The sequence below is a fragment of the Dipodomys spectabilis genome, unplaced genomic scaffold (assembly GCF_019054845.1).
Source record: "Dipodomys spectabilis isolate Male_0828 unplaced genomic scaffold, ASM1905484v1 ptg000165l, whole genome shotgun sequence".
Classification (NCBI taxonomy): domain Eukaryota; kingdom Metazoa; phylum Chordata; class Mammalia; order Rodentia; family Heteromyidae; genus Dipodomys; species Dipodomys spectabilis.
Window position 1 is genome coordinate 4,178,670 of NW_024870842.1, and position 61,331 is coordinate 4,240,000.

At 41.3% G+C, this 61,331-nt stretch overlaps 1 non-coding gene across 1 annotated transcript; it reads left to right on the forward strand.

The window, feature by feature from the left end:
• Positions 1-44,519: 44,519 nt before the first annotated feature.
• On the forward strand, positions 44,520-44,642 carry LOC122119394. Its single transcript, XR_006149555.1, has one exon. It is a non-coding gene; the product is annotated as a U6atac minor spliceosomal RNA (small nuclear RNA).
• The last annotated feature ends 16,689 nt before the right edge of the window (positions 44,643-61,331 follow it).

The window sequence follows — 61,331 nt, forward strand, 5'->3', positions numbered from 1 at the left end:
ATGGGGCATAGCTCAGTGGTTGAGTAGCAGCCTAACAAGCACAAGGACGTGAGTCCAAACCCCAGTAACCGCACAAAGGAAAATACAGGGCTCCTCTATTTGAGTTCTGTATGAACAATTTGCATTGACCAAGAATAATAAAATACCTGTTTATCCTATGTAAATCGGTGGTTCTTTACCATTGAATTATGGGATATAAATGATACAGGGACCCTGATCAGTGATCACACTGAATTTTGTCCATTATGACGTTATCTCTCCTGTAGAGGAAAGCTGAGATTACATAGTTGCAGCAGGATCTGTCTGATGCACAGATCAGTTGAGCAGACAGAAGACACAGGATGGTCCAATTTGCAATAAATAGAAGAGTGTGTGAGATCAAGCAGGCAAGCAAGAGCTCAGGCTTGTGAGTCCATGAGATCACCCAGACCAGGCTGTCTACCAGTCTACACGAACAATACAACAGTGGTGACCACAAACTGCTGGAGAAACATGAGGAGATATTGTTACTCAGTGGGAATAATTGCATTGTAATTATTCCCAATTTGTTTAAATGTTGTTTTTAGTCTCCTAATCACTCCAAGAGGGCTGCCAGAATTTCTAATATTTGAAAGTGTGGCATAAATCCATAAGATCTGGGAGCAGCTGATTTTAGCCTTTTCTTTGCCTACAGTTTGTTTTGTATGATAGTTTCTTTAGCCCTCAGGAAACAACCTTTTGATATTAAAAGGCACTTAAAAGTGATGGAGTTTTGTAATTACCTAGAATTATTTAAATTGAAAAGGTGCTTTTTTTTTTTTTTTTTTGTCAGTCGTGGGGCCTGAACTCTTAGCCTGGGTTACTGTCCCTCAGTTCTTCAGCTCAAGGCTAGCGCTCTACCACCACAGCACCATTTCCAGCTTTGTCTGCTTATGTGGTGCTGAGGAATCGAACCCAGGGCCTCATGCATGCAAGGCAAGCGCTCTACCACTGAGCCGCCTTCCCAGCCCTCTTTTCAAAGAGCCCAGCATTGACCATGTTACCCAGGCTAGCACAAACTCCTTATATCTATCCAGCAGTTCTCTCCTGCCTCAGCCTGAGATGCTGCAATTACAAGTGTACTTCCAGACCTGTCTAAGAGGCTTTTCAAAAAATAAGATTTCAGTTGGGTACACATGACTCCCATCTGTAATCTCAGCTACTCAGGAGGCTAAGAGCTGAGGATCATGGTTCGAAGCCAGCCCAGGCAGGAAAGTCTGTGAGACTCTTATCTTCAATTAACTATCAAAAAGCCAGAAGTCAAGTTGTGGCTCAAGCAGTAGAGTGCCAGCCTTTAGAAAAAAAAAAAAGAAAGAAAAAAAAAACCTTAGGGACAGTACCCAGGCCCTGAGTTCAAGCCCCAGGACTAGCAAAACTAAAATAAAATAAAACAATAACAATAAAGAGGCATGTCTTTATTGTTATTGTTTTAAATATACCACGTGATTTTATTTATTGTTGTTGTTTCCTTTGTATGTTCTTTCCCCTATGGCATATCCCCTGTTGTCACTGTACTTGATTTTGATACCCTGCATCTTGTATATACATATGTCTAATCTGGGGAGGGGGAAGAGGAATAAAAAACCACTGAAACAAAGACACAAGATGACCCATTGCAACAAAGATACCCACAGGACAATATATTGAAAGCGAACTTTACAACTTCATGTGGTGGGGGGAGGGGGGTAAGAGGGGATAGGAAGGTGGGAGGTGGGGGAGGGAAGGGGACAGTGGGACAACAACAAGGAAGGGAAGGGGTAACAACGATCGACAAGTAATGTGCTCATTGCCTTACTCATGTAACTGTAACCCCTCCATGCAACACCTTAACAGTAAATAATGTGCTCATTGCCTTACTCATGTAACTGTAACCCCTCCATGCAACACCTTAACAGTAAATAATGTGCTCATTGCCTTACTCATGTAACTGTAACCCCTCCATGCAACACCTTAACAGTAAATAATGTGCTCATTGCCTTACTCATGTAACTGTAACCCCTCCGTGCAACACCTTAACAATAATGTACTCATTGCCTTACTCATGTAACTGTAACCCCTCCGTGCAACACCTTAACAATAATGTACTCATTGCCTTACTCATGTAACTGTAACCCCTCCATGCAACACCTTAACAGTAAATAATGTGCCTCATTGCCTTACTCATGTAACTGTAACCCCTCCGTGCAACACCTTAACAATAAATAATGTACTCATTGCCTTACTCATGTAACTGTAACCCCTCCATGCAACACCTTAACAGTAAATAATGTGCTCATTGCCTTACTCATGTAACTGTAACCCCTCCATACAACACCTTAACAATAAATTTTTTTTAAAAATTGTAAAAAAAGAAAATAAATTTATTCTGAAATAGTTTAAAAACTTTACAAGAACCTGCAAAGTATGTCATTTTCTCATGTACCCAGCTTCCCCCTATAATAATATTTTATATCACTATAGTAAATGTTCAAAACCAGAAAACTGACATTAGTATAATTCTTTTGACTCAAGCTACAGTATTTATTTTTTAAATAAAATTCTCCATAAATATAGGTGTTAAGACTTATTCAATTACTTTGGAAAGTAGTATGGAGGTTCCTCAAAAGACTCCACACATATACTAGTTATTGCAAATAAGGGAAACCATGAGACCTATGTTTCTTTGGGCCTAGTATATGGTCTAAGTCAAGCAGAAAAGGTCAGTTAAGTTGATGTTAGGGAAATGAACCCTAAGATATGTATTCAAATGTTTTTTTTTTCTTTCATGTTATTGTTTCTAACACATTTATAAGATTATTTCTTTGTTGCTTTGTATGTCCCTCCCCCCACAGTATAACCCCCTGCTTTCACTGTATTTGAGGTTGTTATAATTTGTGGAGGAGAAGGAAAAAAACAAAAATCGTTTAAATAGGGATACAGGTGGACCCATTGCAACAATTAGACATACAAGTCGTTATGTTGAAAACGAACTTTACAATTGGTGCGGGGTGGGGGGGGGGGAAGGATTGGGGTGAGGGGGCAGGAGAGGATGGGGAAGGGATGGGAAGGGGAAACAAAGGAGGAGGCTATAATGCTTGATAAGAAATGTACTCATTATCTTGCCCATGTAATTGTAACCCTTCGTACAGTATTTTCACAATAAAAAAAAAAAAAAAACGACTCCACACAGAACTCCCCTATGACCCAGCAATCACATTTTTGGGCATTTACCCAAATATTCACAAACAAGATCATACTAAAGCTACCAGCACAACTATGTTTATTGCAGCATTATTTACCATAGCTAAGATCTGGAACCAACCCAGATGCCCCTCAGTAGATGAATGGATCAAGAAAATGTGATACACCCACACACACACACACACACACAATGGAATTCTATGCCTCATCAGAAAGAATGACATTGCCCCATTTATTAGCGAATGGAAAGACTTGGAAAAAAATTATATTAAGTGAAGTAAGCCAGGCCCAAATAAACATAGGTCCCATAGTTTCTCTTATTTGCAATAACTAGTGTATGTCTGGGACAAGCAGAAAAGCTCAGATAAACTGATGTTAAGAGAAAATGAACCCCAAGATAGGGATACAAGTGGTTTTTTCTTCCTTGCTATTGTTTCTAACGTATTTATAAGGCACCATGTAATTTTTGTTGCTTTGTATGTCCCTCCCCCATGGTATACCCCCTGTTTTCACTGTATTTGATGTTGGTATAATTTGGGGAGGGGATGGGAAAAAAACGAAATGTTTAAATAGGGATACAGATTTGACCCATTGCAACAATGAGATGTACAAGACGCTATGTTGAGGTGGGGGGGTGGGCAGTATAGTTGAGGAGGTGGGAGGGATGGGATGGTAGGGGAAAATCCAAGGAAGAGGAGGCAACAATGCTGGATAAGAAATGTACTCATTACCTTGTTCATATAACTGTAACCCCTCTGTACAGTATTTTCACAATAAAAAAACATTTAAAAAATATAGGTGGGGCTGGGAAGGTGGCTCAGTGGTAGAGCACATGCCTTGCATGCCAGAGGCCCTGGGTTCGATTCCTCAGCACCACATAAGCAAAAAGAAAAAAGCTGGAAGTGCGGCTGTGGCTCAAGTGGTAGAGCACTAGCCTTGAGCTGAAGAGCTGAAGGACAGCGCCCAGGCCCAGAGTTCATGCCCCATGACTGGACCCCAAAAAAAAAAAAAATATATATATATATATATATATAAATATATATGTATATATATATATATATAGGTGTTGGGCTGGGAAGGTGGCTAAGTGGTAGAGCACTTGCCTTGCATGCTCGAGGCCCTGGGTTCGATTCCTCAGGACCACATAAGAAAAAAGCCGGAAGTGGTGCTGTGGTAGAGTGCTAGCCTTGAGCTGAAGAGCTGAGGGAAAGTGCCCAAGCCCAGAGTTCAGGCCCCCACGACCAGACCCAAAAAAAAAAAAAAAAAAAAAAAAAAAATATATATATATATATATATATATATATATTATAGGTGTTAAGGAATATGAATCAATACATTCTATGAAATAAATCAAATTAACTTATGAATTAACTTTGAAGAATTTTACTCATTTGGTAAACATATGGCACCAAATGAATAAAATTCTTCAAAGTTAATTCACGTTTACTCCGTTAGCAAAAATGAATAGAAAAGTTTATTCATGATATCTGAAAATCAGGAAGTCAAACTTTATTGGGCATCTAAGTATTATTACGCATTGAATTAGTAAATCAGACATAGCCCAAGACCTTCATTCAGGTCATAGCTTACCGGCAACTAGGAACAGGCATTGTATTAAACAGCCATTGATATCCCAGCAAGAAACATGTTTATGTTTAAGAAACAAGTGTGAATACACTGGAAAGACACCTACTTTGGGAAAGTGGGAAGTACATGTCTGCATTCCCAGGTTTATGGCAACATCTTCATAGTAGACAAGGTAGAAACAGCCTAAATGTCCACCAATGGATGAATGAATTTTAAAAATGTGGTACATATACACAAGCCGAACATAATTCCATTTTTTGATATTGTTATTGTTGTTGTTTTGCCAGTCCCTGAGCATAAACTGAGGGCCTGGATGCTGTACCTGAGCTTTTGTGCCCAAGGCTAGTGCTCTACCACTTGAGCCACAGCTCCACCTCTGGCTCTTTTGGTGGTAAATTGGCAATAGAATCTCACATATTTTTCCTGCCCAGTCTAGTTTCCAACCACAGTCCTCAGATCTCAGCCTCCTGAGTAGCTAGGACTACAGGCATGAGCCACCAGCATCTAGCTTTTGAAAAAAGGAGATCCTGTCAACTGCACACATGGATGGACCTGAAAGAAATTGTGCTGGGTGAAATAAGAAAATGAATTATAGGTTGTCATCTCACTTACATGGAATTAAAGAGAAAAAGGTCAACTATACAGAGCTAGAGAATAAACATCAGTTATTATGGAGAAGGGAATGAGGAGATGTAGGTCAAAAAGTAGCAGATATGTAGAATGAACAAGTATAGCGGCCTAATGTACAACATAAAGACTACATGAATAAAATTATATTAGGGATTGTTGTTTAATAAGTAGAGTCTAGCTGTTCTTGTCATAAAAAGGAACTATGTGAGATGATAAATATATTAATCTACTTTGCTCTAATAAAGCATTTTCCTATCTATATGTATGTCATAACATGATATTGTAAATCTCAGATGTACATACGATAAAATTGATTTAAAAAGTGAAGTTTGATTAAGGAGTTTTTTCTTCATACCAGGGACAAAGCTCTCTTGTAGGAGATAAGTTAACAGGATGAAAGTTAACAGGGCTTTAAATTGGGTCTTATTGATTTGCCTACATGGTAGTTACTCATTTGCATACATCCTCCTAGAATGTGATCATTTGGGTACGTAGCCAGAAGAGGGTTTGCTGGATCATATGGAAGTTCTGTTTTTAATTTCTGGGGAAACTGTGTTTTTTACATTTTGTCCTATTGTTTAACTGGGTCACATGATTTTTTACTACCAAATTGTAAGAGATTCTTATAAATGTTGGATATGAATTCAGCAAGTATATAATGTGCAACTATTTTTTCGTAGACCATAGGATGCCTTTCTGTCCTGTTGGTCGTTTTTCATTTGTTGTAATCTGATGTATTCTCAGACCTCTATTTGGCCTTCTATAGCCTGAACTTTTGGCATGATACACACACACACACACACACACACACACACATACACACTTATTTGACAAGGCCAATGTCAAGATTTTCTCTCTACATTCTCATCTAGGATTTTTATATGGTTTCAGTATTACATTTAGATCTTTTATCCATTTTCAGTTTACTTTTATGTATGGCATAAGAAAAGAGTCTGACTTCACTCTTTTGCATGAAAATCTAGACTTCTCCACACTATTTTTTGGAAAGATTTTCTCTTATTGTGTTCTTTTGTACCCTTGTCAGAAATTAGTTGATACTGAGATTAGTGATAAATACTTATAATCCCACCACTTAGGAGGTAAAGGCAGAAGGATCTCAAGTTTGAGGCCAACTTGGGTTATATAGCAATACTGTCTTGAATAAGAAAAAAAAAACATTTAAAGCTGGTGATATGTATTTGGATTTATGTCTGGGCTCTCTATTCTGTTCCATTGACCTACATTTCTGTTTTTATTCCAAAACCAAACAAGTTACTATTGCTATATAATGCAATGTAAATCTGGAAGTATGGTGCCCACATATTTGCTTTTCTCAGTATTGCTTTGGCTGTATAAGTTTATTAGGTTTAGATTTTTTTGCAAGGGGGGCAGGGAGTTTTTGTAGCTGTTTTTGCTTCTTTCCCTACTATTTCTGGAAACAATGTCATGACATTTTAGAATGAATTGCATTAAATTTGTATATTGCTTTAGATAATGTGGACACGCTTAACTATTTCATTACAACATGAAATAAGGTATTTTCTAATTTTTTTCAAAAATATAGTAAGAATTCCAAGTACTAGTGCTTCATGCCTGTAATCCTAGGCTAGGTAGATAGAGTCTGTGAGGCTCCATCTCCAGTTAAACAGAAAAAAGCAGGGCTGGAGGCATGGCTCAAGTGGTAGAGCACCAGCCAACTAAGCAAGCCAGTCAAACTCAAGGCTCTGAGTTCTAACCCTGGTTCCAAAAAATTATATGTGCACATATACATATACACATATATACATATATGTCCGCACTCATTCACACACACATATATATTCAGATAGATAGATAGATATAGGACAAAGTAGGAAAGAATCAGTTTACTTCTTACATTGAAGCACTGATCTGTAAGGAAAGAGCTAAAATAAAAATTACCATTTCTGAGTCAGAAAAAAAGCTGTAATTATTTAGCCACACTTTCATTTTTGGCTATGCAGACAAATCAGCTTTCTTCTAAAGTTTTTTCAAAGGATTCCCTTCATGTTAGAAGAAGTTTGGATGAGAAGAATCTGTTAGTCTTCCCATATCAAAGATCCCCTTTTGTGACCACAAATTCACTCACGCATCTGTTGTTTCTTAAATAACTAATTAGCACCACCATAGCAGGCTACTAAAGTTAATTGAAGAGGGGAAAGCCCAGCAAAAATAAAATAAAAGTACTTCATTCCATGTGATTGTTTCTTTGTTATGTAATATTTCGCATGTTTTTATGGGATGCTTTTCTTATAAGAATAATTATAATATCCATTACATATTGGTTGCTTTTATGTGCCAAAAACCTTACTTGGATTATCTACTTCATCTTCCCATCAGCTCCATTAAATAGATAATATCATTTCCCCCGTTTTATATATCAGAAAACTAAGGCTCAAAGGTTAAGTCAATGTCCCAAGGTTAAAAAGGTAAGAAGTAACAGAGTCAAGATCCAAATCCAGATGGATTTTGGACAATCGCTTTATTCTTATCCATCACACCATCCAGACTTGAGGGCAAGTTTTTTGATGACCACAAGCCAATTCTAATCTGCCCCTTCGGTTGATGAAGTGTGTTAGTGATAGTCCAAATCGCCTTTTCAATAAGACTCCAATAGGGTCACAGGAATCAAGCTATCATTCTCAATTCCATTCATTTTCATGTCCTCAGAGTTCTCCATGGTTGCAAAATGCTGCTTGCTTAAGAGGAATGGGAGATGCGTACGTTTTTTAACCCAGTCTCAAACACGATCCACACTTTTAAATGTGGAATTCTTAGAACTATATGTGTAAGTCTTCCCACCAACTCCCCATACATTACCTTATTACTTGGCTGGCTGCAGGGTTCCTTTGATAAACAATGTGTCACTTTCTTAGCTAATAGCTAAATTGGATTGATACTGTATCCAACCAATGCCTTTCCACTGGGGAGAATTTATACTTGAAGACCCATGTATCCCACAGAAGGCTCCACTTGCCCATCAGGATGAATTATAGGGAGGGAAGGGTACAAGGTAGTCCCTTGAGGGTTCACTCACCTTCTTTGATTTGTTGGGCTTTCAATTTTGAAAAGTGTACCTACAAATTAAGTGTGCAACTTATCTTTACAGAATCCTCCTGGTATTGTGCATTTCAAAGTGGAGAAGAATAAGACAATAGAGCATGTGAGGTGGATCCTAAACGTTTAGCAGGAAAACATACTCAGAAGCCAGTCAACTGATTTCAAACAGAAACACTGGCCAGCCATCGCTCTGGGGCCCAGCGGATTTCCACATTCACTGTGTCTACAAAGAGTATTCTTTTGGGCCAGCACAAACTTCCCAAACAGCGATTCTAGCCATCCATGGGAAAGGAGTGAGTGCCCCCTGGCGAGAATGTGGGAATCATTTCCATATGTTATTTTTGGCTGTTAAGAAGGGCAGATGTCTTCTCAATAAAATACTGGATAAGAGGGTACCTCTCCGTGAGAGGAGCTGGCACCATTTGAAGCACTGGATCTCTAGCATGGCAAAGACAACAAAAGAAGGAAGTTAGCCAATGCAGTTACCAAGACACTGTTAAGAAGGTAGGCCATGAAGTTATATAAGCTCAGGACATGGGCAACTGTGGATTTATTTTTCATAGCTATATTGGATGGTCTTTGTCTGTACCTACCAGGCCCACTTTCCACCTGTCTCCTCTGGACTGTGTGTCCTGGGAGGTTGATCCTTAGGGGATGTATTAACACATTCCTTTGCCTTCTGGCTTCTACTTGGAGTTCTCCAAAAGAAGACATCAGCAAATGACCAGAGAGTTGCCGGGGGGGCGGGGGGGGGGGGGGGTGAAACTGAAGCATTTATTCCAGAGGCTCACTCCTTTCTAGTACAGGTTGAAAAGCATTCTGTTCCCCAACCTATGGTCTCAGCTCCACTAGAGAGTTGTCATCTGCCTATAAAGGCATTGTCTCTAGGGTCTGGTGAACTTTCCCTTCCAAAGTTTCTTCAGGTTTAGTGGGGTAATGATTTTCCACTGTTGCTGGTTTGAGGTATTTTACCATCCCTCTTAGATTCCCTTAGTCCCACCCACATCTTTGTAAAAAGTTCATGTAGAAAATACACCCTCTTAGCTTTTGGGGAGGGGTCATCTCTTTTCCCACTTGTCCTCATACTCTTTCTATATTTTTCTGCATACCCCTATATTTCTGCAGTATGCATCCAACCTTGTGCAACTCTAGGAAAGCTACCTCCAATCCCTCCACTTCTGACCACTTGATCTAGGGTTAAGACGGAAGCATCACAGCTGTTGGAGGGTCACGAGGCCATCTTGGCAGCTCAAGCCACTTGGCTTCCTTGTGAACAGGATGAATAGTGTTTACATTCAGCCTTTACCTACCTTACCAGGAGGGGGGAAAAAAGCTGTTCTGTCAGGAATAGTTGAAAAGATTTAACAAATAGCAAAGGAGTTCTGTGGCTCCAGATTTGGCCAAATTGAGCATGCTAACCACATAATCAGAAGGGCAGCCCGGTGAGTCAGCTGCTGGGGCCCCAGCCTAGGAGTCTGTTTATCAACCAGAGGACACAGATGCAGCCACACCTTGCCAGTTGCACCTGTCCTGCAAGCATCCGGACATCCTGTGGGAATGGATGAAAAGAATATCACTGGACATTGTGCCTCCCTGGGTTTTGATGGCCTGGATGAAACTGGCAAGGGAGGAGCACGGATCTAAGCTCAAAGCTAGGCTCCAATGCCAGAATCACTTCTCTCTTACCGTGTCATGGAGGACAATTTTAACCCTTCTAAGACTGAGCGTCCCCTTCTGTCCAATGGAGATAAAAGCACATAGCTGAAGGTAAATGAAATCCTGGCATCCCAGCCAGAGCCACAGCTCAGTGTATACAATCTGGCTGTGCTCCTTTTACTTCTTGAGGTTTAATAGAGTTCCTGTGTTGACTAAAATCCAACCATCAGATCATCACAGACAACTGCTTAGAACTAACAGGCTGAGAACACTAGGGATAATAAAATTAATGTTAAAAGCTCATTGAGGTCTCATTACACAGCAGGCCTTCTGATAAGGCTATTTTTAATTTTATGTTTATCAAAGACATAAAGATACATATTCAAAGACTTCAAGCGTTGTACAGGACGTACAAAATGCAACAACGTAAGCTGGTGGAAATGCAACAATGTAAGGTGGTGGCTCACGCCTGTACCCCTAGCTACTCAGGAGGCTGAGATCTGAGGATTGCAGTTTGAAGCCAGCCCAGACAGAAAGGTCAGTGAGACTCTTATCTCCGATTAACCACCAAAAAGCTGGAAGTGGAGGTATGGCTCAAGGGGCAATGCATCAGCCTTGAGTGAAAAAGCCAAAGCCAAATGAAAATGTGAGGTCCCCAGTTCAAGCCCCTGAACTAGTGTATACACATACACACACACACACACACACACACACACACACACACACACACACACACACACACACACACCAGCAACTCCCTCCCTTACCCTATTTTCATTGCTCTTATATCTCTGACAATGATATGCTGGTATTTATCTTCACATATATAAACAACCTACTTACTATCATTATTTTAATTTTTATTTCTAGATATTATTTGTTGACCTCCTTCTATGCTAAGAACAACATCTTCATTCATTTATTTCACTGACCTAGTACACATCCATTCATTTGCCACACACACTTGCTTCAACATAAAACCATTTTTTAATTTTGTGAGCTCACTGTTCAATGTTGGCATTACTCCAAAGCTGCTGTTCACAGCTCAGGCATGAGTAACCCAATAATGACCATTTTCTTTGCCTCAGAAATTAGACACACATAAAAGAAGTGTACAGGCCAGGAACACACTGAGATTTTGCATCCATCTCTCTCAGGACAGAAGCTCAACAAGAAAATTAAATCTAGTTGTAAAAAGTAACTATGTATTTCACACACACACCAGTTTGTGAGGCAGTATTCACACCTGGCTACACACATGGCTGGTATCAATTACAAATGCTTTAATCTGAAAGCTCCTGTTTCAATAAAACTTAAGGATCTTGATAGGCAGTTGTGGCTCAAGCCTATAAACCTAGCCACTCAGAAGGCTAAGATTTGAGGATTGCAGTTTGAAGCCAGCCTGAGCAGAGAATTCTCTGTGAGACTTTTATCTCCAATAAAGTACTCAAAAAAAGTCAGAAGTGGCTTTGTGGCTCAAATGGTAGAGTGCTAGCCTTGAGCACAAAGAGGCTCAAGGACAGTGCCCAGGCTCTGAGTTCAAGCCCCAGGACTGGCAAAAAAAAAAAAAAGGATCTTTTTCCTCTTAGAAAATAAGGATCTATGGGCTGGGAAGGTGGCTCAGTGGTAGAGTGCTTGCCTTGAATGCATGAGGCCCTAGGTTCGATTCCTCAACACCATATAAGCAGAAAAAGCTTGAAATGGTGCTATGGCTCAAGTGATAGAGCGCTAGCCTTGAGCTGAAGAGCTGAGGGACAACGCCCAGGTCCAGAATCCAGGCCCCACAACCTACAAAAAAAGGAAGAAAGAAAGAAAGAAAGAAAGAGAGAGAGAGAGATAAAAGGAAGGAAGGAAGGAAAATAAAAAGAAAAGAAAAGAAGGATCTAAGTTTTCTAACATCTACTATCTCAATGACATAAGACACTACCATTGGAACAGGAAAAAGGATTGAGTCCTTTGGCTCAGAAAGAGGTACACAAATGCCCTGGGTATGTCAAAAAGGGACGGAAGGAAGGTTTGGTGGGGTTTTTTTTAATTTTTTTTTATTGTGAAAATACTGTACAGAGGGGTTACAATTACATGGGCAAGATAGTGAGTACATTTCTTATCAAGCATTGTAGCCTCCTCCTTTGTTTACCCTTCCCATCCCTTCCCATCCCTTCCCATCCCCCCCCCCCCCCCGACACCAAAACCTCCCCCCCCTCACCACCACCAAGTTGTAAATTTCGTTTTCCACATGACAACTTGTACTTCTCATTTTTGCAACAGGTCCACCTGTATCCTTATTTAAACGACTTGTTTTTCCCCTTCCCCTCCACAAATTATACTGACATCAAATACAGTGAAAGCAGGGGTTATACTGTGGGGGAGGGACATACAAAGCAACAAAGAAATAATCTTATAATTGCGTTAGAAACAAATGCATGAAAGAAAAAAAAAACATTTAAAATACATATCTTAGGGTTCATTTTCCTAACATCACCTTATCTGACCTTTTCTGCTTGACTCATACATATACTAGATATTGCAAATAAGGGAAATCATGGGACCTATGTTTCTTTGGGCTTGGCTTACTTCACTTAATATAATTTTTTCCAGGTCTTTCCATTTCCTAACAAATGCAGCAATGTCATTCTTTCTGATGGAGGCATAGAATTCCATTGTGTATATATACCACATTTTCTTGATCCATTCATCTACTGAGGGGCATCTGGGTTGGTTCCAGATCTTAGCTATGGTAAATAATGCTGCAATAAACATAGTTGTGCTGGTAGCTTTAGTGTGGTCTTGTTTGTAAACATTTGGGTAAATGCCCAAATCCCACTGATTGCTGGGTCATAGGGGAGCTCTATGTGGAGCCTTTTGAGGAACTTCCATACTACTTTCCAAAGTGGTTGAACAAGTTTACACTCTGGTGGGGTTTTTTTTATAGCCACATACAAAATGAAGTTGAAATTTGTGCATTAGAGGAGCTAACTGTTTTGGGTGTACCTTCATATTATTTGTCTTTTTTTTTTTGGTCCGGTCTTAGTGCCTGAACTCTGGGCCTGGGCACTGTCCCTCAGCTCTTCAGCTCAAGGCTAGTGCTCTACCACTTGAGCCACAGCACCATGTCTGGCTTTTTCTGCTCATGTGGTGCTGAGGAATCGAACCCAGGGCCTCATGTATGCAAGGCAAGCACTCTACCACTGAGCCACCTTCCCAACCTGTTATTTGCCTTTAAAAGAAGAAGGATTCTCAAATATCAAGTGTCAGCAAAGATGTGAAGAAATCCAACAGGCTGGAGGATGGGGGTACTGGGCAACTGTTACTCTGGAAAGTTATCTCACAGTATCTCTTAAACTTTCACCCAAAACTCACTCTCAGGAAATCCTACAGGAATGCTAAAATAGTCACCAGGAGAGATTGCTGTTGGTTTTGGAACATGAGCACAATATTTAGCAGCTCCTCTCATTCAAAGAGTCTATTCCAGCCTCTTGACTTAGGATTAGCCATTTGACAGCAACAGTGTACAAGTTCTAGAGATGGAGCTCAAGCTGCCTGCCAGCTTTTGCTTTTCCTTTCCTGGAACACAGCTCTAGGATTTCCAGGAAGGAAGGCCTATCTAACCTACTAGAGGATAAAAGCAGTTGGAGGAGATACAAAATGCCGCTGCTGAAAGCCAGTAAATGCCAAATGCCAGACCTAAGTAAGGCCATCTTGAATCCTCCAGCTGAGACGGTGTATGATGGGCCCACACAGGACAAAGAATTGCCAAGAAAACTTGCAGCCTCATGAGAGAAAATACATCAGTACTGGTTCTTTGTCATGGTTCATGAACAGCAATAGGTGAGATATAAGCATCTTCTAGAATGTTCATAGAAGCCCTCTTCATAACAGTCAAAAGCTAGAAACTACTCAAAATATTCATCTATGAATAAATAGATTAATAAACTGTGGCATAGATGTACAATAGAATACTAATCAGTAATAAGGGAAAAAATCTAGAGCTACACAGAAGAACGTCAGTGGATCTCAAACACAGATCTGAGTGAAAGAAAATAGAATTGAAAACTGCAGGAGAAATAACTAAGATCTACTATGCTGGAGCTGTTGGAAGTGAGATACAGCCAAGCATTGGTAGTACACGCCATAATCAGGAACCTGAAATCTGAGGATTGTGGTTCAAAGCCAGTCCGGGCAAGAAAGTCCCTGAGGATCTTATCTCCAATTAACCACCAGAAAACTGGAAGTGATGCTGTGGCTCCAAGTGGTAGTGCACAGGCCTGGAGCAAAAAGGGCTCAGAGACAGCACCTAGGCCCTGAGCTCAAGCCACACTACTGACAAAAATGAATAAATAAATAAATACTAAAAGGTGGAATATACGTTCCATGTCAATATGTGGCTACATATGGATTCTGAAAATGAAGTCTGGAAATGAATTGAGCTCTGTTAGCTCTGAATCCTACAATTGCCTTAAAAGATAGATACATTTAAAGTGTATTTCCAACAGGTTAGCTACAAATATGAGACCTGAAAAAAAAATGGAAATTGGAGTCTGTCCTTAAATATCCTCAGCATGCTTTTGATAAAGAATCAAAGCATTTCTGGGTGCCAATGGCTCACATCTGTAATCCTAGCTACTCAGGAAGCTAAGATCTAGAGTATCACAGTTTGAAGATAGACCAGGCAGAAAAATCTGCAAGACATCCATTTAACCAGCAAAACACTGGGCTGGAGGAGTGGCTCATATACCAGCCATGAGCAAGAAAGCTGAGCAAGTGCTAGGCCCCTGTGTTCAAGCCCTGGTATGCAAAACAACAACAACAAAAACAAAAGCCAAAGCACCGTTCAGTCAAGTGGTAAGGAAGATGGGAATATACCCTTTGGAGAGATTGACTTCACCCTGACCATTGTCAGGGAATTTCAGATTTTATCAGCAAGCCCACTCTACTCTTGGTACTTCTGATTGTCCTAATAATATAGCTTTCTCATAGTAAAGCAAAATGTCTCCCTGTGGCTCCTGTTTTGAGAACCCCATTTGAGAGCCACTGAACTAGAGCATCATGAATGCTGGGCTTTTCATCTGGATGCTCTATGTTCACCCTTAAGTCACAAAGTCACCAATTCCATATGACTTCTTAGACATGTCACATTGCTCTTGCTGGCAGGTACAAATAAAGTAGAAATAAGGCAAATCCCCTGTAGAAAAAAAAAGTTTACACTACAGAGACTCTCTTTCTCTAACCTCAATAAGACTGGAAGTTGTATTTTAAATCCACATCTCTTTCAGAAAAGAACTGTGAGAGAAATGTTCCACAAAAGCTGATTCTTGCCAGGTGCCAGTGGTTCACGTCTGTCATCCTAGCTACTCAGGAGGCTGAGATCTGAGATTGTGGTTTGAAGCCAGCTGGGGCAGGAAAGTCTATGAGACTATTTTCTTCAATTAACCAGAAAAAGAAAAAAAAAAGCCAGAAGTGGTTATGTCATTCAAGTGGTAAAGTACCAGCTTTGAGTAAGAAAGCCCTCAGTCCCCAAGTTCAAGCCCCAGCACCGGCACATACAAAACTAAAGAGTCTCTATATACAGATAAAAAAGAACCAGAGTCCAGAAACAAAGTAGGTATAAGCTTAATTTACACTCTTCCCACGAGGGCAGAAAACAAGATAAGTTGAGAGTAACAATATAGGTCGAGAGTAGAACAGCTATAGTTCTTAATATTCTCAAAAAGTCTTACAAGTTTGAATCGTCTGATCTTTGTCCTAAGCCTACACGAATGAATATTCTCATATTATGTAAAAAAGTACACACTGGGTGCTGGGAAGGTGGCTCAGTGGTAGAGCACTTGCCTTGCATGCATGAGGCCCTGGGTTCGATTCCTCAGCACCACATAAGCAAAAAGAAAAAAGCCGGAAGTGGCACTGTGGCTCAAGTGGTAGAGCGCTAGCTTTGAGCTGAAGAGCTGAGGGACAGCGCCCAGGCCTAGAGTTCAGGCCCCATGACCGGACCCAAAAAAAAAAAAAGTACACACTGAAAAATTAGGCAGGCAATGTAGTTTATTGTGGAATCCAAGGACTACCTTAATCTGATTGATTTTACTTTACTATGCAGACTTTTGAAACACAGTAGAACAAACCTTGGCTACTTTGTGTGGTATAGAAATTCAAACATGCTGTGTTGTTCTTAGCTTAGCATTTGCCTATCCGAACATACAGTAATAGAATTCTCTATAACATGAGATCAGTTTGTTTTCAAATTGGGCTTCTGGACTATGCAGAGCCAGCACTTAGCACAAAAAAGGTAAACAGAATGATCTGTTTCCTTTCCCCTCCTTCACACCCCGCCCCCCAAACTATAGTAAATGCTCTTTTGAGTTTTCCCATTCATTTGAGAGGGAGAAACAGTATTTTGTTTTGACGGGCATAACTAGAGGAATTCCTTAAAGCTTGGGGTGGGAAGCCAGGCAGTGAAAGGCTGATGGTTGATTCTTTTGTTTGGTTTTTATTGTGCATGACTAAATGTATTAGACATGTTGGATCACAGAGAATATGCATCTGTGAATCACGGAGCTGTTGAATTTGTATGCATTTTGCCTACTAATATCAGTTGCCCTTTCCAGCTACAAAAAGGCCCTCTCACTAATACGGTATCTGAGTAGCTCTAATAAAATTACAGACATAGCATGCAATGTGAATCTTCTCTAAGAAGCAAGGGATCCTTCCCCAAAGCTTAATCTATGATTTTTTTCCCCATGATCTTCATTTCTTCAGAAACTAGGTAGCAATGAGCCAGGGCTGGAATGGCAAGTACACGGCACTTGGAAGATGCCAGGTTTTAGAAATGATTCTTTATAGCCCACAACAAACCACAAGTAAAAGCACACTTTTTTAATTTAATCTTTTCAATAAAAATACACTGAGCCTCTGTTATGCCAAAGGGGTTTGGCTTTGCCACCGTCATTCCCCCTCTGATCGCTGGAAAGCTACTGATTCAAAGGACAGACCATTCTTTAAAGATATGGGTTGTTTTATTCTTCCATGGATGGAGGGGTAATAAAGTATGGCACTGGGCTCCTACCAGACAGCAGGGGGAGAGATCTGAGCAGCAAAAGGTTTTTCATGAGCTTCATTGTCATCTCTTGGGAGAAGAAAAATGAGATTTACTTAATCGCAGAAGTATGACAAATTTCTTTCTTCAAATCTCAAAATGTTTTCCAGGGAAGATTTTCAATTGAGAGAGATTATTATTTGGGGCGAGGAGGGGGATCCTTGAAAATATTTCTGCTCTCTGTTTGAAAAAAAAAATCCTTCACCAAGAGGATTACTGCTAGGTTTATTGCTGTGTCGCAAAGCCAAAGTACTTTGCAGTTCAAAAACAAAGGTAACAAGGACCAGGAAGGAGGGTGTCTCGCTGTGATCCTGGCCCTCTCTCTACCTTGAAGAAATCCACTTTGTTTCTCTGTGCTTTGGTTTCCCCATTTGCAAAGGGAGGGTTTTGAGCTAGATCACCTTTAAAGCCGCAACAGCTCAAAGAAATCTTGAAATGTGTTCCTGCCAGCCAGCCAAATAGCATTCTGAGCTAACGTATTTGCTCCACCCAATGGTCATGTTCCCCTCTCCCCCATGCACATAATTGAAGGTACTTTATACCTGAAGTTACAATTTCATCACTTACCTACCCCATATCACTTAAGGTCTCCTCATTCTGCTTTGAAGTTCAAAGAACGAGAAGACTCTGGGTAATGAGAATGGCCTCTTTGAAACCCAGCCTTGCGCAGCTGCAGGCTCCGCAGAGCTATTGTGATGTGGATGTGTTTCAAAGTGCCTCTGTTGCAGGAACATTTCCATGGGTCTTTACTGTATTTCTTCTATTATTCATAGAACACGATGTAAATGAAGCCATAAATTTTACCCCCCTCACACACACTAGATGTAGAAAGAAGATAATGGAAATTGTGAATTATGAATGAATCACTGTTATTGTAATTCCTTAAGGATTCTGATGGAGATGATGAAATTTATGCAAAGACACAGACTCGAAACTTTTTCCTTACTAACGCCTCTTGGAATTTCACAAGGAATGGAATCAGGAGAAGCTTGGGTTTACACATGTACCTGCTAAATAACCTCACAAATAATCTGCCTAAACCTGGACAGATTGTTTTATTAAAGATAAAGAATGCAGTCCTGGGGGGAGGGTAGATTTGTAAATTATATGTGTCTTCTAACTATTCAAACAGATTGCTTAGTTAGTATCCTAAACCAACACAGTTGAAACCTCAACACTAAATCTGAGGCATTTATTTTCTTTTTTTAGAAAACTAAAAGGAAAAAAAGGTAAAATAAGGAAGGAGCAGTATCTTTCTCCAAAAGATGACCTGGAAGTCTAATAAAGTTAAGGATCCAGATCCCTCTTCCTCTTCTAAATTGGTCTTGATAGCAAGAATTTGAGTCTACAATTCTCTAGACTATCATACACAGTGCTTCAAAATAATGATGGCAGATCATGAGACTCCAAAGCTGTTCTGGTTTTGATAATGACAGAAAGTGATTAGAAATACTTCACTGATCTGAGACAAAGCCTCTGGAAATTTTCAACCTTAATCCACTTTAGTCTTGTGCCAGCCTTTTAGAAGGTTTCACCTCCAATTGAGATTTCAGAGGAAATTTAACAGTTCAAGTATCATTTCAGAAAGAGTTCTCCTCTACAGAACCCCAAAGTAGATCTTAGACATTTTTATGCAACCAAATACACATGGATAGATAAAACCATAGACACAGGAAGACTTCTATTCAGTAGCTACATCTACTCTCAGATACAAAACATTTTAAAATTTAGAAAAGATGTGTGAATATGCAGGTAGGAGTAAGAGATTCTCTATTTTTTAAATAATGTTAAATATTCACCAAACTGTGGATGATGCCAGATGAGCTAGGAATTCTGGGACAGCCAATATCCCTTCCCTGAGCCTCAATATCTTTGCCTGTAAAATGAAAGACTGGATCTGGATGATGATCTCTACAGTAATATTCAGACCTGACCTTTTTAGTTCTTGCGTGGGAAGCAAAATGAGATGCAAGCATTCTTCCTTTATGACTTTATCACTGGGGTCAAGGCTGAAAGGCTAATTAGAGGTTAGGGCCCCATCCTCTATCTCCAAAGTGTGAGAGTTATCCTGCAGATGTCCACATACTGTAGAGTTCGGACGTGCAGATGGGATCACTGGATTCCAAGAGGAGTACCTACCAGTTAGCCGAGTTAAGAAAAGTCAATGGTGTACAGAGACTAATTTCATAGCTCCTAAGGGCTGCAAGCAATGGTGATCACAGGAGTGGGTACTCAAGTAGTCACCAGGTACAATCTTATAGGAACTTGTGTCTGGCCCATACACACCTACCAGGTAGCTTCTTCAACCCAGAACTCGTCCATCTCTCTCCTTCATGAGCCCTCCTGGCCCTCCAACTCTGAGTGACAATCAGAATCCAGTTAGGAAACAGACCTTGGGCCTCCCTAGAGCATGTAACAGAGAAAAAAAGAGCTTAGAAAACCTAAATGTATCATCAAAGGCCAATGAACACCAGCAGGAGATAAGCTAGAGAGCCACAGGGAGAAGCTGCTGTGCTAGAACTGGAGAAATAAAGGATACTGGAAGGGTTCTCAGGGCCCAGACACACCAGGCCGGGAGCAAGGAGAGTGCTGGCTGCCAGCAGCTAAAATCTTAAGGTGCTGCAACTATGCCAGAAATGCTGTCAGAAATAGAAAGAAAAGAGAGAGAACTGTGCTGACATCTCCTTCCTCTCAGCCTCAGAAAGTATGTATGCCTCAATTTGCCAGAGGTAGACTGGGCAAAGGGATTCAGGGGTGGGAGGCAGGAAGGAAGGTCTGCAACCAGCAACCTTTAAGACCAACAAAAGCCGGTGGCTCACACCTGTAATCCTATCTACTCAGGAGGCTGAGATCTGAAGATCATGGTTCAAAGCCAGCCTGGGCAGGAAAGTCCATAAAATTCTTATCTCCAATAAACCACCAGAAAACTGGAAGTGGCGCTGTAACTCAAGTGGTGGAGCGCTCTCCTTGAGCTGAAGAGCTGAGGCACAGCGCTCAGGCCCAGATTTCAACCCCCACAACCCACAAAAAAAAGGGAGGGGCTGGGAAGGTGGCTCAGTGGTAGAGTGCTTGCCTTGCATGCATGAGGCCCTGGGTTCCATTCCTCAGTACCACATAAGAAAAAAGAAAAAAGCCGGAAGTGGTGCTGTGGCTCAAGTGGTAGAGCGCTAGCCTTGAGCTGAAGAGCTGATGGACAGCGCCCAGGCCCAGAGTTCAGGCCCCACGACTGGACCCCCCCCCCCCCCAAAAAAAAAAGACCAACAAGAGATGTGAAAGGGAGAGAATGGAGGTCACTAGTAAGTGACTCTATCCTGTGATGCAATGTTTCATTATAAGCAACTCCAGTCCTTCCTATTCCTCTGAGGCCTGGCGTTTTGAAACTCAAAGAAAAGCACTAGGCACCAGTGGCTGATGCCTGCAATCCTAGCTACTCTGGAGGCTAATATCATGGTTCAAAGCCAGACCAAGCAGGAAAAATCCATAAGATGTTTATCTCTAATTAAACACCAAAAAGCCAGAAGTGATGCTGTGGCTCCAATGGTAGAGCACTAAGTGGAATGGTAGAGCCTTAAATGGAAAAGCTCAGAAATAGCACCCAGACACTGAGTTCAAGCCCCAGGACTGGCATGTGCACAACACACACACACACACACACACACACACACACAATGAAAGACTCTTGTCTGAATTCCCACAAAGGTCATGAGGATGGATTTTGAGGCTAAGTAAATGGAGAAGAACCAGGAACTGGAGAGAAATATGAGAAGCTTGTAGTATGTGGTTCATACCTTCCAAGGTCACACATCTCCCTCCACATTCTCCATCACTTTCCCAGTGCCAGGGCCCTGTTGCCCATTACAAGAGTCACCTGGCCAAGCTTCCCATCACTGCCTGCCTAGTTAAAAAGTTGCCTTCTATGTGGAAAAGCTCCTAGCAACTTCACTCGTAAAACAATTGCGCAGACTGTCTCTCATCAAGCAGAGGAGATACTCTTCTAGCCATGTTAGAATCCCACACAGTCCAGATTAATTCTTCATGCATTCCCATTGGATAAACACCAAAACACAAATGCCTATGAATAGCTTGTCAACAGGGCCCAAGTAGAAGTCCTGTGCCAGTCTCTCATCACCCCCTAAAAACTCTGTGTCTCCTGCACAATTTAAGCTCCAGTGTTGTATGGATGGAGCCAATGATTCACCAATTTATTCCCAGTTCCATAACAGCCAGTTCATAAATACTCCTGGATGAATAATTGGATGAATGAATGAATGAAATCAACTTCTAAGAAAGCCTTCAAGGCGCCTTTCTCTTTGCAAGAAGAGTCTTTCACAGGTGACATTGATCAAGATGCATTGTACTCGCAAACTGACATGTTGAATTGAAACAACTCTGTACAACTACTTAAAGACAATAAAAATCAATCAATAATAAAATAAAATTATATGCACACACACAAAAAAACAACAGAAGGGCCTTTCACATGGACAAAGAAGGTAGCACCCAAGATTGCACTAACCTCAAAATTATCTGCTGCTGGCTTGCCATGGTTACCAAATCGTTTCACAGATTCACCTCTTAGGGTTCACTTAGAGTCCCCAATTAGAGCCTGTTAAGTCGATGCTCTTACTTCAGTGGCATATTGAGGCCATAGCAGGGGAGACTTTGATGAGGGTGAAATGATCATTCTGAGATGACAGGAGATAGGGGATTGAGGCTTGGGAATAGCGGCTTCAATTAAAATCATTCTTCCCAAGTCTAATTTGCACATTGTAATTTTTATGTCTGACCCTCCTAAAAGTCTTCAACTCCTTGATGAAATTTCCATAATTACTTTTTGAAAAAGTCCTTTCCCAAAATACCACTGCTGCCTTCTGCAGCCCTACCCCACCCTACCCCCTGCCCCTTCTTAAAGAAAGATCAAACGAACGTTCTGTTCATACAGAAGCCTTCCATCCATGAATGGGTACATAGATGTTTACAAGCTATACAATAAAAACACATGAGGAAGTGGCTCCCAAGTGCCACAACTCCTCGAAGCAATCACATAGACCTAAAATACAAACATATATAAACACACACGCAGGGTCACAAGCATATATATATGATCAGGTTGACTAAAGTATGGTATACTCCAGGATGGACTTCCATGATGTGGCCCCTGGGAACAATAGGGAGTTTAACAAAATCAATAGCAAGAAACTAAACCATGTCTTAAATGAGGTTGGTAGGATATAAGAGAAGGGGGCAGATAACACAGGGAGAAAACATGGGTGAATACAGTCGTGATATTCAATCTGCATATGTGGAAATGGAACTCAGTAACTGGAGGAGATAGGTGGGTAGGGAGAGAGGAGAGAGTGGAGAATGACAAAGAGATAGCCAAGGTACATTATACGTGTAAATTGCCATGTTGAATTGAAACCCCTTTGTACAACTATTTGAGGATGATAATTAAAAAAAAAAAGGATAGGAAGAAAGCAAAGCATAGAACCAGGCGTCAGTGGCTCACACCTGTAATCCTAGCTACTTAAGAGGCTGGGATCTGAAGATCTCAGTTCAGAGCCAGCCCGGACAGGAAAGTCCATGAGATTCTTATGTCCAATTAACCACCAGAAAACCAGAAGTGGTGCTGTGGCTCAAGTGGTAGAGTGCTAGCCTTGAGCTGAAGAGCTCGGGGACAGCGCCCAGGCCTAGAGTTCAAGCCCTACCACAAAAATAATTAAATAAATAAATAAAGCATAGTAACATAATTAGAAAGTTTACAAAAAATAAAGTGGCCAGGCATTGGTGGCTCATGCCTGCAATTCTAGCTACTCCAGAGGCTGAGATCTTAGGATCGTGGTTTAGAGCCAGCTGAGACAGGAAAGCCTGTGAGATTCTTCTCTCTGATTAATCATTAAAAAGCAGTGGGAATATGGCTCAAGTAGTAGCATGCTAACCTTCAGCAGAAAAAAAAAAAAGCTCAGGGACAGCACCCAGGCCCTGAGTTCAAGCCCCAGGATTGGCATAGAATAAATAAATAAACAAACAAATGTAACCCAAACATTCTTTACCAGATGACTAGAAAACCAAAATGTGGCCTATTCATACAATGGAATACTATGTAACCTTAAAAAGGAAGGAAATTCTGATATAGTCTACAAAGTAGGTGAACCTTGAAGACGTTGTGCTAAGTGAAATGATCCAGACACATTAGGACAAATACTGTAGAAGACTCCTTGGAGACTGGGGAGGAGCCTCGAATATGCAAAGTCATACACACAAAATTAGAACGGAGAATAAGAGTAACTTTCTGTTCAAGGCTGAATTAGCTGCAGAGTTTTGGCAGGGGGAGGCTGGTTACTTAAAAAACTTAGAATCTTATTTGGAGGAGATTGAGATTTAGGGTATTATTTTTTAAGCCAACCCTGTCCTTTCCAGAGCACTGAAATATTAAGGAAGGCTAGATTAATTCGAAGATCAGACGGCAATAAAGAGCTGGTAACACAAAGGGATCTGTGGATCATTTCAAGTTACTGACTGGAGAAATCTATGCACACTCAGCCACAGCACACCCATGCCTGGTGTTCTTGCCAAAGCAAAGACAGGATCCTAGCCAACTCCTTGTTCACCAGGCAGCGCTCACAATGATTTCTCTCTGAGTCTCACCTGATTCCCCTTGCCTGGGGGCCTTAGCACGTGCTGTGCCCACTGGCTGGAGGGTCTCCCTAGAGATAGGTGTGTGTTTACTCACCTATCATTCCGATGTCTATTGCCTTCAGTTAGCTCCAGCCGGCCTAGGTCATCACACCATGTCCTGCTTTAAATATGGTTTGTCCCTGCAAGACTCAAATTGAGGCTTACTTCCCCAATGGGTCAACAGAGAAACGTGCTGCGATCTTTAAAAGGAGGAGCCTAAATAAGGTGATGGGTCATGACCTTAAAAAGGGATGAATGCTGAGATTTTGAATGGATGGGTTAATTCTCATGAAAAGTGAGTGGTTATAAGAGTCTCTATCTCTGTCTCTCTCTCGGTCTCTGTTTCTCTCTGTGTGTCTCTCTCTGTCTCTCTCTCCCTCCCTCCCCACCCCTGTATGGCCTTCACCAGAAACCAGTGCCAGTACCACAGCACCTTGCCCTTGGAAGTGAGTGCCAAGACCCTTTTCCTAATAAAGGATCCAGCTTCAGATATTTTGGTATAGCAGATTGAGGCACAAACCCTGTAGGCACCCTGCACCTGTCCCTGAATAGTCCTCATGACACCGGAATTTGTGGCTCAGCTACTAATTAGAGATGAGCATCCCTCCCACCCATCTCTAAACTCCATGGGAACAGACACCACTGTATGTTCACAGGACCAGCCATGTATTCTGCAATCTCAATGAAATGCAGGCCCTTTTTGTTGAAAAGTGTGAGGAATAATAGAAAACAGATGGTGACATAGAATATTAAGGCAAGCTTGTCACAACTGTCCTATGCATGTGGCCTTAGGCTGCTGAACACTTCCATACCTATGAAACCTATGCTTTCTACTATACCTATACCTATACCTATGCTTTCTACTATAACTGCGTCTCCTAACCCAGAACTTAGCTGATAATATTTATTCATAAGTCAATAAGAGTACAGGAATTCTCTAATATCCTACTCTTCCTCTCTTCTACCCGTGTCCCCTCGTTTTAAGCAAAAATAAATAAATAAATAAATACTAAGCATTCTCCTCTGGTCATTCATTTGCAATTAGCTGTGTGTGTCTTTCTTTAAAGGTTAGACATTTCTTTGGCGGCTTCATCCAGAGCCCAAGACTGAGATTTCTCAGAAGTTGCAGCTGAGAAATATATTTTTGTGTTTCCTTGAAGGAAACTCCAGTACATCTTTCAGTGAGCTCTTCTTGAAGAGGAGGGAAAAATCAATGCCTTCAGATAGCATTACCTTGTCCTGAATAATCCTGCAGCTCCCATGACTTACTGTAGAGAGCATAATTGAAGTGAGGATAAACTGCACACCATTTCAAAGTCTACTAAATTGAAACCGTTCTTTTTGTTGACACATGCTTGGGAAGCTGTAGATAATGTGATTTAAAATAAATACACTGGCCCAGTATACTTCTATAATTGAAATAAATATGAAATAAGCCACAGAGTCCGCAGACAGTTGGGTAAATTAACCCCTTGTAGCCTAGGTAACAGGATATTTGTCTTCAGAGGACAGTGTGGCACTGAGGAGATTTGGGGAAGGAGAAGATACCACAGACTCAGAGGAGACGGACACTTCCAAATACTGAGTTTTGAGGAACTTGGCCTGAATTTGCACAAAATGGTTCTGCCTGGTGATGAATCCTCTCGCGAGTCTACTACCCGTAATGATTCTCGATGATTCTGTTGAGTCATTATTAAGAGCGAATGTATTAAGAAGTAATGATCCACTGGTGGGGGGCAGGATGGGGGGCGGGGCGGGGGGAGTCTAGCCATGAGCCAGTTCTCTTCCTTCCTCTGATGGTTCTCAGGGTACAGAACAAAACACTAAGAGCTGCATTAAAATGGTTTCCTCCAAGCCATTTTGAGCAATGTGTCACTTCTCAAGGCGTGCCAGAAGACCAAGAGTAGGTATCAGTCAGTCTCAGGAGCCTAACTAGATAGGTGCCTGTCCTCACCCTGAGTGATAAGACAGGTCTGTTAAGAGCCATCTCGTGATGATCCATTGCCTTTATATTTCAATTTAGCAGGCTCACCTCTGAGAAAAGAAGAGAGACACAAGGCAAGAGTGACTAAGAACAAAATGGAAGCAGGTCACTCTAGAACCATGAGGAAGAAACCCAACCGGTATGCGGCTCTCCGAGAAGCCCCACTGGTGCCTCAATACCTCCAAGGCTCCAGCATGCTTGAATAGCATATGTCAGGCAGGGAGGCTGGGGCCCTTCACTGCAGGCCACCCAAGAGTCTGATCCAGAATTCCAGACATTGGAAGAAGAAGCAAGAAGAATGATTAGCCTACACCCACAGTGTAGGCCAGTATGGGCTAAGACACCCCCTACACCTCTAACCACAGCAAAACAGGGAGCACTGCCCCTCCATCTTCCAAATCTCTTCCGAGTTCTCTCACAACCAAGTCTGTTCCAGAACCTGCAAGGCAAGGAATTCTGGGAAATGAAAGGAAGGAACTCTGGGAAACGAAAGTAAGAAAATCCTGGGAAATAGAATTTGGGATAGTGTAACTCCAACTTAACTAAATGTACATGATACAAATCCCTGAGAAATAATAACTGGACCACCAAAAATGTCTCATCAGAGATCTTTAGAGTAATCTTTGAACATGTTATTTTTCTGTCAGGATATACCCTAACACTTTGGAAATTGGACATGGACCTCAGTTTGGGCAGAACCCCATGGGGTATATATAGTCTTAATTGGGGGTTTGCCCTGCAGGGGGCATTTGGCAATGTCTGAAGATGTTGGGGGTTGTCACACCTGGGCTACAGGATTTGCATCTAGCAGTTAGAGACAAAGGTCACCACAAAATACCTTGTAATGGGTGGACAGCAACCCCATTCAAAGTACATAGGCCAAGATATCTACAGTGCAGAGATGAGGAAATCTGAGAAGAGAAAGGAATAACACATAGTGGTGGCCTCCAACTATCATGACATCTAAGAAAATCAGAAAAAAGTATGTTATTTTTAACTTTTTAATTAAAAGTAAGAAGCATAGTCAAAAGAAATTAAATAGATCAGTATGTACCAGTACCATTATTGGTAGCTAAAGAAATGCAAATTATCCAACACACATGTATACAATTGTAATATACAGCAATTACATAATTATAGCGTATATGGTACAAGAATTTTTTATAATGGTTATGACACATATACCTTTTTTTGTTTTGTTTTGGAGACAAAGTTTCACTATATAACCCAGCTACCCTCAAACTCTCTATCCTACTGTCTCAGCCTACTCAGTGCTGGTTTTATAGCCGGGCACCACAAAGCTCAGCTATATACATAAATACAACACTATCCTACTTGAGCACCAGGTGAGTAGCACCTTGCACACAGTTTTACTTTTAGCCTAAGTGTGGGAGTCAGGGTGTACCAGAGGCTGGCCTTCTATGGACTAACACAGGAGGAGATTGATGGTTAAGGATGGACTGATGTAAACTCATTACATTTTTTTTCTTTTCTGTCAGTCACGGGGCTTGAACTTAGGGCCTGAGTGCTGTCCCTGAGCTTTATCACTCAAGGTGAGCCCTCTACCACTTTGCAGCACCACTTCTGGTTTTCTGGTGGTTTATTGGAGATAAGAGTCACATGGACTTTCTTGCCCAGGCCGGCTTTGAACTGCGTTCTTCAGATCTCAGCCTCCTGAGTAGCTAGGATTACAGATGCATTACATCTTGTCAAATCCTCATCCCCAGATTATAGAGAGAGGGAGCATGGGTGGAGCTGGGAGAGAGAAGAAAATGGAGAAGCAGAGACCAACGCTATACTGGATACTGGTTGGAGGTTAGACATGTGGTCAGGGGTGCCATTGAGCTCACTTTCCTCATTCAGATGAGAGCTTCTTGATGGAGCCCAGAGAGAATACCAAGAGCAGCCTCAGCCGTGGAAAATAACCACTCCTCTGAGGACACACACACACAGACACACACAGACACACACACACAGACACACACAGACACACACACACATACACATACACACACACACACACACACACACACACATATACACAGAGCCTCAGGGATGCCAATAAGCACTCATTATTGGAGTCTTAAATATTTTGCTAAAGGCATTAAAGCCTTCTTTTCTTTGCAGTCACATTACAGCTTGTGGCTGCTAATTGTCCTCTGTTAGGCAAGGCATCAGAATGTGACATCAGAATGCCTTTCCATCTGTCCTGGGCTTTGTCTGGTGCCCTGTGTCTCCATCCACAGCTTGCCTATAGCCTCTGTCCTCAGAGCCGGTACACACCTCTCAGCTCTGAAGCCAGCTTTTCTGGAAGAGTAACATGGAGTCTTTTTTTTGCTTATTTGTTTTTGTTTTGTTTTGGGAGACAAGATCTCACTGTTTGGCCCAAGCTGGCAATGAATACACAATCCCTGCCCCCCCCCCCCCCCACACACACACACAAGTGATAGGATTACAGGCATTCTCCACCAAGTTTAGCCACCGGATTCTTCTTCATGAGGTTTCATTGTGTGCAGAAATGCAAACAGTCACATGATTCCAAATAGCCTGAGACATGGTTCTCCACAGGGCCGTGTCAGTCCTGACATCTCAAATCTGTTTCGTACAAAAAGTTGTCAGGCAGAAAAATAAGTCGATGAATAAAGGGAGGGGGCAGAATACACATACAAACATCCATCCTCCCTGAGCCTCCTCTTCACCTGCAAAATGAAAATACTCCACACCAACGGGAGAGATCAGGAAAGATAAACACCAAAGTCTTAACAGCCTCTATCGCTGAGTGATAAGACATTTTTTCTTCTTTTTGTGATCCATACTTGGTAATGGTTCTACAGGAAACGCATAACATTTTTGCACTAAAAAAATAAAAACAAGCTAGGCCCCCATGACTCATGCCCTTTCATCCTAGCTACTCAGGAAGCTGAGACCTAGAGGACCCAAGTTCAAAGCCAACAGGGTCAGAAAAGTGTGAGAGTCTCTATATTCAATTAACCAGCATAAAAGCAAGGCTGGAGATATGACTCAAGTGGTAGAACACTAGGTGAGCAAACAAATTGAGCTTAAGACCCCCAAGTTCAAACCTAAGTACTGTAATTTTGTATAGATTTTTTTGAGACAGCATTCTCAGTATATATAGTCTGGGCTAGCCTCCCAACTCAGTCCTCCTTCAGCCCCCAAACTATGACATATAAGAGTATCACCACACTTACCAACAAATGCTAGTTTTAAGTGAAGATAATGACTGTCTTGCTTATACAAATATATATTAAAAATAAAACAGATACTTTTTTAAAGAGTACAAACACAGCAGGTAGGAGAGAGACTTGACAAATGGGATTACATCAAAATATAAAATTTCTACACAGCAGAAGACATACTTACTAAACTTGAAAGACAATGTACTGAAAAAAATCTCTTTACCACCAGTGTAGCTAATGAAGTCCTACTATCCAAAATATACAAATTAACCACTCCCAAAGCCAAGAAACCAATTGTTGAATGTGCATAGGAGCTCAGGAGAGCCTTCTCAGACAAAAAGGTCAGAATGGCAAAGAAACATAGGAGGAAATGCTCAAAATCTCTAGCCATAAAGGAAATGAAAATCAAAACAACTCTGAGATTCCATCCCTCCCCAGCTAGAATGGCCACCACCAAGAATATGAACAACAAGGGGCTGGGAAGGTGGCTCAGTGGTAGAGTGCTTGCCTTGCATGCATGAGGCCCTGGGTTCAATTCCTCAGCACCACATAAGCAGAAAAAAAAAGCCGGAAGTGGTGCTGTGGCTCAAGTGGTAGAGTGCTAGCCTTGAGCTGAAGAGCTGAGGGACAGTGCCCAGGCCCAGAGTTCAGGCCCCATGACTGAACCCCCCCCCAAAAAAAAGAATATAAACAACAACAAATGTTGGCAAGGATGTGGGGAAAAGGAACCCTTTTGCACTTTTGGTGGGAATGTAAACTAGTAAAACCACTGTGGACTGAAGGCTAGTGGTTCTTCAAAAAGCTAAACATAGATCTTCCCTATGACCCACACATACTATTCATGCACATCTACCCAGAACATCACAAGCCAGGATATTGTAAACACACTTGCACATCCAGGCTCATTGCTGCACTGTTTGCAATAGCCAGGTTGTAGAAACAGCCCAGATGCCCTACAATAGATGAGTGGATCCAAAAGAATTTTACACAGACATTAAAAAGAATATTATGTCATTTGCAAGGAAATGGGTAGACCTAGAACAAATCATGTTAAGTAAGTCAGACTCAGAGAGACAAATGACACATGTTTTCTCTCCTGTGTGGAAGCTAGACCTAAAATACATCAGGCCATGATAAATCATATAGGACTATAGGCATTCATATACAGTAAGACCACAGGAGGCTACTATTAGGGGAAGAACATAAATGCACAATTCCTATGTACCTCTGGACATATAAAGTCTTGTCCATCTCTGTTGGGATGTAGAACTAAAAAGCCTCATGACAGAGAAAATTCCCAGATAAAGTTCACACAAGGTCTGCTCCTACATCAGAATAGCATGAGTTGGCAAACATCTCCAAGGGGCAAAGCTAAGTGTTTTCTATTAAACAGTAGCAGTGGACATCTTTGAAAATTCCTGACAGAAGTCAGCTGACATCTTGCTATGTTGCATTTGTTTTCTCTGCCCCCCCTAAATTCTTACCTTCTTTCTCTAGGTTGTTGTTTTTTTTTGTTGGGGGGGAGGGTTGTTGTTTTATTTTATCAGTCATGTGGCTTGAACTCTGTGCCTGGGTGCTGTCCCTCAGCTCTTCAGCTCAAGGCTAGCACTCTACCACTGGAGCCACAGCACTACTTCCAGTTTTCTGAGTGGTTTATTGGAGATAATCTCACAGACGTTCCTACCCAAGCTGGCTTTGAACCTCGATCCTCAGATCTCAGCCTCCTGAGTAGCTAGGATTACAGGTGTGACTCACTAGAGAAGGTGTCCAGCCTTCTCTAGTTAGTTTTGAGATAAGGTCTCACTTTTTACCAGCACTGTCTTGGAACCATCTAGACTTCAACCTCCTCTCTAACTGAGATGACAAACGTGTGCCACCAAGCCCAGCTTTTTATTGGTTAAGATGGAATCTTGGGACCTTTTATCCCAGGCTGGCCTCCAACTGAAATCCTCCTGATCTTAGCTGCCTGAGTAGCTAGGATTGAATTTCTATTTAGTGTGCTAATGGTCCCATTGCATGAAAGTACCAGATATCATTTGGAAACAGCTGAAATACTGTAATCTAAAATGATGTACTTCCTACAGTTTGTGGTAGTTTACACTGTTAACCTTCCTCAAGTTTTAAAATATCCCTGTGCAGTCAATGAAAAGCCCACTCAGGGCTGGGAAGGTGGCTCAGTGGTAGAGCGCTTGCCTTGCTTGCATGAGGCCCTGGGTTCGATTCCCCAGCACCACATAAGCAAAAAGGAAAAAAGCCAGAAGTGGCACTGTGGCTCAAGTGGTAGAGCGCTAGCCTTGAGCTGAAGAGCTGAGGGACAACGCCCCGGCCCAGAGTTCAGTCCCACAACTGGACCCAAAAAAAAAAAAAGAAAAAAGAAAAGCCCACTCACATCGCTTCCTTTCCAGCAGCCTGTTTTGGTGCTGTCCCTGCATGCCAGCTTTGGGCTCAGGTAGAAGGGTTTTACACTGTGGACTGAATTCTAAAAGGAGTAGAAAAATATATATATATATATATATTGTGTGTGTATGTTTTAGACAGTTTCATACAAGGTTCTTAGCTATAACCTGTAGTTCAGAAAATGCTTAAAAGTACTTTGTTTCCCTTTGGGAATTTTCCCCTACTTCCAATACACTGAACTGATTTCAACCCAACTTGCGATTAGAGCAGGAGTTGGAGTAAAGAGATGTTCATTTCACTTTACAAGTAGCTGACAAATTTTAAACTTGCTGTACCCTTTCAAAACCTGAGTTTTCTTAAAAAAAAAAAACTCATTTTAATACTTATGTGTCCACTGGTTTAAGATATGGACCCATGAAAATGAAATGAAAGATATTGACTTATTTAAATAATTGTTTTTAAAATATGACCAGCAAACGTATTCAAAAGCTAATTCTTTAAAGAAAAATTAATCCCCTAGATATTGCTTTAGCTGATCGAATAATTTTTTTAAAAGAGTTGAATGTGAGTGGTTCATGCCTGTGATCCTAGCTACTCAAGAGGTTGAGACTTGAAGATTGCAGTTCAAAGCCAGCCCAAGCAAAAAAAAAAAAAAAGCCATGAGACTCTCTCTCGCACTCTCCTCCCCCACCCCTCATGGATCTTGAACTCAGAGCCTGGGCATTGTCTCTCAGCTTTTGCACACAAGACTATCACTCTACCACTTTGAACCATAGCACCACTTCCGGTTTTCTAGTGATTAATTGGAAACAAGTGTCTCACACACTTTCCTGCCCAGGCTGGCTTCAAACCATGGTCCTCAAATCTCAGCTTCCTTAGTAACAGGATTACAGGTGTAAGCTACCAGCACCCAGCATCCATGAGACTCTTAGCTCCAATTACCTACCAAAAAGCTAGAAGTAGAGCTGTGGCTGAAGTGGTAGAGCTCTAGCTAAATCAGGGACAGCTACCAGGCCCTGAATTCAAGCCCCAGGACTAGCACAGGAAAGAAGAAAGAAAGAATGAATGAATGAAAGAAAGAAAGAAAGAACAGAAGGAAGGAAGGAAAGAAAGGAGGCAGGGAGGAGGGGGAGGGAGGGGAAAAGGAAAGGAAAGAAGGAAGGAGAATATGTAAAAACATGTGCATAGCAAAATGATGGAGGGATAACAAATTGATAATTCAAAGAACCCTAAGAAAGCCTTTTAATTCCATGTAAAGTGAAGATGCTTGAAACAGGTAATTTCATAGGGAAGTGTGATTACACTGCTGGCCCAGGAGAAGGTGAGAGTCTAAACACACTAATTTGAGTAGTAATTTAGAAAGTAAACAAAGGCTTAGCCTCCCCAAAACATAGAAGACCCAGATGTCCAGGAAAGAAAATCAACCAACCTTTCACGGAACAGATAACACATACCACTACATAAGCTGTTCGATCTTATAAGAATGTTTTCAATTTCTTTTCACTGAGCCCACAAAACTTTTATACCCAAACTGACAAAGATGATATTTTAAAAAAAAAATGCCAAGTAAATCTCACTTATGAATAGTAATGCAAAAATCCTGAATAAAATATCAGCACTTAGAATCTGGCAGCAGAGTAAAAAACTAAAAAATCGTATATCCACATTTCACATGCAGAGATAGACCAGCATTAGAGATGGGCAGTGGTCACATGTCTACCTAGCAAAACAATAGGATCATCCTCAAAGATGCCAGCAAGGGTGTTGGACAACACACAATATTCCATCTTGGTTGAAAAAAACAATAATCTTTTTATTAAAATATGAGGACACAGATGCAACTTTAATATAATTTTAAAACATACATAAAGACAAACTCATCCTCATGTATAATAGCCAATTGCCAAAGACATCCCCATTAAAGTCTGGAATACAATAAAATGCCTGCCACCAGAACACCATTTAACATTGTGGGAGATGCTTTAGCAAAACTGTGATCACTTTTGACAAGGGGAAAGGAAATAATGATTATTTGTATTTCCTCTGCATACTTATAAAATTCAAGAAGACCAACATGAAAATTTCAGGGGAAAAAAAAAGAAGGCTGTGAAATGTGTACATTTTACAGCAGATAACAATACCTTCCTACATATAGATATCCTATTTAGCACACATGATAGAAGAAAAACCTTCATATAAATAAGAGTAAGATAATACCCATTTCTTAAAATAAGGGTCTGGGAATGTGTCAGTGGTAGAGTGCTTGCATGAAGCCCTGGGTTCAATTCCTCTGTAACACAAAAATAGAAAAGGCCAGAAGTGGTGCTGTGACCCGAGTGGTAGAGTACTAGCCTTGAGCAAAAAGAAGTTCAGGGACAGTGCCCAGACTCTGAGTTCAAGCCCCAGGACTGGCAATAAATAAATAAATAGGGCTCGGAAGGTCACTCCGTAATAGAGCAATTGTTTATACAAACAAGACCCTGGGTTCCATCCTAAGCACTGCAAAAATGAGAAACAGCTGGATGCTGGTGGCTCACACCTGTAATCTTAGCTACTCAGGAGGCTGAGATCCAAGGATCACGGTTCAAAGCCAGTGAGGGCAGAAGAGTCCTTGAGACTCTTATCTCCAATTAACCACCAGAAAACCAGGAGAGGCACTATGGCTCAAAGTGGTAGAGCACTAGCCTTGAGCAAAAGAGCTCAAGGACAGCATCCAGGCCCTGAGTTCAAGCTCCATTACAACCAAAAAAAAATGGGAATGGGGAGAGCTACATTAAAGTGATGTTAATATAACTGCAATAACTCTCTAGACTTGCTAATCTCTCTTTTGCAAAGAAAGAAAGAGAAGGAAGGGAGGGAAGGAGGGAGGGAGGGAAGAAGGATACAAAGAACAGAATTTTTTTTAATTTTTAGACTAGAAAAGACCACTAGAAGCATGACATAAACCACAAAAGCCACAAAGACAAATATTTTAAAATCTGCACATTAACACTTGAAACAAAACTTAAAACTAAACAAAATTGGATAGAGGTATATTTGATACCTGTGTTAAGGAGCCGTCTTTGGTTGATAGAAGATATTTCTTTTTTCTTTTTCTTTCTTTTTCTTTTTCTTTTTTCTTTTTTTTTTTTTTTTTTTTTTTTTGGTCGTGGGGCCTGAACTCTAGGCCTGGGCGCCGTCCCTCAGTTCTTCAGCTCAAGGCAAGCATCCTACCACTTGAGCCACAGTGCCACTTCCAGTTTTCTGCAGTTAATTGGTGATAAGAGTCTCATAGACTTTTCTGCCTGGGCTGGTTTTACACCACGATTCTCAGTTCGCAGCCTCCTGAGTAGCTAGGACTACAGGTGTGAGCCACCAGTGCCCAGTGAAGATATTCTTTTTATTTCTTTCTTTGTTCTGGTCCTGGGGTTTGGACTCAGGGCCCAGGCACTGACCCTGAGTGTTTTTGCTGAAGGCTAATGCTCTACCACTTGAGCCTCAGCTCTATTTCCAGCACTTTGGTGGTTAGTTGGAAATGAGGGTCTCAGACTTTCCTCCCCAAACTGGCTTCAAATCACAATCCTCAGACTGTGAGTAATTAAGATTACAGGCATGAGCCACCTGTGCCTGGCTTGGTAGAAAATATTGTTAATGTGAAATTTTCAATAAATAATGGGCATGAAATATGTAAAGCAGTTCACAGGGTAAAATATTATAAATGTATACATATCTATAATAACACAATGCACACAACTCATGATTATGAAAGTATAAACTGAACCATTGAAAAGACAGTATTATACAGCATGTTGGTACAGACCTATAATCCCAGCAGTAGGGAGGCTGAGGCAGAAAATCAAATTTTCTATTTTATCAGATTGGTAAATGGGGGCGGGGGGGGAGGAGCCTCCATCCTTATATACCATCAGCAGGTATGCAAATTAGTACACACTTTGTAAAGATTTCCAAACATGCATGTGTTCAATCTTGACCCAGCAATTACCATTCTAGAAGTATTACCAAAAATGGTTCCACCTGTAATTCTAGCATTCAAGAAGTTGAAACAATAGGATCATGAGTTCAACCTTGGATATGTAATAGTGCTCTGCTATAGAGAACAATGACTTATAAGTAGAATTACCATATCATCTACCTCTGGAAATGTATCCAAAAGAATTGAAAGCAGAGCCTTGAAGAAATATCTGTACATCAAGTCTTCCTTACAACATCCTTCACAATAGCCAAAAGAGAGTAGCAACCCCAATGTCCATCAACAGATGAATGGATGAATAAAATGTAGTATATCCATACAATGGAATAGTACTCAGCCTTCAAAAGGAAAGACATTAGAGCATATGTGCAATATAGTAAGCCTCAAGAACATTATGTGAAGTTCAGTCAGCCAACAACTTAAAGATTATAAAAAATAGGATTAAAAAAAAACTTGCTGAATGCTATCTCTTAGGTCTCTAGAGATCCAAGGATTTTCCCAAGCATTCTGATTCTGGAGCCAACTAGTAAGACATGTTACCACCAACACCTCTTGTTTCTTACGTAATTCCTATGGATGCATCACCTTACTTAATCCTCACAATTACCCCCTTGAGGTTACTGAGTACTTCTTACAGGAAACTGAAGCTCAGAAGAGTTACATAACTTGCCCGTGATCAATAATTGGCAGAGTTTAGAATGGACCCAGGCCTGTCCTTCCAAAACTTAATGTATTCAACTAAGCATACACCCTACTCCAGGCTCCCCGCCTCCTTCCACCTCCTAAGAATTGGCTGGGAGGGGAAACAGGAAGACAGAAGGAGGAAATCTCCAGTGATTTTGGTCTTTCAGAGGCTCCGGCTTTCAATGACCAGCTGCACCTTGACCCTGACCATCCTTGAGAGGTTTCCGGTGAGTTAAATCAGATACACTAGCAGCCCTAGGGAACTGGGTGACAATCTTATTGTATTCATCATTTTTCCTGTCTTCTTAAATTAGTGTCATATTAGCTTAATGCAGTACTAACATGATACAGAAATGTTAGCATATTATAGATGACGTGGTGTGTCAAGTAAGAACTTTATCTCATTACTCTGCCACGGGGCAGGGGAGGGGGCTGTCAGAGAAGGGAGAATGTAAGTCTGCCCCTAAGACCATCCGTGAATGCTGAATCTACGCAAGATCCCCCAATTTGGAACTTGAACTGGGGAAATGGTGAGAGAAAATACGAGCAAGTCTGACTACAAGATATATAATCAAATATATAGTAAGAGAATCGTCTGACATGTAATAACAGGGTCGAATCCCTTATAAGCTGGTATTTCATCCTGAAAACCTGAAAGGAGGTGACAGGCACCCAAAAAAGGTTAGAGCTTTAGTTAACATAAGCACTTAAAACGTCTCCGGTGGATCACACCTGCTGCTGGAGAATAGGAGAGTCTTTTCTCAGAGTTAACAGGTCTTAAAGGGTTCCGTTGACTTTCAGAGCATGAACAGAACCAAATCCCCTGAATTTGTATGTGTGCAAATGAATTTTTTTGTCAAGAATAGTCCTTTTATTTTATTTTTACAGTACTGGGGATTGAACTCAGGGGCTCACACTTATTAGGAAAATACTCCGCCACTAGAGTCATGCCTCCAGTTTCTTTTGTTTTTAGTTTTTGTTTTTCAGATACGATTTCATGACAGCCTAGACCTCAATCCTCTGCTTCTCGAGTAGCTGGGATGACAGGCATGTGTCGCCATACCCAGCTTGAGACTGGGTCTTGCTAGCTTTTATCAGGAGCTGACCTTGAACAACAATCTAGAAAAGATCTTGGTATCTCAAAGTCAGGTCTAAATAATTTGCCACCTGTACATTAAAAGTGGGTTAGGAAAAATCAAGCTGAAATAAAGCAAGGTACCAGGAAACCCTGGCTTGTAGTCCAAATTTAATGATTTGTAGTAGTCCAAACTTAATGATTACATTAAGTTAGATCTGCCTCCAGATGTGGGGATAATCACAATTGTGTTATATATATCTCCCAAGATTCTGATGGAAACTATTGAGATGATCTATTGGAAAGAACTTCAGAAATGATAAAAATCCTCTTTTGGAAAAATTCAGTGGTTTTCTTAAATTACCATGGATAAGCCAGGTGTAATAGTACAGGCCTATAATAGCCTACCTGGAAGGCAGAGATTGAGAGGATCACAGTTTGAGGCCAGCCTGGAGAGAAAGTCAGTGAGACTCTCATCTCAATGAACAAGGCAGACATGATGTTTCACAACTATAATCCCAGCTACACAGGAGGCATAAGTAGGAGGATCTCCTACTTAGGCAAAAAAAAAAAAAAAAAAAAGCATATGACCTATATGAAAAATGAAAAATGACCTAAAGTTAAAAAAAAAGGAAGCTGGGTGCCAGTGGCTCACACCGTAATCCTGGCTACTCAGGAGGCTGAGATCTGAGGATCGAGGTTCAAAGCCCGGACAAGAAAGTCCAGGAGACTCTTATCTCCAATTAACCACCAAAAAACTGGAAATAGTGCTGTGGTTCAAGTAGTAGAGTGTTAGCCTTGAGCTGAAAAGCCGAGGGACAGCGCCCAGGCCCAGAGTTCAAGTCACATAATGGACCGGAAAAAAAAAGGACTGGGGGAATAGCTCAAGTGGTTGAGCATCTACCTAGGAAGTATGAGGCCTTGAGTTCGAACCTCAGTTCTGAAAAGAAGAAAATCACTATCACATCTTAACATGAGGAATTTCAAAATATCCTATGCGCACACCACCCTGCTTTGGGCCTCCTAGGCTCCCTTGTTCAGTCCTGATTGTCAAATTTCAGTGGCTTCCTCTACAGTGAGCTCAGGGAACCACCTCCTGATAGAGAGACCTGCCCACCACCCAGAACTACCTTAGCCAAGAGAAATGGAGTCTCTTTCTCCAAATAGGCCCACAGCTCTGCACTCAGAGTGGGAGGGAGGGAAGGATAGTGAAAGGAAAACAGTACTGCTCTGCTATAAATAGGAGCTTCCTCTTAATTAAAAATCTATTAGCAAATTTCCTGATAGGTTGATGGTATTTACAAATATAAACTAATAGCTATTTATTAGAATGTTTATACGAAGGCCTCAAAATGAGTTTTTCCTTGTAGAGTGATAATTGTTCCAATGGCTTCCTGCTGATTTAATTACTTCAATTAACAAGGCTTCTTAGTCTGGATCCTTGGCTAGGAGCTTAAGGACTGGGCTGTATCCAGACCTCTCACTATAAAAGTACCAAGACAGACGCAATCGAAGTCAGAATGGAGAGCAAGAAAGAGAGATGTTAGGCCTGGGGTTGCTCCCTGGGCCCTTCCAGAGACAAAGAAGAGGCTACTCACACACACTGAGTGGCATTTTTGGATCGTAAGGTTCATTTGGCTATTCGTGTTGTCACCTCCTGCCTCCTTGTCACCAGTGATGTTCTTTAAATGGAGAGAGGGCACCTCGTGAAGTCTTGCAGCTCAGCAAAGGAGCCCTTGGGGTCAGTGTCTTGTGTTAGACCTTTATATCCCTCTGATCCACACCTAGGGGAGCTGTTCACCTCATGGTGGACAGGAAGCAGAGAGAGAGAGAGAAGACAGGACCCAGGACCAGGAATAACCTTCAAAGGCCCCTTGCTAGAGAACTACTTCCTCCAGCAAGATCCTACTTCTTCAACTTTCTGGAACTTCTCAAAACAGCATCACAAGTTGGGGACCCAGTGTGCAACACAGGAGCCTGTGGAGGGTATTTCAAATTCAAAGCAAAGTATGCTTGATGACCTGGGTGGTTTTAAAACACGTCTACCAGCTCTGCAACATGCCTCTCTCTAACACGTGGCATCTAATCACCATGCCTTCATTGTGGGGCTGGAGCTGGTCTCTCTCTTTAAACACATGAAATGTAGCAAAGGGGACAATGAGTGTGGATGACATAAAAGGAATCACCTTTCATTTACTCTTTCCTCCCTTCCTTCTTTTTTCCTTCCATTCTTCTTTTTTCTTCTTCTCTTCCTTTCTTCCTTCCTTGTCCCAGGTTAGCCTTCAACTAGTGATTTGCCTAGTGCTAGGATTACAGATATAAACCTCCACACCTATGTTATGGCAGTAAATTGTTATACAGAAAACTAACAAGCACATCAGAACAAATGGATGACTTCAGAGAGAACTGAGCTTGTAAAAGAACTTATAGGGGATAAGAGATTCAATGACTAACAGGACTGGAATATACCAACAGGATAGTGGCTGCCTCTTTGAGAGGTGATACTTGACTTGGATTGCTACTTGAAGACAGATGAGAACTGAGAGAGGACATTCTGAGTAGAGAGAACACCAAGGGCCAAATGTTCAGACAGAGCTGGGCATTGGCAGTAAGGACAGAGAGCTGTGTAGCAAGTCCAAGATGGTATCTGGTGGGGAGCAGAGCCTGAAAGGCCTCAGAGCTAATGGCCCTAACATTGAGGGTAGTGGGAAGCTAGTGGACAGTTTAGGCAGGGAAATGACACAATCCAAGGCACAGACCTCAGTGCCACTTTGGCTGCTACATAGAATTCCATAGAGAAGGCAAGTGTGAGAGCCTGAGATCAGCCAGCCTCGGCAGCTCACTCAGCTCAGTGGTCATGCCGGCTGAGAGCACACGCAGGAAAGATAGAAGAGAAGAAACATGTCTGAGCTAACTTTGGACTAGAATGTGTATCATTACTGAGGGGTTGGACTTCAGAAATAGAAGTGGAAAAAAAGGATGAAAGAAAGCTTGAGCAATTGGAGAGAGAGGAGCTAGCAACAGATATGTTGAAGATTCAAGTAGGAACAGGTGTGAGTCCTACCTGTGTGATTCAGGCCTCACCTGCTTAACAGGCCAGTGAAACCAAGCTCAAGCATCTCTGTGGACCAAAGAAGGTCACTATGTCATGTAATGTTTCATAACTTGCAAGAAGTAGCTTAGTCTCTGTCACTTATTTGAAACCTACAATAAGTCTGGGTTAATTACATAATTGTTTACATCTCTATTTTACAGATGTGGACAACTGGGGAGAATTTTATGCTTGTCTAATTCCCCAGCTACAAAGGAAGCCATGCAGGGGCTTCTCAAAGGGATAGCTAAAGGTGTGAGTATCTATGCTGAATTGTTTCTTGCATGTTCAACATCCTTCAACTCTGCCCACTCCATGCCCTCCCTTCTCCTCTCTACGCTCTCCATTGTTGTGACAATCAGATACTACTCCAAACTCCTCTATAGTCATCAGCTTTCCGTAGCTATAATGCAATGCCAGAAATAGTCAAATTAGAAAGAGAAAATAGTTGTTTTGGCTCCACTTTGGAAGTTCTAGTCCATGATCTACTGACTATTGGCTTGTGGCAGTACAATACATCATGGCAGGAACATGTAGTGGAGGAAAGCCCTTCACCTCATCAGCCAGGAGGAAAGGGAAAAAGGAAGAGGCAGAGACTCCACAATCCCCCTTTAGGACATGGCCCCAATCACCTAAAGACCTCTCACTAGGCTCCACCCACTCAAGTTTCCAACACCTCCCAAAAGCTCGACTCTGGTTGACACACCTTTAAAATATGGATCTTTAAGGCATATTTATACAAGCTATAGCATCCTTAAAGAGGAGCAGAACCACCCATAGGCACACACACACACACGCACACACGCACTGTGCACACACAGCACTACATGTGCTCTCAAAATAAAGAATAATCATATCCATCTGATCTTCCCTGAATTCACCTGTTCATGGAGTACTTCTTCTCTGCTGGTACTTGTTAGATACTGAGAATACAGGAAAGGATCGAACCTCATACCAAACTGGACGTCAGCAACTCCTTAATCAGGAAAAGAGCTTGAAATCCCCACAAAATCTAGTGAACATTTTGAGGGAGTTTCCCAAGACTGTTCTCATACAAAACCTTTCATATGTCGCATGAATTCCTGCCTGCCGATAAGATTCAAGTATCGGGAATCTGCATCCACAAACACACCATGCAGAAGAGGATTCTGAAGCCTCGGGCAGAATATTATAATGTTTTCATGGCCTGCCCAAATTCCGAGCATTAGATTTGATGAACAGCTTTATTGAATTTTGCAGATAAATATTTAAAGCCTTCAAGGGTTTGTGTAAATCACACCTAAGCAGACACACTTGCTGGCAGCGCCATCTCCTGGCAAGTAGTGGTATTGCACAGGGAAATTAACAAGATACTGAAGACTCAGAGCCGGACCCAACAGAGACCCTCTGCACCCCATCCAGAAGCCAAGGTCCAGTGCAGAACCGCTTATCGGGATCCTCGAGGCATATCTGAGGGGGGGGGGGGGGAAATCTCCAAAACAACAGAGAGAAAAAAAACAGCAGGAGTGAGGATATCAAAGAGATGCAGTAATTTTTTTGTTTCTTAGAATAAGTTTGGGGACACAGTGCCCTCCAGAGGCCCTCCCCCTCACTCCAGGCAGAAGTATCCCTCGAACAGTCCAGAGAGGTCTGAGTTCCCAAGCACAACCTCCCAGGGCCCTTTGGTCCCCTGCTTACACGTCTGCCCTGACCATTAGCAGGTGGAGGAAAACTTGGAGCTCTTAAAAATGATACCATATGCTGGGTGCCGGTGGCTCACGCCTGTAATCCTACCTACTCACGAAGCTGAGATCTGAGGATCTCGGTTAGAAGCCAATTGGAACGGGAAAGTCAGTGAAACCCTTAGCTCCACTTAACTACCAAAAAGCAGGAAGTGAAGGGGTGGCTCAAGTGGCACTGAGCAGTGGTCTTGAGCAGGAAAAACCAAGTGAAAGCGTTCCCACTGAGTTCAAGCACTGGCACACACAAAGAAAGATGGTGTCAAAGAAGAATATTTCACAGCAAGGGAAGGGCTCCGATTTTACAATGGCAAAAAGAATCACAAAACAATATGGGTGTGATTGTGTGAGTGCACGTGTGCGTATATGCATTTATGTGTGCATGTGTACACAAGCTTGTGAGTGTGCATGTGTGTGACCAGAAGAATTTACACATAAATATTAACAATGGTTATCTGCAATAGTAAAAATAAGAATGATTCTGTGTGTGCATGCTTTTTTGTATTTTCCAATTTTTCTATAAAAACGTATGACTTTTGTTGAAAAGAAGAATCTTAAAAAAAAAACTATTACCTCCAAAATAAATACTTCTTTTCCTCCTTCCAGCTGTATTACAAGCTTACTTTTCTTTTTCTTTCTTTTTTTTTTTACAAACATACTTTTCTTTTGTTGTATAGTCAGAGAAAACAGGATAATTGTTGACAATAATAATAACTCACAACAGAGTAATTACTAATTTAAAAAACAGGGCATAGAATGCATCTCACCCAATGTCTGCTACAGAGCAAAAATTCCGTTAATATGAGCTATTACTACTGATAATTTATTACCACTATTAGCATTAGCCTTCCCTAAAATACAACAGAACATTGATCTCAAAGAGCTCACAGTTTAAGTGGAGAGATAAAAACATAACATAAGGAATCTCTGATAATACATGAAAGAAAGTGATGTAATACATTAAATACATATATGGAACTATCACAATGAAACCCCTTTGTACAATTAATATATGCTAATAAAAGAGAGAGAGGAGAGGAAAAAAGAATTTTTAAGGTGATGTGATGAATCAGACCCAGAGTAAAACCCCTCAAGCTTCAATTCTAGACAGGCTCTTTGCTTGCAAGATAAAAAGATCCACTCAACTTATCTCAACTAAGGAATCTCCTCAGAAGTCTGTCATGAAGCTCAAAGGTAAGAACCAAAGCGCGCAGCCAGGCTCCCCAGGATCCCAGGCTGGAAAGCCAGGGTGGATCAAGTTTCCTGTCCCTCTCAGCCCCGCTTCGCCTCACCCCAACTTCTTCCAATGCTCCAGCTGCATCCTACTGACTTACAAAGCTGTTGCAGAGAATTCCCTGGCCAGTCCCGAGCAGCCTCTATCTTTGTACAGAGCTAGCCAGCTCCGTTTTGGTCTTGGCATTCCATAAGCTGAGTGGAGCATGTCATTGGGACCTGGCTCCTCCATCAAAAATCACTGGCTTCTGACCAACCAACAATGACTATTTCCAGAAATGGGGGACTCACCCTGGTGCAACTTACCCTGGAGAAAGGAATTGGGTCACATGACACAAAGCCCGCCCTTGGCATCGTGAGTGAAGGCAGGGGCAGAGAAAGCACTATTTCCAGCTCAGCATCTCTAGAGCAGTGTTCATGAATGTCCATTTATTTGACAAGGTTTCTCTCTTATCTGCCCTCGTAGGCATATATAGTGGAGATTCTGTGAATGTTTGATCTTTGACTAATAATGAAGGGGAAGTTTTGTTGTTGTTGTTGTTGGGGTTTTTTGGCACAGATGGGGTTTCGACTGACCTTTGCTCTAGCAAAGATCCCCACATCCAGGATCTGTGCCCAGCGGCAGCTACTGTGTCGCTGAGGTGGCAGAACTCCATCGTCACTTCCCAGAATCCACTGGACTTCCCAGGACAGACATCCCCCATTTGTCTACTCAGAATGGAGATGGGCCTAGGACTACAGATCTACACCCTCTAAGTTTTTAAGGTATCATCATTTCCTCCCTTCAAAGGAGATGCAGTCTTTAACTGACTACCTATCAGGGCTTTCCCCACTCTTCCTCAGCCCAAGTGTATGGGTTAAACCACCTATGAACACTGTCAACCCAATTACGCATTTGAGAAGCTCACACGTGATACCAGGAAGAGGACACACACCTCATAGAGCCATTGGGAACTGGACTGTGGCTAGGCCCTGGTTCATCACACTTACAGAGGAGCATGACTCCTCTGTCTAGAGACAGAGAGCATCACCATGGTGATGCTTTGGTCTCTAGATGTCTGTTGACACTAGAATTCTGTCTTTGAAATATCTGATCATTCCCCTTTCCCCAGTGAATAGCTACTCAAGTCACTGGCCATGTGTCTATCTGAGGAGACTTACAAATGAAGCTTGAATGAATCACTGCTGCTTGTACCAGCTGTTAGGAGGCAAGGACATTCCAGACCTTGCCAGTTCCTGTTTAAAAATGGACTCAAATGTTGTATGAAAGGAGAGGTTAACACTCCCCTTGACAAGAATGGAAGAGGCCCTTGGCCCTGACAGCACACATACGGATAAAGCTTTGCCACCTACTTCATGGCATCCAACCATCATTAAAAAAAAAAGAAAGAAAGAAAGAAAGAAAAAGAAAACTGGCTCAAGCTGAGTACTGGGGCTCATACCTGCAATCCTAACTACCCAGGAAGCTGAGATCTAAGGATTGAAGTTCAAAGCCAGCCTGGGCAGGAGAGTCTGTAAAAGTCTTGTCTTCAATTAACCAACAAAAAGCCAAAATTGGAGCTGTGGCTCAAATGGTAGAGTGCTAGCCTTGAGCATAAAAGCTCAGGAACAGTGCCCAGGCCCTGAGTTCAAGCCCCTGGGAAGAGAGAGAGAGAGAAACTGGCTCATATCTGGCAAAAGTGAGCAAGGGATTTCTTCTGATATGGAAGAATAAAATGACTGCTGCTGCTGGCCTCTATATCATCTATCTTCAATGTCTTTATTTTCCTTTCCTTAATTTTTTTTTCAGTACTGCAGTTTAAAATCAGGGCCTTATACTTACTAAACAGGCACTCTACCACATTAGCCACATCTCTAGTCCTTTTTGCTTTAGATTAGTTTTCAAATAAGGTCTCATTTTACCCCCTGTCCCAGGGCTATTCTCTTTCTTTGTTTGTTTCTTTCTTTTTTGGGGGGTGGGGAGGGACTGGTACTGGGGCTTGAAGTTATGGTCAGGGCACTGTCCCTTAAGATTTTTCACTCAAGGTCTAGACTCTAACACTTGAGCCACAGCTCTACTTCTGGCTTTTTTTTTGTTTTTGTTTTTAATTGGAGGTAAGAGTCACAGGCATTCAGGCCTGGGCTGGCTTCAAACCAGATCCTCAGATCTCAGCCTCCTGAGTAGCTAGGATTAAAGATGTGAGCCAGCCTCTTTTATTTCTTTCGATTATATAGATTACATGCCATCTCTTCCTGGCTGCTTATTGATTTGGCCCCCAGAGGCACCATTTTCTAACACCATCTTTGTAACTCTGGTGCAGGAGTGTCCCTCCTGGTTGTTCCTCTAAAACTTGCACTCATTACATGTCTATCTGATGATTAACTGTCAGTCTCGTGCCCTTTGACCCTAGAAATGTATTACCTCCATTGGTAAGTCCCATGTGGATACAGTGTCCCCTACAGTTTGGTTCTGAACTACCAAGAAGCCAGCGCCTACCACACCTGTAAGTGATATTGGCGACCCTCTCCTCAGCACACCTCTTATTTCCTTACTAACCAGCACTTCCTCCAAACCCTTCCATGGCACATCATCGCCTGGCAGAAATTCTGGCCCTCACTCTGCAGTTTCCAATACTGTTTCCATCATTTTCCATGTCAACTCAGGCTTTCCCGTCACTTCCCATACATCCCTGCTTCTACGATTACCCTAGCAACCCTGCACTCCATCTCCTGAGTCACCTCGCCCTCCCCGGCATCCTAACAACTTCATCACCCATGTAGCCATTATTTTTTTAATTGAATTCCCTCGTTTTCAATACCTAGAGAAGTTTCTGTTTTTTCTCATTAGATCTCAATGATGCCACATTCAACATCTCCAGATTAAAACTCCCTGAGGGAAGAAGCCATCTGTTCTCCATCTTTGCATCCTATAACTAAGCACCTGACATCTAGCAGATGCTCAGGAGAAGTTTGATTAATTTACTGGACAATATTTACATAGAGGATAATTTCTCCAGTTACATGGTTGCCATGTGTTTAGTGAAAGGTAAGTTGTTCAGTTGAAAGATAGTGAAACATTACCCTTTGGAAAAGGAATTCTGAATATTCCTGTCTTCAGCAGGATGGAACATTTGAAATTTCTTTTAAAGATAAGGAACTGGAAAACTTCCTTCCATCAGAGAAAGATGTGCTTATGTCTGTTTTAGTCATTAGCTTTTCTTCAGAAAGCTTCTTGCCAAAACTCCTTATAGTTTCCACAGTCGCCCCATGATATAGGTACAATTTCCCCTCCTTTTCTCCCCTCTCTTCCCCATCTTCTCCTTCCTCCTCCCCTCCTCATCTCTCCTTTCCACATGGCTAGTTCATAATGTTTTCCTTTGCACCATTACATGTTGAAACCTTCACAGTTAACTAGTCTAGACCCTTCATTTTATAAATGTCAAGCAATAAAGATCCAAGCAAGAAGCTGGGTATTTGTGGCTCATACCTGCTATCCTAGCTACTCAGGAGGCTAAGATCTGAAGATCATAGTTCAAAGCCAGCTGAGGCAGGAAAGTCTGTGAGACATGTATCTCCAACTGACCACCAGAAAACCAGAAGTGGAGCTCAAAGTGGTAGAGCACTAGCCTTGAGCACAAATCAGGGACAGCACCCAGGCCTTGAGTTCAAGCCCCACAACTGACCAAAAAGAAAGATGAAAGAAAGAGAGAAAGAGAGAGAGAGAGAGAAAGGAAGGAAGGAAGGAAAGAAAGAAAAAAGAAAGAGAAAGGAAAGACAGAAAGAAAGAAAGAAAGAAAGAAAGAAAGAAAGAAAGAAAGAAAGAAAGAAAGAAAGAAAGAAAGAAAGAAAGAAAGAAAGAAAGAAAGAAAGAAAGAAAGAAAGAAAGAAAGAAAGAAAGCAAACAGTCTAATTCAGGGCCCAGCAGTCCATGGCTCATATACAGACCAGTTCTAACCCACAACCAGTTTTGTACAGCCTACAAGCTAGGAAGCTTTCTATAGTTTCTTTAAAGTTAAAAACATAGAAGGGAGGAAAAAAATGACATAGACCCTATGTGGTCTACAAAACTTAAAATATTACTCTCATACCCCTTGCCAAAAAGTATGCTGATTCCTGAGGTAGTATTTCAGAATTTGCTTTCCCAGCATTCATTTCCCTCACCCCTAATTCTAGTGTGGAACATGAATTGTTCCCTTGCCTGTAGTAATAGTTCAAGAATAGGTGCATGAGTTAATTGTGGAATTGTGATTTAGGAATGCATAGTAGAAAAGAAGTGTTCTTCCTCTTGGAGATGGAATGCAAGAATGTGAGGGTTATTGGATTCTTTTCTCTTAAAGAGAAAAGCAGACCAGACTACTAACATTAACTCTTTCGCTGGTTGGGTTCCTGCCACTTGCCACATAATCAACCTTCCTAAGACCAGGAAGAAACCGTGATAATTAATACCTAATTCCCTTCACTGATCCAAAAAGGATAATCAAATGCCTTCAGAAATCATGCATTATTCTAGTCACAGACCAATAGAAACAAGTATTAGGTCTTTTGTCCTTTGCCTTACCTTTCTACACCATCCCACAGCATAGTTTCAAAGCCCAGGGCTTTAAAACTCTAAGGGGCTACAACATTCAGAATATTCACCTACCAAGCCTGGTTCCAATAAGCTTTGTTTGAGTCATCCCCAGTGAGTAAATGACTTTGTAAACTTCTGTGAAATGGAACAATTCTGCAGATATGATTGAATCATCAAAGCTTTGCTCTTGGACCAGCAACACCAGCAGTATTCCAGCACATTAAGCAATCTGGTTCTCTCTCTCTTTCCTGAAAATATATCCTGTTATCTAGTTTCTCACTATCAGAATTTTTTTCTCATTTGCAACAGAATTTTGCCTTCGTTTTTGTTGTTGTTTGTTTGTTCATGCCGGTCCTAGAGCTTGAACTAAGGACCTAGACACTATCCCTGAGCTTTTTTGCTCAAAATTGGCACTCTACTTGAGCCACAGCTCCACTTCCAGATTTTTTTGGTAGTTTAGTGGAGACGAGAGTCCCACAGATTTTCCTGCCCTCTTATCTCAACCTCCTGAATAGCTAGGAACAAAGGTATGAGCCACCCTCACCCAGCCAGATCATGCCTTTTTAATTACACACAACTTCAAAGAGTTAAAACTAGTAAAGACCTGAGCAACCAGCAACCCTGATGTTTCCCAATGTATGAGTGGACACAGAAAAGCACCAATGGTCCTCAAGATAATTCCACATATTGCAACAACGTGGATGAGGCCTTAACTCTTTCTGAAACACAATATAAAAAGTTGTCTACCTTCTCAATATTCTCTCACGTTTCTGGTTCCATTAAAAAAAAAGAGCCACCTTCTCACGCCTGGAATCCTAGCTACTTAGGAGACAAAGATCTGAAGATCACAGTTCAAAGTCAGCCAAGGCAGGAAAGTCTCTGAGACTCTTAGCTCCAATTAACCACCACAAAACCAGAAGTAGCACTGTGGCTCTAGATAGTAGAGTGCTAACCTTGAGCAGAAGAGCTCAAAGATAACACCTAAGCCTTCAGTTCAAGCCCCATGACAGACAAAAAATGGATAATTTTTTTAAAAAATCAATCATGATCACAGTGTCCAAGATCTCTGGGGCATAATTAAGAGCTCAGACCTATGAATTTGTACAATAGAAGAGGGAACTAAGATGCAAACTGAAAAGACCTACAAAACCCATTCAAAAGCTTAGTGCCTGTGATTCTATCTACTCTAGAGGCTGAAATCTGAGGATTATTGTTCAAATCCAGTCTGGGCAGGAAATATCCAAGTAACCACCAAAAAGCCAGAAGTGGAGGTGTTGCTCATGTGAAGCACCAGCTTTGAGCACAAAAGCCCAGGATTAGTGTCCAGGCTCTGAATTCAAGTCACAGGTCTACAACAAACAATGATAATAACAATAATAATAGCAGAAATTAATGAAATGCAGACTAAAAGTACAATACAAAGAATTATTGCAACAAAATGTTTTTTTAAAAGGCAGTAAGACTGACAAACCCATAGCCACACTTTCCAAAAGAGAGGGAAGACTCAACAATAAAATGAATATGTTACGATAGATATCAATGAAATCTGCAGGATCACTAGTGAATATCTTGAAATTTTATAATGCAATAAATTGAAAGTCTAGAAGAAATTATTAGATGCATATGACCTACCAAAATTGAACCAAGAAGATATAAGCAACCTAAATAGATATATAATTAACAATAGCCTGAAGTAGTGATAATACTCCAACAAAGAAAATTCAGGAGCTGGTGCAAGTGACTCACACCTGTAATTCTAGCTACTCAGAAGGCTGGGATCTGAGGATCATGATTCAAAGCAAGACCACACAGGAAAGTCTCCAATTAATCACCAAGAAGTTGGAAATGGAACTGTGACTCAAGTAGACTCAAGTGGAAGAGTGTTAGCCTTGAGTAAAAAATCTCAAGGACAATTCCCAGGCCCTGAGTTCCAGCCCCAGGAGTGTCACTGTAATAGGAAAGAAAAGAAAATCTCAGAAACATATTATATAAATTTTGCCACACCTTTAACTAAGAACTAATTCAAATGCTCCTCAAACTATTTCATACAATAGAAAAGAAATAAGATTTTCAAATCATCCCATGAAACCAGTACTATCCTAATACTAAAATGGGTTGACACAGCAAAAAAGAAAACTAAACACCAATTTCCTTGATAAATGTAGACATGAAAACCCTCAATAAAATACCTGCAAACCAAATTTAACAACACATTTAAAAGTTCATCCACATGATAAAGTTGATATCATTTCAGGAATGCAAGGATGGTTCAGCACAAAAAAATCAATAAATGTAATATAGTACATGAATAGAATCAAGAACAAAAAACATGATCATCTCAATAAATGCAGAAAAAGACTTTGGAAAAATTCAACATCTTTTCATGATAAAAGCTCTGAAGAAACTAGGGATAAAAGGAACATATCTGGACATAGTAAAAGCTATATAAAACAAACCTATAGCTAACATTATGCTAAATGGGGAAAACCTGAAAGTATTGCCTCTAAAGAAACAAGGATATTCATTTTCCACTCCTATTCCATATTATGGTTAGCAGAACAATAAGGCAGGAAAATAATAAAAGATACAAACAGGAACTCAAGAAATCAAATTATCCTTTCTGGTATATAGGATTCCATATATAGAAGTCTCTCTAAGGGGACTGGGAAGGTGGCTCAGTGGTAGAGCACTTGCCTTGCATGCCTGAGGCCCTGGGTTCGATTCCCCAGCACCACATAAGCAAAAAGAAAAAAAGCTGGAAGTGGCGCTGTGGCTCAAGTGGTAGAGCGCTAGCCTTGAGCTGAAGAGCTGAGGGACAGTGCCCAGGCCCTGAGTTCAGGCCCCACAACCGGACCCAAAAAAAAAAAAAAGTCTCTCTAAGGGACTTTTCTTCCTTTGGAGTTAACTGGATGTATTACATGTTGATAGGCCCCTATCAGTGATACTTTATCATAGCTAGCTAACTGCAATGAACTGAGGGACCAATGCCCAAGATTCTACAAATTTGAGGAGATTCCCTAAGACCCACAGAACTCACTGAATGCCACTATCATTCTAGGTCTGATTTGTTTTTAAGGATATTGATTTAAATCAGCCAAAGGAAGAGATACATAGAGTAGAGTCAGAGAGTTATCAACACAAAACATCCATTGTTCTGTTCCATGGAGCCAAGATGTGTTACCCTCCTGGAACTGATATATGTTAAAATTCAAATTCTATTTTCAAGTCAGGGAACCTCAAGCAAGCCTCAATGTGGAGTTTTCACTGAGTATTTATTACATAGGTATGACTGGTTGATTGAATGCCCAAGTTGTTGAACTCAAGTCTTTATATCTACTGATACCCATAACCCAAATTCCCAGGATAAAATCAAACATCATTGACCTTTCTGGTGTGACCAGCCAACACCAGCCATACTATGGGTATGGCTACCCCACTCTAAGATCCAAAGTGCCCAGTGCCCACTCTAAACAAAGTCACTTCTATTTCAAACTGAAGACATAGCCTGACCTCTTTTCAGTCAAGACCAAAATCTTTTAATATGTATGTAGGAATTATGCTCACAGCATCAGGTGAGACAAGTTCCTCACATTTGTGATCCTAGCTACTCAGAAGGCTGAGATCTGAGGATTGTAGCTCATACCCAACAGGGCAGAAATATCTGTAAGACTCTTATCTACACCAAACTAGCCCAAAAAAAAGCCAGAAGTGGAGCTGTGGCTGAAGTGGTAGAGCACTATCTTGAGCAAAAGCTAGGAGAATGCCCAGGCTTTCAGTTCAAGTCCCAGAACTGGCACAAAAATTATTTAATTAATTAATTTAAATAAATAAATAAATAATGTTTACATCATTCAGACCCTTGGGGGTCAGATCTATCATGCGCTACATGACTAATTTAGACAAAGACACAATAGAAAAGCAGAATGCTGAGCACTTGTTATCTCACGTAATAATGCTAACCACTTAGGAGGTTAACATATGGAGGATCAAGGTATTACCAGACTCTTACCTCCAACTGACCAGCAAAAATCTCAGCTGAAGGTATGGTTCAAGTGGTAGAACTCCATTGAAGCAAGAAAGCCACACAAGAGGGCTGGGAAAGTGGCTCAGTGATAGAGTGTTTGCCTTGCATGTATGAGGCTCTGAGTTTGATTCCTGAGCACCACATAAACTTCTGTGGTTCAAGTGGTAGCTAGCCTTGAGCTGAGGAGCTCAGGGACAGCACCCAAGCCCAGAGTTCAGGCCCCACAACTGATGAAAGAAAGGAAGGAAGGAAGGAAGGAAGGAGGGAAGGAAGGCAGGCAGGCAGGCACACAAGAGTTCAAGCCAAAATATTCTCCTTCCCCAAACACACTCACATGTGTGCACATACACACACAAGAACCAAAAGCCGGATGTTGGTGGCTCACACTTGTAATCCTACCTACTCAGGAGGCTGAAATCTGAGAATTCCCTGTTTGAATCCAGCCAAGGCAAGAAAGTCCGTGCAACTCTCATCTCCAATTAACCATAAAAAGCTGGAAGGGAAGCTGTGGTTCCAGGGGTAGAGAGCTAGCCTTGAGCAAAAGAGCTCAGGGACAGCGCCCAGGCCTGGAATGCAAGCCCCATTACTGGCATACAAGGGGGAGAAAAAAAAAAAAAGAAGAACCAAGAATGCAGAGAAACGCCTTCTTAATATATTACACAGGAGACTGTGTTTCATGATTTCAAGATTATATCCTTTGATAAACTCACTTGAGATACCAACTGATTCTCTAAGGTAATTTGTGCAAAATAAAAAGTTCAAAGCACACTGAAAGCTCACCTGTTAAGTATCTCTTTCTTTCCCCCCAGGTGCCTACTCTGAGCCCTGGAGAGATCTTCACTACACAATAAGCAGCTCTACTGCCTTGTTTCATACCTGACACCTTTCAGAAGAAAAATAATAATAATCTTCCATGTCAGACTATCCAACAGCAAAGAGACCATGGATGCCATAGAAACAAGCCTTGGAATTTTTTTATATATATATAGAACTAGTCACACAATATCCCTTGATAAAATGGTCATTCGACTTTTAAACAGCTAACTTATAAAAGTCCTTACTTGTTGGTGATGGCATATTCTGTTGAAAAGTTATTATAAAACTCTGTGGACAGTAAGCTTTCTCTGTGAATTTAAATTCTGATTTACACTTGGGCTTTCAGTAGCATAGCATAACACACAGAAAGATACACCTTGCTGGTTTGCTTAGATTTTTTTTTCTTTACTTAGTGGATTTTTTTCTTTCTTTCTTAAATGGCATAATGGTAACATTTAGTCCGGGATGCATTTGAATTACTACAGATCGTGAATTAATAGCATCTCTGTTTGACATAGTATCTGACATGCAGAGAGGGCTAAATAAATATTTGTTGTATTGAATTGGATTTGTGCGTGTTTTATTATACATTCATGCTAAACTCTAAGAACTTGAGATAAGAGGTTAATGGGGCTGGGAGAGTAAAATGAGTTCAATTGTTTGTATTCTGGAATCTACCTACATGAAGGAGTATCAATTTCTCTTCTATGTGTTTTGTTGAGGGAAGACACATTTGATCAGCCCAGAAGAAACAAAAGGATAAATGATAGAGCCTGTGTCACTTCTTTTCCAAATCCACAGTAACATAAACATTATATATATATATATATATATATATATATACATATATATTCATCTTGTCAGATTGCTATATAAATAGATGAGGTAAAACAACATGGCATTTGTTGTACTTCAATTACTTTCTTGTATAATGTCAAGAAGCTAACAAACCATAAGTTTTCTTGACATTTCCTCCCTCAAGTGACCAATGATGGATTTGCTTTTTAAAAGCATTCATCATTTTAAAGAAGGGCAGAGACAGTAGATTTCTTTGTGTTACTTTTTCCCCCAGTTTTTTAAGCTCCTGGTGAAATTGAAAAAGCTCAGCTCTTCCACAAATAGAAACCAAACCTGGTTGATAAGATTACATGTTTCTAATCCTGGGGGACGTTTGAAGCCATCCAAGTAGAGAGGGCATTTGCTGTCAAGAGTATTCTAGAGATGGAACTGAATTCCCAGAGAGGCCAAGAGGCCACCCTTACTAGCACCGTCCCTCCTCCCCCTGCCTCCAACCTACATTCCTATTAGGACCAACTTCGCTAAGCAAATCTTTACATGTGGTCAGATCTGACAGCCCAGCACCATTGCTAAAAACACTGACACTGGAGTTTAAGAAACGTAATTTCATCTCTACCTTGTTCAAATGACTCAAGTTCTCTAACTCTATTTTGCCTGCTCTGCAAAATAAAGACAATAAAATCAAATTCACAGAGTTACTGAAAACCATGAAATTAGATGACATGTTGAAAGTGCTCACTGCAGGGACTGTTCAAAAAAGAAAATGAAGGTGGGCACTGGTGGCTCATACCTGTAATCCTACCTGCTCAGGAAGCAGAGATCTGGAGGATTGAGGTTTGAAAGTAGCCAAGCAGAAAAGTCATTGTGACTCCTTCACCAATTAACAACCAAAATGCTGGACTGGAAATATGGCTCAATTAATAGAGCACTAGTTGTGAGCAAGAAAGCCAAGTAAGAATTCTAGGCCCTGAGTTCAAGCTCTGGTTCAAGCCAAAAATTAAAAAGAAAGAAAACACTCCTATCAGAAAACACATCATAAACTCTAAATACAAAAATAATGCCAGGCCTTCTTTGCCATTTCTAATCTCAGTGCTTAGCAAAGAATATGAACACAAACACTTATCTTTACTGAATGAGTTAATGTCTAGAAATGGTGATTCTATTACCACTATTAGCTGCCTAATACACTAAGAACCCACATATCCAAATAATAATGGTAGATTCCCCTTACTAGGAATTGCTATGACTACGCATAGTTACTTTCACATGTATTACACCATGCAATCACACAAGGATAGGTGCTATTATTGTCATCCTTTAATAATGACAAAACAAAGACCCAGAGAGTCTACACAACTTGTCCAAAGACTCAAAGGGAGTTAGCAATGGAGAAATGGTTCAAGTAGGACAATAAAGCATGAATTATGCTCTACCAGGAAATAAACTTTCCTCCAAACAATGACAGCAAAAGATATCTGTATAGGACCTCAGCAAGGTAGTACTTCTGTTTAATAGTCTCCTCAACCCTAGGAGATAGTTGTAACTGCCCTCATTTTCCAGGAAGGAAATGAAAGCAGAATGCGGTCATGAATTACCCAGGAGTACATATTTTAAAAGATTCCCAGCTAGGATTCAAACTCAGGTTCAGCTGCTTACAAAGCCATGTGTTCTAAGCCTTATGGGTTTGTTTTTCTAAGAGCTATTTGTAATATCAGAGGTTTCATTGTGGGATTTCTATACATGCACAAAATGCACTTTGAACATATTTACATTCCCATTCCTCTCCTCCCTCCTGACCCCCTTTCCAGTGTGTAGTGGGTCTCACTATTCTGTGATGACACTGCTGGGTATCTCCTCCAGCACCCCCCTTCCCAGGAAGCCCCACATTTACACTCAGCACCCATTATCATCAACATCTTCATTTGAGGTCTAGGTTCCACAAACGAGCAAAAACATTTGGCTTTTTGAGTTGGGCTTGTCTTACTCAACCTGATGATTTGCAAATTTCCATCCATTTTCCTGTGAATGACTTAATTTCATCTTCCTTTAGGGTAGAGTAATATTCCATGGTATGTTTTTTATTTACACCACAGTTCCTCTGTCCTTTCTTCCGTTGTTGTTGAGGTTGAACACTGGGGATTAGGAAGACGAATTTGAGAGACTGATCTCCAATTAAACAGCCAAAAGCTTGAAGTAGAGGTGTAGCTCAAGTGGTAGAGCATCAGATTTGAGCAAAAGAAAAGAAGTCAGGCAAGAGAACAAGGTCCTGAGTTTCAAGCCCTAATACCAGCACTGTGTGTGTGTGTGTGTGTGTGTGTGTGTGTGTGTGAGTGTGTGTGTGTGTGTGAAATAATATGTGTATATATACATACATATATACAGTTTAGGGGCAGATACAAAGTTTTCTAATATTCTATTTGCTTAACAAAGCCAGCCACATGTTCCCCTGTATTTCTCTTCTTCCTGAGCCCAAAATAAACTATATTTCTCCCTTGGCAAATGAATACCACCAGGAGACTGATTTCTAGCCAATGGAATCTCAAGGGAATGAAGCATTTTACTACTAGGCCCAACCCCTGGTATTGCCAACATGTCTTTCTCCACGTGCTTCTCTTTCTCTGCTGAATACAGAGAAATATGACTAGGTTTTGAGAAAGAGTCTAGAAAGTATATCCAAAATATCTAAATTCAGTTTTTCACTTCTTTTTGTAAACAGTGCCTTCTTGGAAGAGAGCCTCACCATTCATTCATCTATGTCTTGGCTGTGCTGTTTTCATGGTCCACTGACAGCACTGAGTTCCTATGACAGAGGCAAGATATCCTACAAAGCTTAAAATATTCACTTTCTACTAGTTTCCTCTGGCAAAAATCATGACCCCCTGCTCCTGTGAGTGACAGGGCCACCAATGGAAGAGACTGGGGCTCTTAGGACCTGTCAGGGAACGCCACCTTGCCCACTCCAGACAGTTAATGAGCATCAGCCATTGCATTTAGTCACAGAACCTTCTCATAGAGGAGGAAAAACAAATACTTTCTTCCAGCCCAGCACCAGTGGCTCACACCTGTAATCCTAGCTACCTAAGAGGCTGAGATCTGAGGATCACCATTCAAAACCAGCCTGGGCAGTAAAGTCCATTTATCTCCAATTAACCAGCAAGAAGCCAGAAGTAGAGCTGTGGCTCAAGGCTAAGGGATAGTACCCAGGCCCCAAGTTAAGTGATTCATCTGTCATTTCAATTCTTTTCATTCCACCCCCACTCTGTCATGGAGCTGCCTCTCTCCTTTCAGGGAATAAAACACTCCATCCACCCCAGTGGCCCAGGAAGTTCTGCTATTTTCAACCTTCTACCTGGCATTTCTACTTATTGGCCATTTTTCATCGACTTTTTCTTTAAGTCTGGGGTTTCAAAATCCCAAAGAGAAACAGAATTATAGTACTCATACAATAATTCTGTCTATGTTGAGAAATAAGATTCTGCCAGGTATAGAAATATATATATATATATATACTTTTGTTGGTACGTCCCAACCTAGAATGCAATAAAACACAGACCTTTCAGAAGAGAAAGAGAAGAAAATCCTTAGTAAAGGGAAAGAAAAGCCACAAGCAGATTACTTATTGTACAGAATCCAATATTGCAAAGCCTTTTTCTTTTGCTATGCCACCGTTCTAATGTCTCCGTGACCTCAGTGTGCTGTGACTATCAATTACAGGAAACTACTGACATTCTGAAAGTGCTTTCAAGATATACATTTCCCAAAGCCAAAGTTGTTGGAAAAATAAAAATCTTCAAAGATTATATATATTTTTCAAAAATATCTGTTTGATGCACCATGTTGAGTTACAGCCAGCTGTTCCTGTGTATTCTTGCACCACAGAATGCAAGAATATAGTTTGAGGCAGGACATCAAACATTGCGTATGTGCATGGGGGGGGGGGCGTGCATGAACTCACGTACGCTCTAATCATGGGGCTTAAACTCAAGGCCTGGACATTGTCCCTGAGGGCTAGAACTCTACACTTGAGCCACAGCTCCACTTCCCGCATTTTCGGTGGTTAACTGGAAATCAGAGTCTCACGGATTTTCCTGCCCTGGCTGGCTTTGAACTTTGATCCTCAGATCTCGGCATCCTGAGTAGCTAGGATTTCAGATGTGAACCATTGACACACAGCTCACAAGAACATTTTATGATAGTTGTCTGGTTTGCTATGGCCAACACTGTCATCTGAATGATTATGTTTAATCCCCAATAAGATGCTATTTGCAAGTGGGGCCTTTAGAAGATGGTGTTGCCAACAGTCTCTGTGAGTGAGACTAGTGCCTTTTTAACATGAGACACCCACTTTCACCCCCACTCCCACTTTTCACCATGTGAAGAAAAAGAATATCATCTGAATCCAACCCAGTTTACCCACGGATCTCAAACTTCCAGACTCTAAAACTATTTTTAAAAATTCCAATGATTTATAAGTCATTCAGTCTACAGATCATTTGTTACAGCATCCCAAATGGATGCTGTAGCATCTTCCACTTGTAACAAGTAGAATTCACATGAACACTAACGTGCTGGAAGGGGCACATATCAGAATCAAAATAGGAGAGTAGACAATCCTCCAAGTACCACCACAAAGAAAGAAGGGAAGGAGGAGGAAGAGGGGAGGGGGAAGGAAGAAGAGGAGGAAGAGGAGGAGGAGGAGGAGAGAGATGGAAGGAAGGAAGGAAGGAAGGACGGAAGGAGAGAAGAAGGGAGGGAAGGAGGGAAGGAGCAGTAGGCAGACTGGCTCAGGCCCTACTACAGAGGCTTTGAATTTGGTTAGTTTTCTGTTGGTTTGCTTGTTTCCTTGCTTGGTGGTGGTACTGAGGCTTAAAATCAGGGCCTTTTATTCTAACACCAAAGCCATGTCCTTCCCTTTTCTCTTTTGCTACTTTTCAGATAGGCTCTTGAGCTCTGGCTGGGAGGCAATCTTGGACTGTGATCATCCTTTCTCTGCCCCCAACAGAGCTATTCTACACTTAATAATATTTACCAAAAAAACACTGAATTAAATGACAAAGATTTTGTGTGTTCTTAAGACAATCATTTAGGGTTTTTTTTACAGGGGAGGGTGGTTTTTGTGGGTTGTTTTGTGTGGAGTAGGGAAAGTGCTAGGGTTTGAACACACAGTCTTGAGCTTTTGCTTGGCTTTTTTGCTCAAGGCTCTACTATTTGAACCACAGTTCCACTTCCATAATTACTAATTTTATGCCAATTTCATCAGAATTTTTATCTATTTAAGAAACTGAGTCATAACAGTCAAAGCTTGTCCTTCAGAACTGTGTTAGGTCCCTAATTTATTCTGTCTTCCTGTTCTTCCAGGTCTTTATGAAGTAAGAAGTTTTAATCCACCAGGTACTCCCAATCATTATATTCTGCCTCACCACAGCCTAAAAGCAAGTATGCCAGGTGACTCTCACAGTTTCAGGTGACTCTGAAACTGTGAGCCAGGATAAACCTTTCTTCTTTTTAAGGTGATTCCCTTGGGTATCTTGTCACAGTGATACAAAGATGACAAGCATATTCCCCAGTAGTTAGACTAGAGCTTCATTGTATGAGCTCCTGGTCATCACTCAGCCCATAAGAATGAAAGAATGATGAGCCAGAAAACAAACTGGACCTCGTGAAGTGGCCCAAAGTTAGGCCACCTCTGGTAATGTGGTTTCCACAAAGCTCTGATTCTATTTATTGCCTTAATTAACATTATAAACAATGTGTCTGCTTTAAATTAGTTTAAAATCTTACTCTTTATTTTCCAACTCTGTGTGTGTGTGTGTGTGTGTGTGTGCCAGTCCTGAGGCTCAAACTCAGGGTCTGGACACTGTCCCTGAGCTTTTGTTCTCAAGGCTAGTCCTCTATCACTTAAGCCACAGCTCCTCATCTGACTTTTTGGTGGCTAACTGGAAATAAGAATCTCCCAGACTTTCTTGCCTGGGATAGCTTTGAAACACAATCCTAAGATCTCAGCCTCCTAAGATGTTAGGATTACAGGCATGAGCCACTGACACCTGCCTGTTTTTTAAAAGTAAAAGCCCTTGTCCAACTATCAAATAATAGATAAGATTTTCTGCCTCCAGCCAGGAAGAACTGAAAGACTGGCAGAGCAAGAGTGCTTAAGAACAAGCAGGTCTTGCTTTCTTGGAGGGTTCTCCCATTTGAGATGCTTTCTAGGAATGTACCAGCTCTTCAGGAGAAAGAAGGTCTGGGGGCCTGAGATTGGTCAAAACCATTCTTTCTTCCACTGTGGAGATCTGAAATTATGATCAGGGTGGTCTTCAGTTTACCAAAGGGTGGATGGGAGCTGCTGGGGGACAGGGGTGAGATTGAATTTGGGGATGTCGAGTGTAGGGACGGGAGGAAGATGCAGAAGCCCAGAGTTCAGGAACCCCACTCTAGTCCCCATGCCATGGGGAGTCTCCAAGAATATGACTCTATATTTATGTAGGGGTTTTATATAAACAAATTTCATAAACTTAAGTCTATAAATATTCAATACCCATATGGGTTATACAGATAGAGAAAAAAACAATTCAATTTTTTAATACTGAAAAGGACTATGAAGGTTTTGAAAGCAGCACAGGAATCCATAAGTACCCAGTTAGTGATTCCGGTACAATATTTATAATTGCATTATTAGATTTGAAACTGCTTTAAATCTGAAGAGCCTGGATTTAACTGACAAGGCAACATGTGAGAAGCAATGGAAATGAATTGTAAATGTCAGCGTCATGTTTGATCATACCAAGGTGACCTTAAAATGCCATCTACTGCACTTTAATTTAACAAGGCTGATTTCCTAAAATATCAAATATTTGATATAACCAAGAATATATATTGAACTACTGGAACAAATAGCTAGAAGATATTCCAGTTGTCCCACTTGAAAAAAAGCAAGATGTGGGCAAACTCTGCTCAACACAGTGGTGGGAAGGGGGCGGGGGCAGCCCTCCTTCAGAGCAAAGTTCTATCTTTCCTCTTCATTGAAAGCCAGGAGAGCCAACCTACTCAGACAGGAAGAGCATTTGCCTTTATAAGGTTTAATCTACAGGTCTCTGTCCTCTCCTACCTGTCCAACAGCATGTCGTTCCTTTATTCAGACATTACAGCCCTTCCTTTTTAAATGCAATTTCTCTGGGAAGAATCAACATATTAAGTTCCTAAGATCATGGCAGAGAAGTGTCATTAAATTTCTTTCCTTCCTGAAAGGATAGACTGGCTATATAAAAAATGGAAGGAAAAAAAAAGAGCGTATTTGGACATGATGGAAGAGGTGTCCATATGCAATCCCAACACTCAGGAGATGGAGGCAAGAGGATTAAAATTCAAAACCAGCCTGTGCCACATAGTGAGACTTTGTCCCAAAAAAATCCAAGGTGGAACGAGGAATTGCTCAAGCCTGTGATCCTTGCTATTCAGGAAGCTAAGATGTGGAGGTGCACAGTTCAAAGCCAGGCTGAGCAGACAAGACTGAGATGCTCTTATCACCAACTAAACAGCCTATTTGGGAGACAAAGATCAAGGGATTATAGTTCAAGGCCAACCTGAGCGCAAAAGTTCTTAAGACTTGTAGGGAAATCTGAAGCTGAGCTGTCACACCAGGAAAAGGTTTGAGAGGTTGGAACACAGCCTCCACAGCACTCGGAACATTGAGAGCTGGCCATGGAAGGGTTAAAACAGACAGTTCTGGAGAGGATGGAGAGACTTGGGTGCCACCCACCCCCACCTTTCCTTAGGCTAGCAGCTGTGCTGGAGACCTCGTAGGCTTGACAAAAGACCTTCACAGCTTAACCCTGGGCTAGATAAGTGGACATCATGTCTGGACTTTCCCTGGGCTGCAGTCTCCTG